The 72,089-nt window shown below is 37.3% G+C and overlaps 2 protein-coding genes across 8 annotated transcripts; both read right to left on the bottom strand.

Annotated features, from left to right (window-relative positions):
- Window positions 1–13,423: 13,423 nt before the first annotated feature.
- LOC122009087 (rRNA-processing protein FCF1 homolog) lies at window positions 13,424–38,105 on the bottom strand. Of its 7 annotated transcripts, none has more exons than XM_042565094.1 (11): window positions 37,861–38,105; window positions 37,714–37,802; window positions 26,327–26,412; window positions 26,193–26,258; window positions 26,005–26,110; window positions 24,050–24,092; window positions 23,857–23,929; window positions 23,674–23,761; window positions 22,955–23,011; window positions 22,801–22,879; window positions 22,434–22,719 (listed from the first exon to the last, which is right to left on the bottom strand). In XM_042565094.1, the coding sequence occupies exons 3-11, from the start codon at window positions 26,395–26,397 to the stop codon at window positions 22,706–22,708; spliced, it is 597 nt and encodes a 198-aa protein (XP_042421028.1). In that variant the 5' UTR covers window positions 26,398–26,412; window positions 37,714–37,802; window positions 37,861–38,105; the 3' UTR covers window positions 22,434–22,705. The 7 variants fall into 7 exon arrangements, 6 of the variants coding, with proteins under 6 accessions (XP_042421028.1, XP_042421029.1, XP_042421031.1 ...); XM_042565095.1 differs by having other exon boundaries at window positions 26,327–26,409; XM_042565097.1 differs by having other exon boundaries at window positions 37,714–37,770.
- Window positions 38,106–66,467: 28,362 nt separating this feature from the next.
- On the bottom strand, window positions 66,468–66,947 carry LOC122010816. The gene has a single exon (XM_042567289.1). It carries the CDS (start codon window positions 66,945–66,947, stop codon window positions 66,468–66,470), a length of 480 nt encoding a protein of 159 aa, XP_042423223.1.
- Between the last annotated feature and the right edge of the window lie 5,142 nt (window positions 66,948–72,089).

Genomic DNA, 72,089 nt, shown 5'->3' with positions numbered 1-72,089 from the left:
TTATTAAATTTTAGGGCTAGGAGGGAGCAGAGTAGTTGAAAATTTGATTTAGAAAGTCAGTTGGTCCTTAAGTCCAAGCATGAGTCAAGCTTAAAAGATTGACTTTTAAGAGGTATCAGAGCCGTAAAGATCAAAGCATGCTTAACCAGATAACTGAGTGTCCTTTACCAACTGTCTAACCTTTAGCTACTTGCTGATTGCCTACAGGGCAACAGCTTTCATATGGTTAGTCAAGTTAAGTCAATTTGATCCAGTTAGCTTTGACTAGAGCTGGAGGACTTGACTTGATTGATGTATATTGCGTGTTTAACGCCCAGACTCATATTGATGCACAAATATAAGCATTCTTGAGTCCAGGCTGTACCCTATGCATCTCACACCGTTCTAAGTCTTTCAAACACAATCAAGGTATACCTAGGTGTTTGTGAGATGCTCTGACTTAATTCTAGGGGAACAAGATTTCTAGGGGGAAAGCCTAAATTAAAACCAACTTTTTGAAACTTCTAATAAACGAGTTTTTTGAAAAATATTTTTCCTAGAATTTAAAAAATTATAATAGGTAAACCCGGATTATTTGAAACTGAGTAAGTTGTTGACTAAGCATGCAAATACGTATATATCACTTCAAGAAGGTCTGACAAAATAAGTAGATAGTGAAATGAAGGTGTTCATAGGCAACAATCCATAGTACATCGCATAAGAGGGTCATATCAAATAGCAGGATCATCTACTCGAGGAGCATCAGCTGGCGGGTCATCAGCGGGAGGTGGTGCATGGAGCTGCTCGGGTGCTGGCTGACCTAAACGTCGTATCTCGTCACGGAGGGAAGTAAATCCGGCAGCCATCTCGGATCGAATGGAGAGAACTATCCGACGTGTCTGGATGGACTCGACCTCGAGTCGAGCAAGTCTGTCCTCGACGGAGAGTGATGCAGAGGTCGAAGGTCCAGCTGAGGTGGATGGTCCGGCAGACGGGGCGGGATCCGCAAAAAGATCCTTAGCTAAGAAATCAGCCCACTCCTCTCCCTCGCCTGGAATATCCTCGCCTGCTGGAGCGATATGGACAGCCGCTGGCTGTGGTCGTCCTGTCCAGGCTAGAACTCCATCAGCGGTGATATCAGCACCGGCTAGTCTACAACTACGGGATCCTAGCTCGTCATATATAGTAAGAGGAATGACTGTCCCTATGGTCACATCTATACCCTCTATGGTCGAAAGGAAGCGTGTCAAAATATGACAATAGGGCATGTGTACTATCCTGGAAGTGACTGTCCCAGATGCACAAATAATGTTCTGGAACATATGCAAGGCTATATCGATATCTAATCGATGACACAAGGCGTACAAGAAAAATGAGTGTGAAGGCCTCATCTTCGGGACATCCCGAGATGAGATCGGCAAAATACATGCTGTCAGGACCTTATACATCACATAATCCTGAACCCGAAGAGAGACTGACCTGAACTCAGTCAGGCCAAGAGGTCTCTCTTCCCCGAAGTAATACATATAGATAGTATCTAACGTAATATAGGAGTAAGGATCGCCAAATGGCAGGTCCCTACTGGGGTAGCATAGGAAGGCAGACTCTGAAGCCCTAAGTCCTAGGGTGGTACGTAACAAAGAGGGAGTAAGCTCAATGTCAACACCAGCCACTCTGGTGGAATACCTACTATCACCAACCCTTTCAAGGTTGTGATAGAACTGTGCACATAATTCCTGATTTACTGTATCAGTGCAGTAAACAAGTTGGTCCAGCTAATAGTGCTCTATCATCTGGATAGGTGGTTGACAGTACTGGGTAAAAAAGGTCCTATTTACATATCTAGGTTTGATAGGTTCAAAAGTGTAATTAGCAAAGGTATCCCTAAGATGTACAGTAGGGAATTTGATATCTGCTGATGGAAGTCTAGCTGGAGTAGGTTCAACGTGACGGCGCTTCCTAGGAGGCATTGTTAAGTGTTGAGGGAAGATAAACGGGTTGAAGGCGCCTTGGTTGCTAGAATTCGCACGCGGAAGACGTGCTCGGCGTCGGCAGAAAACGAACAGAAAGAATCTGTTCGTTTCCTAAAATTGGGGTTTAAAGGCGCCTTAAGCATCTTAAGGCGCCTTAAGTAGTTTTTTGGAGGCGCCTCGGATCGATCCGAGGCGCCTTAGGAAGATGCGGCGGGAATTTTCCCGCCGTGCTTGGAGGCGCCTTCCCGTGTGGGAGGCGCCTCCATGAGGCGTCATTTTAAGAAATTTGAAATTAAATAAATAATTTTGAAAAATAATTTTGAAATTTAGTTTTTAAAATATTTTTGAAATTTAGCTTTTAAAATAATTTTAAAATTTAGTTTTAAAATAATATTGAAATTTAGTTTTAAAATAATTTTGAAACTTAGTTTTTGAAATAATTTTGAAATTTAGTTTTTTTTTAAAATAATTTTGAAATTTAGTTTTTAAAATAATTTTGAAATTTAGTTTTTAAAATAATTTTGAAATTTGGTTTTTAAAATAATTTTGAAATTTAGTTTTTAAAATAATTTTGAAATTTAGTTTTAAAATAATTTTGAAATTTGGTTTTTAAAATAATTTTGAAATTTAGTTTTTAAAATAATTTTGAAATTGATTTTGAAAAGGTTTTAAATAATTTTGATGATTTAATTTCTTAGTCATCTCACCCGATCTAAATTGTCGATCAGGGAACCCTATAATTGTTGTGAGATAAATTATGGTTGAATTTAAGGGTCTGGTTTAACTTTGTGTTAGATTCAGGTTTAGCTTTGGGTTCAACAAGTAAGCATTCTTTGGATAAACTTCTGGGCTATGGTGAGTCACAAGGAGCTCATTAAAGTAACCATGCCTTCGAGGTTTCCCAAATAGTCCTACCCATTGAACTTAATACTAATCCTTGGTCTAACTAGTTAGGATCCATTTAAGGGTAGGTTCGGTCAGTTCCACTTGGCCAAATGCACCAGGTCGAAGCCATATCTTCCTAGACATGCGATGCCCAAGCTTCCCTAACATACTATCATCCAAAAACTTCACCAGTACTGTGGGTCAAGTTAAACCTAGCCCCTTTTAATCTAACCTTAATTACCCTGCCGGGTAATCTACTCTTGTTTTACCCATTTCGGGTATATTAGGTTCAGTTACCCTGTCGGCTAGTTCAGTTGGAGGTGCCAGCTAGTCTGGATCCTCCATCTATATTTGATTTTGAATTTTAGCTTTGATTTCGAATTTTTAATTTTGAATTATAAGTTAATTTCGAATTTTTAATTTGATTTCGAATTTTTAATTTTGAATTATAAGTTAATTTCAAATTTTTAATTTAATTTCAAATTTTTAATTTAAATTTATAAGTTAATTTCGAATTTTTAATTTAATTTCAAAATTTTTAATTTTAAATTTTTAAGATTGTTTTTCTTTTTGCTCCCCTTGGATCATAGTCTCGATATGGTCTATCGAAGTAGTGTATTTGATCATTCGGGACCCAGTATTGGCCAAGTCCAACTTGATTGATCAATTTGGACTTGGGAACCCATGCTTGAACTGTTTTACTATTTTGTTTGTTTATTAAGGATAAATAAGATTTATATTTCTTTTTACTTTTATATCCTAGCCCAGTTCTATTGTAAACGGCTCTTTGTGTCCCAAGAATTAGGTCCAGATTCTTGGATCCCAAAGAAAACCGTTCTAAGGTATTTTTTTAGATCTTTTACCTGATTTTTCAAACTAGAATTTTCTTCCTTAAATTTTTGAACTTGAGTTGAATTTCCAGTCTGAACTTGATCAAGTAAGGAATTAGGGTTAGTCACTTCTTTAAGGACGGCTACTTCCTTTAGAAGTGATTTAATCCTAAGGTTTGACTTAGCTAACTTGCGTAATAAATAATTGACTAAATTATTAAGCCTCGGAATACTTACAGTGGAGTCTGGCCTTCGGAAACGGATGCGGATCCGTGGCTTCGCTCGGATTCGGCCTCTGACTCGCTCTCGCTCTCACGATCTGGTCCCGGGCCATCAGTGCGAGTAAACTCATCTGATCGAGTTCGTCGTCGTCGTCCTCTGAAGAAGATTCGTCCCACGTCGCCTTCAGGGCCTTCTTTCTTCTTTGCTTTTCCTTTTGGTTAGGGCAGTTGGCTTTGATATGCCCCTTCTAGTTGCACCCGTAGCATGTAACTTCAAACTTTAATTTCGGACTCGGTTGGATCTCCTTGGATTGAACTGCCTTCTTCAGGTCTTTCTTGTTGAAGCCCTTCTTCTTCTTGTAGAGCTTCTTCACGAGGTTCACGAGTTCGCTGGTCAGTTCATCTTCTTCATCTTCTGAGTCAGGTTCGTCTTCTGATTCCGATTCAATTTTTCGCCGTACTCTTGGTTCCCGTGTTCGACTAGTACTTGCAACCAAAGCAATACCCTTCTCGGTTGGCTGTACATTAGTTTGTTCATGAAGTTCAAATTCACTAAACAATTCATCTAATTTTAAAGAAGACAAATCCTTGGAGACTTTGTAGGCATCTACCATTGATGCCCACAATGTGCTCCTAGGAAATGAATTAAGAGCATACCTTATGATATCTCTATTTTCTACCTTCTGCTCGATTCCGTGAAGGGAGTTAAGGATATCTTGGATTCTTGCGTGTAGTGAACTCGCCGTCTCGCCTTCCTACATTTTTAAATTGTATAGTTTATTAAGTAACAAATCATGCTTACTTACCTTGGTTTCTGAGGTGCCCTCGTGAAGTTCGATCAGTTTCTCCCACAGCTCCTTTGCGGAAGAGAACGGACCGACTCTTTTGAGCTCTTCCTTGGTAAGACCGCACTGGAGGGTGCAGGTGGCTTTGGCATCGGCTTCCACCTTTTTGATAAGAGATGGTTCCTACTTTTCGCAAGATGTAGGCTTGCCGTCTTCATCAGTTGGTAATTGTAGTCCCGTCTTGACTATCATCCAGGTGTCGAACTGGGTTTTAAGATATATCTCCATTCGCCCCTTCCAATACCCGAAGTCTTCTCCGGATAATAGTGGGGGTCGAACAGTGTTGTATCCTTCTTGTTGGGCCATTTAGTTCTGGCAAAAACAAAAACAAGAAGATCTATTCCAAGACTGAGTCTTGGATTAGTAGTGTAGGAAGAATAAAAAAACGAGCTCAAGTGGTATTGACCAACTTTGAGCAACACCGATTTGAAAAAAATTAGAATTTTAGCTACCAAGCTAATTTCTAATTGATTCCGAAAAACCAAAAAAAATACCACGAAAAAAAATGTTTTGAATGGTGGTTGCACCAATTCAGAACAACCCCGCTCTGATACCAATTGTTGGATCGAGACGCGCTAGAGGGGGGGTGAATAGCGCTCGTGGCTATTTCGTTATTCGAATCGCAAAACTAACTAAGTAATTAAAACGCAGCGGAATAGAATAAGAACACACAAACAGAAGGACACAGAGAATTTTACTTCGTTCGGAGCCTTGGTCGACTCCTACTCGAAGGCCCGCGATCCTTGATTGCTTTGCGTGGGCAACAACTATAAGCTCGATAAAATGATTACAAGATGAAGTACAAGTAAATGCAAAAACTAATTATACCGGCGACAAAAGTAGAATCTCGGAGCTTCGGGTCGTCGTAAACTTGTAGCAGTACTTTCGGGCGTCTTTTAGAGCAGCACGTTGGAGACAGAAGACTTGGAAATCATTGTTGTGAGTTGCTGGTCGAGGCCCCTTATAAAGGCTGTTCAAGGCGCCTTCTACTGTTTACCAAGGCGCCTTGAATGAGTCGAGTCAGCCGCGGAGATAAGTGTTGAACTGGTCGAACCTTATCATGTTCAAGGCGCCTCCAACCACTCCAAGGCGCCTTCATGAAGTTGTCCAAGGCGCCTTGGCTTCCTTCAAGGCGCCTCCAAACTTGCTTCGCAGCCAGCTCAGGTTTTGCACCCGAGGCGCCTCCAAACTCCATGGAGGCGCCTCGGACACTGTTCATCCGAGAGTAATTGTGCACTTTGGTACCTGCAAGATATGTTAATCACACAAAATACCTTGCAGCACAATTAGCATAAAATGACAGTATAAATATGATCAAGAATATTGTGGCAGTCTCAGGACTGTCCGGGTCTGACTTCGAATTTCCGACCGGAAACCCTAGGTCGACCCGACGCCTACTGTTCCCTCTACGGGGAACGCGTCCTCACCTACTCCACTCAGGAGATTTTACCTATTGCCAGTGCGATTCTCCAGATCGACTGGATTTTTGCTCAGCACTCGACGCTTCCAGACTTTCTGCTGGACATCCGCTTCCCGACTAGTCCAGTCTTTCACCTGGTTCGCGACACCAGGACTTTCCACCTAGGGTTACCACCCCCTAGGACTTTTGTCTGAAGCCATCGACCTGCCAAGACTTTCCGCATAGGGTTACCTCCCCCTATGACCTAGGGTTACCACCCCCTAGGGTTTTTCCCTTTGCCTAACCACAGCTAGAACTTTCCTGAAATACTCAAGCAAACTTGTTAGATCACAAGGTACCTTAACTTTGAATCCTTTGTCATTATCAAAACACGAGTTCGATCGTCGGATGCTTCCCGCATCAACACTACATGGAGATAGTCAAGACGGAGGCCAATGCCACCAGGAAAACGCAAAGGATGGAAGTTAATACTATCCTGGAAGCATCGTCCATCCTGGTCTACGAAGAAAAAGAAGAAGTACAAATAAAGCTCGGTCGACCAGAAGTAGAGCCGTCAATTTGGGTTAGGCCCGCGGGTTGGCCCACCCCACCAAACAATTTAAGCGGGTTGGGTTGGAATTTTATCAACCCAAGCCCGCCGTGGACTGACCCACCTAGGCCCGCGACCTGCGTGGGTCAGCCCACGACGGGCTTGGGTTGGCCCGTGGGTTGAGAAACACATATACACTAAGTTTTATGTCAATTTATTATCTTTTTGTATTATAATTTTAAAAAAATAGTATTTTTCATCTCACATAAGTACTTGTTTGTATTCATTTATATTTAAAATACATATTTATGGATATATTTGATTGATGAAATATTTTCGAAGTAAAACGTTGAAGATATAAAATATTTTTTTAATTTTTTTTTAAAAATTGATCGGCCCGCGGGTTAGCCCGCCAAACCCGTAACCCGCCTTGGATTAGATTAGGTTGGAAATTTGCCAACCCGCTAAGTCGACGAGTCGGCCCACCCTGCCAAATGGTTGGTCCGCCACGGGCCAACCCTCCCCGCCACGGGTTGGCCCGTCTAATAGCTCTAACCAGAAGCCACCACTCAAATTGCGTCCAACCTGGCTCTTGGGCTAAAGGCCGAGCTGGTTAAGTGCCTGACACGTAACAACGACATGTTCACCTGGATGCCCAAAGAAGTAACCGGCATGTCGTCAACAGTCTTGGAGCATGTACTTCATGTTTATCCTGATGACTGGTCGGTTAAGCAAAGAAAGCGGGATTTTGGGGCCGACCAAAACAAGATTATTAAAGAAGAAGTAGATAAGCTAATGGAGGCAGACTACATTCGGGAAGTTCAATTTCCTAGCTGGCTGGCAAACGTAGTTTTGGTGTCCAAGTCCGGAAACAAATGGAGAGTTTGCATTGACTTCAGAGATCTCAACAAAGTCTGTCTAAAAGATTATTATCCTCTACCTCGCATTGACGAAGTGGTGGACCCCACATCTAGATGTGAATTCATCTGCATGATGGATGCTTACTAGGGATATCATCAAGTCCCCCTTGCCAAGGAGGACCAAGAAAAGGTTAGCTTCATCACTACCGAAGACACTTATTGCTATAATGTTATGCCCTTTGGACTAAAAAATGCAGGAGTTACTTATCAATGCCTTATGAATAAGGTTTTCAAGAGGTAAATTGGGCGGAATATGAAAGTATATATGGATGACATCCTCATCAAATCCCTTCAAGCGACGGATCTATGCGCTGATGTAGAAGCAACTTGTGCTACTTTAAGGCAATATGGGATCAAGTTTAATCCCCTCAAATGTCTGTTTGGGGCTAAGAGTGGTCGGTTTCTAGGATACATAGTCACTGAGCAGGGAATTGAAACTAACCCCAACCAACAAAGTACAAGCTCTACAAAATATGGCTCCGCCATGCAGTCTGAAGGAAGCACAAAAACTAACCGGATGAATCACTATCTTATCGCGCTTCATTTCAAGATCGGCTGACCAGAGTCTACCCTTTTTCAAAATCCTCCGTTAGGCGATCAAATTTTAATGGGGCACTGATTGTGATAAGGCATTCAAAGAGTTGAAAAATTATCTATCTGCCCTGCCTATATTAGTTAAACCAACGATAGGGGAGACCTTATGGGTTTAACTGTTAGCCAATGAGCATGTTGTTAGGGATGTATTAGTGAGGTAGGAGAGAAAAGAACAACAACCTGTACATTTCTTCAGTCATTTATTAAAAGGAGCCGAGTGTCCTACACCACACTCGAGAAATTGGCAAAAGTATTGATCTTAATCGCTAGGAGATTATGTCCTTATTTTTTATCTCATCTGATCATCGTACTAACTAACAGTACTTTGGGTCGAGTGTTTACTAACACTGAGGTGTCCGGGAAGTTGATTAAGTGGACCACGAAGCTCAGTGAATATGATATACAGTATCAACCCCGAGTGACTATCAAGACTCAGACATTAACAGATTTTATAGCAGAAGTACAAAACCCCGAGCCCGAAGAAACTTAGAAAATATATGTGGATGGATCATCCACTCGACAGAGTAACGAGATAGGCATTCTTATGGTATCTCCCAGAGAAGACCGAATGCAATTATCAATCCACCTAAATTATCGAGCTACCAATAATAAAGCTGAATATAAGCATTAATAACTGGGTTGCAAGCCGCTCGACATGTAGGAGCTACTTGAGTTTTAATTTATTTTGACTCTCAGTTGGCTGCCCAACAGCTGTCAGGTCACTTTGAGATCAATAATGAACGGATCAAATGATATGCGGAAGCATTTGATAAGTTAAAAGATGAATTTCCGAATGATATACATAAGATTCCCTGGTCAGAAAGTCAAACAGCCGATGAGTTTGCTAAGTTAGCCTCTGCTATAGTTCCCTGGAATCTGGATAAGCCTATGGACCAAACACTACTGGTAGCTTGTATTGAGAGGCAAGTTGACCTGGAACTCCAAAGTGATTGGAGAACACTCATTATTTTGTTTCTGCAACAGGGCATTTTACCAACTGAGGTGGAACAAGCACGTATGCTTAAGAAGAGAGCAGGTCGATTCACTATGATTGGGGATCGCCTTTATAAGCGGGCTTTCTCATGTCCCTTGCTCAAATGCATTGGTCCGGATGACGTGCAGAATATTATACAAGAAGTACATCAGGATTCTTGTGGAAGTCATGCTAGGGGTCGTTCTCTAGCTCCAAAGATATTATTGGTTGAGTATTCTTGGCCTACTTTACAGATTGATGCAGCACAATTGGTAAAAACGTGTTTATCTTGTTAGAAGCATCAGAATATTCCTCATCATCCTACAGAGCTATTGAAAACCTCTATTGTATCTTGCCCTTTTGATCAATTGGGCATGAATATAGTGAGGTTGTTTCCTTTAGCATCCGTCTAGAGAAGATTCTTGATTGTGGTTGTAGACTACTTCTCCAAATGGGTAGAAGCTAAGTCATTAGCAAAAATAACTGAGCAGATGGTTATCAAATTTTTATGGCAATATATCATCTACAAATTTAGAATTCCTCATAAATTAGTTTCAAATAACGGTCGACAGTTTCAAGGTAGAAGAATACATTAGTGGTGTTCAGGTTATGGCATTACACAAGCCTTTTACTGTTGGTGCAACATCCCTCAGGTCAAGGTTGACCTGGTTGACCAAACTTGAGTCTTGGTTTGGGTTTAGATGTTTGACAATAAGAGATTGATTAAAGAAGAGTCAAGTAGGTCAAGGTTGACCAGATACTTGACTAGGAAGTCCTAACTAGGATGTTAGGCAGTATGAAAATCCTGGTGAGTGAAACAAGGTGAAAATCCTAGTGAGTGAAGCTAGGTGAAAGTCCTGGTGAGTGAAGCCAGGCAGGATGTAAGTCCTGGTGGGTGAAGCCAGGCAGTATGTAAATCCTAGTGAGTGAAGCTAGGTGAAAGTCCTAGTGAGTGAAGCTAGGCAGAAGAGAAAAGTCCAAGTAGGTCAAAGAATTGACTGGATACTTGGCACGATGAAATCCAGGTGGATCAAGGATGATCGGACACTTGGTGGTGAAAGTCCAAGTAGGTCAAGGTTGACTGGATAGTTGGCACGAAGGAAAGTCCAAGTAGGTCAAGGTTGACCGGATACTTGGCACGAAGGAAAGTCCAAGTAGGTCAAAGGGATTGACCGGATACTTGGCACGTGTTGTTAAGTCCAAGTGGGTCAAAGGGATTGACCGGACACTTGGTGAGGGAGTCCTAGCAGGTCAAGGGTGACCGGATGCTAGGCATGATGAACCAATAGGTCAAGGTTGACCGGATGTTGGTTTGGGAGGCTTGGGGCTTGGTATTGGGCAAAAACCAAGTGCCGGATCGATCAGCCGATCGATTGGCTGGAGCCCAATCGATCGGCCGATCGATTGGGGTGTCCCCGTGAGAAGCTTTCGTCCCAATCGATCCGTGGATCGATTGGGAGGAAGTCGCGATCGCACAGAATGCCTCTGGATCGATCCGTGGATCGATCCAGATGTCCCGATCGATCAGTGGATCGATTGGGAAGCTGCGATTTGTCGCGATAAGCTTGGATCGATCCTCCGATCGATCCAGGCAAAATTTCCAGAGCACAGAGGCGCTCTGGATCCATCCGTGGATCGATCCAAAGCCTCCCTGATCGATTGGGAGCAAGCCAATCGATCGGGATTCGACCGTTGGCGTCGATAAAAGCCGCAGGCGCTCGATTCCTTCGATAGATCTTCACCGATTCATCTCAGAGCTTATACGAATCTTCACCAACAACTCCATAGCTCTCGCTAAGCTCTCAACGCCAGTTCTTGAAGGATCTTGGAGACACGTCCAAGTCAAGAGGCGAAGGAAGAAAGCTAGGGTTAGGGTTTCTGCACTCATTGTAAGCTTGTAAGCTTGTATTTCATTACCTTTCCCCTTCTTCTTGTATTGAGAGTCTTGTAGGGCTTCTCCGCCTTTGGTAGTTACCATAAAGGAGAGTTTTATTTGTGGAGGGTGCGTGAGTAGGTGTGGATCCTTGGACTAGTCACCTCTTGTGAGGTGGATACCAAGTAAACCAACCGTGTTAGCGTTGTATGCTTTTGTTTCTGTATTTTCCGCTGCGCATTCTTGAAGAAACAATCAACGCCAAGCACCGAGCACGCGATGAGCTATTCACCCCCCCCCCCTCTAGCTACTTTTCGGTCCCAACATTTACATCTGTGGCTTATCTACGGAGTAATGATCAGGCTGAGGTGACTAACCGAGAAATCATCAGAGGACTTAAAACCAAGCTGGATCACATTGGAGGTAGTTGCGTGGACGAATTACCCAGTGTATTATGAACATATCACACAACCCCTCGAGAATCGACAGGTATAACTCCTTTCTATCTAGTTTATGGTGGTGAAGCAGTGGTCCCGGTCGAAATTGGCATGGAATCCGATCAAAGGCGTTTCTATAATGAGGACAATGTCGACCGACGTCTCATGGAGCTCAACTTGATAGACGAAACTCGGGACAAGGCAACGGCTCGGCTCATATCATACCGCCAAAGGATAAGGCAAAATTATAATAGAAGGGTTATCCTTAGATTTTTTTCATATTGGCGATCTAGTCTGAAAGCGGATCAAACCAGTGGGAGATATCAACAAGCTAGAGCCATAATGGGGGGACCATATAAGGTGGTGCAGAAACTCGCATCTGACTCTTATTATCTTCAGGACACAGATAAGAGGAATCTGGAACAACCTTGAAGCGCAAATCATCTTCAACCTTATAGAATTTAACAAGTACGTCTGTAACTTACTCATGTATTTTGTTCAATTTTCTATATACTCAATAAAGATTCAGGCGAATCCATCTAAAAAGTATATTCAGCACCCGAGTAATGGGGTTTACATTGAACTCCCGAGCTACGAACTAGTTTATAAGCAAATATGCACACCGGATGGATTCTAATATCGAGAAATTACAATTATCTGGATTGATTATTCTACTTGGCCTTTATAGCGTGTGTGGCCTATTAGTCAGCCCAAAAATCTATTATCAAAATCGCCTATGAGGGTCATTCTGTAAATACCAAAAAGTTATATTCATTCGGCCTGATTATGTCACTTGGCTTTCATAGCTCTGGTGGTCTATTTTTCAATTCAAAAATTTATTATAAAGGATGTACTGGTAAGTGGTTCATGTCTTATGTTTAATTTTTTATGAATTTAGACGAAGTCACTTAGAAAATCTATTTAGCTCCCGAGCGATCGGGCTCGTTACAAATTCCTAAGCCACGAGCTGGGTTATAAGTAAGCGTGATCTCATGACTAAAAAACGGCTTTAAACTTTAATATATACAGCCGAGCAACGGCTTTAAACTTTAATATATACAGTCGAGCGACGACTATAAACCCTTGAATGATAAATAGAGATCATAGTCAAGCGGCGACTATAAACACTTCAATAATAAATAGAGAGCACAGTTGAGCGTTGACTATAAACCCTTGAAAAATATAATTGAGCTATAAGCCTGATTATGTATGTAAGCGTGTCCTCACGCCTACAAATTTTTAGCCCATGAGCAATCAGATCTGTTCTTAGCCCCGAGTGATCGGGTATATTATAAGCCCCCAAGCAGTGGGCACTTCAGAGAGATTCTAAAAACACAACTACAAATATCCGGCCTGATTTCGCTCGGCACAATGTTTTTGCCCAGCCCATTATTCAGTCCGGGGTCTTACCATTACATATCTAGTCTGATTTCGCTCGGCATTATGTTTTTGTCCAACCTATTATTCAGTCAGGGACCTTATTATTAAATAGCTGGTTTAATTTCGCTCGGTGTTATGCTTTTGCCCAGCCTATTATTTAGTCCGGGACTTTATTATCAAATATCTGTTTTAATTTCGCTCGTCGTTATGTTTTCACTCAACCCATTATTCAGTCCAGGGTCTTACCATTACATATCTGGAATAATTTCGCTCGGCATTATGTTTTCGCTCGGCCTATTATTCAATCCCGAAAGTTTATTATCAAAGGCAAAAATATTCAGTCTGACTCTTCGCTCAGTGCAAATAAGTCGTCCAGTATACTATCTCGTCCGGGCATTCATAAAATTATGAATCATGTCATCCGGCTTAACTACTCTACCTGGGGCAACATTCTATTATGGAAAGTTTCTCTGGAGGGTGTATCCTAAATACGATGAAGAATTAAATTTCACAAATAAAATTGGTGGTTCTGAAGATGCAAGAAGCTACACAAGATGACAGGTACCAATTAATTACTGTTCTGAATGTTCTTAGATAATATATTTCAGTTTGTTACAACTAGAAAATATAAGAATGCAACATAGTCAATCAAACTTACTTAAGAGATCTTTTGTGATTTCTCTATGGAGGCGTCGAAGATCTATAGAAGGCTGAGGGGATTCTGATGATAGATGGCCACCCTCTCGCAGTTGTTGAATAACCCCTCCAGTTGTTTGGGTAAAAGTCCTCATAATGCGAGTGGCAAATACTTTACCAAATTTAGGAGAGTCTAGATAGGCTCTTCGTGCAACTTCATGACGTTCATCTTCCCCCTCTTTATATGCTTGTAACTCAGAGTGAATAGCATCTCGCTCAGCTTGGATAGTGTCTCGCTCAACCTTGATATTATCCTGATCAATTTTTACACCCTCTAACTCAGTTAATAAGGATGCCAGCTATGCGTCTCGGGCTCTCAGTTTTTCCTGTTGGTTCAATAGCAAAAAGTTCTTAGCGGCTATCTCTTGAATTAATTCAGGATATCTGGACCCAAGGGATAAGCATAGCTCTTCTAGTTGAGTAGTTTTGTGAGCTAGGTCGGAGAGGCTTTATCTTTTAAGGCACTTTCCACTTGAAGTTTGGACTCGCTGGTTTGTAGTAGAAGCTCTAACTTTCTGTTTAGCTATTTGGTGGGACTTCGTCAGTTGCTGATACTCTTGTAGGATCTTTTCCATACCCAAAAGAAGCTCAGTTTGAGTTGTATCCTCTTCTCGTAAGAGGGTTATTTCAGCACTTGGAGCGGTAAAAGCGACTTCTAGCTCTTGTTCGCAATCCTTCAAAACTTTGTTGCCTCGCTCCAGATCCACGGCCAACTGGTTTATTTGCATTCCAGAAACGCAAAACTAAAAAAAAATAATGATAAGGTTATAGCTTGGTAAGAAAAATTATAAAGAAGATCAGTTGGGGATTTACCGCAAAAATGTGTTGAGCATGCTCATCAGCACGTTCAGATATGGTAGCCCCTCTTGAGCGCCTGTAAGTTTGCATCCAACAATCCGCCAATGAACCTCTTACATTAATTGTCTCGAAAGATTAGGAATCAGTCATTTCCGGTCCTTGTTGAGAAGGTAACATATAAGATTACCAAAAAAGATGTCAGGGACCACCTGAAGGAGTGGATCCTGACGGAGTGGAGCTTGGGGAAATAATAAGAGAATGCTCAGGGATTGTCTGGAATAATTCAGGGGATCGGACAAAGCCTCCAACACGAGGAATAGTACCGGCCAACTTCTTTTTAGGTGGCCCTAGGAGAGACCGCGGACGCTTCGTCGGTCCAGATTTGGTCACCCGAATAGCAGAGATGTCAGATACACCAAGGGAAATCTGTGTCGAGGAAGGAAGCTCGAGCAAATTCAGATCTAATGCTCCTAGAACAGGAGATCTAGGAGTTGTCCTGATTAGTTCTGATGAAGCCCTGACTGCCTCTATAACCATCCCGATTGGTTTGGAAGCTTGTGTGGCCTTGTAACATGTAGAGATCAATTTACCTGGTCACATCATAGCAAGTTGAAGATTATACCGACGATGTTCCAGTGGTGCAGGCTCTTTCCCTCAAACGAATAGATCCTCAGTCTTAGTAATATGAGTTTGTTCTTTGGGGGTAGATTCTGACACCCTAGGGTTGTGAACTGGGACCTCGTGCGTCTGATCAAGGGAACATCATCTGAATCTGAGGAGGAATTAGAAATAGGTTCCACCATGGGGGTGGACCGGTGGAGGTGGACAGTTGTGCGAGCTAGCACTCCTTTCGTAAATCCTCACGTATCCTGGTTAAGGTCTCTTTCGTTATCTGAGGCTTTTTGAAAAGGAAGGCCATGCTAATAGCTTTAGCTATGAAAATAAGGAAACATCATAAGTTCTTATAACGAATAGCTAAGATAGATGTCAAGATTTCTTACTGAAAGAGGCACTTAACTCAATAGGTATCGGAGCAAGTCCGAAAAGATATAATAAGCCCTCTACGGTCAACTGGGACAGACTAAACTTTAGACATATCATATACTCTAGAACGGGACCTAAGGTCAGGTCCGTGTGAAGATTGCCTAGAGTAGGAATAGTGGGAAGTTGTTGTAGCCAAATAGTGGGGTAAGACGAAGAAGGAAGAAGACGAATAAAAAAATATTTATCCCTCCATTCCTCCTGAGCTGGAACTTTATTAAACAAAATCACTTTAGGGCGAGCTTAAAATTTGAATAAGCCAGTCTCTACCTGGCGAGGAAGTAATAATGGAAGAGACGAGGGGATAAAGGGATATTGAGCAAACGAAAGACAATAGTGACACCACTTAGGATTTGAAGAGATTGGGGAAGGAGTTGATGTAGGGGAATACCAAAATACCGGCTCACGGCAATAAAGAAATGATGTAAAGGAAAACGAAGGCCAGAAATAACTTGCTCTCTGAAGACAGCAACGCTCTCGAGTAGAGGGCGATGAGGACGATCCTTTTCGGTAGGAATGACTATGTCGAGAGGAACGCCATAGTTGAATTTGAGTTCATAAGTGTCCTCAACAGTTAAGTGGGAGGAACATCAACTATTCCACTCATCACCCTCAGCCATGTTAGGGGGAAAAGGATTAATAGAACAGAGAAGTAAATGGAAGAAGGGATAATAAAGGAGAAGACAACAAGAAAGCCTTAGGGTTTTCTCCCCTTTTTTCACAGAACTTTTATACGAACTCTGTGAAAGTGCATTTCAAGTAAAGCCGTCAGATTGTAAGTGAGGAAGAAGCAGGATTAATTGTGGATCGTGGGATGGTTGAGTGAGATGGCGGGTATGGGGAATCGTGTACATTTATGACATCATGTTCGCACATGTCACTAATAAAGGAAGTATACAAGTAACGGATGTAAGGGTTGGTATCTCAAAGCATCAGCGTGATTACCAAAAAAGGTTTTGAATTCTGAGCCAAGTTAATGGCAAGGAGACGTAGCGTTGATCAATATGGGAAGCCTTTATTTAAACAGTAAATAGAAGTTATGGTGTGCCCCATCCTAAAATGTAAACAAGTTTTTATGCTGGTCGAACACCAGGGGTCATCAGACAAACGGAAATAGACCTGAACAAAGGTTAAGTCATTCAGTCACAAAGGGTTGGGTGAACGAAAATAGACCTAGACGAATGTAAATCCGTCCAATCAATAAGGGTTGAACGAGTGTTAGGTTGAACACAGTCTAACGAAAATTGATTATGTCTTACTTTCCCAACTAAATTCTCGCTCGACAGAAACAAGATATAAGCCGACACAGAAGTCTTAATATAAGAATTGCTAAGAAGTTCTTTAAACAATGCAATTGAAAAATGAAGATGCAGTAAACTATATTAATTTGGGGGAAAAGTTGGGAGGACAATTTTTTAATAGCCTCCAATGATCAATAAAGCCATCAGGAGGTTCGAATGCTAGGTAACCTCCCTCCCTTAACCGTTCTATTATCCCCTTAGCTCCAAGAGTAAGGGCATTAACGGCGGATTCAGCAATGGGAGTGCTGATTTCGTCTGATTTGAGGAGTGTTGTTTTCTTCTTCTCAAATCGTTTATCCTCCCTCGCCTGGTAGGTTACCAATTCTGCTTAAACTGTTGATACTTCCTTTCGAGTTTCCTCCAATAGAGAATTTTGTTCAGCCTTCTGAGCTATTCGCTCAGATTCTCTAGCAGCTAGCTCGGTGGCATGAGCAACCATCAGTTCTTGTAATTGAGTGGACAGCTACACAGATTCAGTAGTTCGCTCATTCAATTTTGTCTCGGTATCTAACCGAATACTAGTTTCTGATTTGAGTTGAGCTTCGAAACTTTCTGTGGCCGTCTTCCACTGATTGGCTTTCTCGAGCTCAACTTGGGCCAACTTATGAGCCTCTTGAAGTTGAGTTTCTAGATCCTTTATCTGTTTAAGAGTAGAGGCAGAAGTTACCTCAGGAATTTGTTGTTTCAGCAACTCGTTTTCCTGAGCCAAATCATATAACTGTCGAGCTACGCTCATATCCATTACCCATTGCTGCAAGAGATGCATAATTATTAATATCCAAAATAGATAAAAGATAATCAATTAAAAATTAAGTTACCTTGGTTCGCTCATATGAAAATCTGTCTGCAAATTCTATAGAGATCCGCTCGCTAAACTTATTCTGTGCCTCTTCCCAAGCATCTATTAAAGGATCCCCTATTAATATAGGCATAGTAGCAGAGGAAGTGGATGAAGAAGAAAGGGAAAATTGCACAGATGGTAAGGAAAAAATGGGGAAGGGCTGGTCAGACGGTTTTTGTGTAGGTAAGGGGAGTTTTCCCCAAAAAGACATAAGAAAGCTAGGGTCGGAAATAGCACTTGGCATAGAAATATCCTCGTGAGTTGGAATACAGACGGGAATTGAGAGGGCAGGATAAAGAGCCAACAAAGTTGGTTCGAGGGGTTGCTCTCGTATCCCCCCCTGGGCAGAATCATCTGGAGCAGATAGTGTTTGTCTCTTGAGAGAAGGAGCCAAAGTAAGTTTACGTCCTTTACGTTTTCTCTTAGGGGCAGTCTCTTCCAGAGGAATATCCTCAAGCAGGATAGGTAAATTAGAGGGCAATTCCTCAGAAGCAGCGGCCGCATTAAATGCGGTTGCTTGACCACTAGAAGCTTCACCGAATGAGGCAGTTGGTTGTAAGCCCCGTTCAGTTAATAGCTCTTGCTCTTTAGCAAGAAGTTTTCCTTCTTCTACTCGACCAATTACCTTGTCTACCAATGCATCAAAATAGGCATCCATTGCATAAAATGAAAAATACTTTAGTTAGTAATAGGATAGTGGACAAGTTAGAGCAACTCTCCGAAGGAACAAGATAGCCTCTTTTGAATGGGGCTTAAGCCAAACAAATATAGGAGATCTTCGCGCATCCACTTATGAATATGAAGACTCAACCTATTAGAATAGTCAAGAAATGTAGGATCTTGTTTGAGCTTCTTAAAGTCAGGAAGATGAGAGAAAGAGGACTGCCATTCTATTGACCAAGTGGCAGGTTTAGGTAATTCTAAGAAGGAAAAATGAGATTTCCAATCCTTATTCGAAGATGACATATCCTCGAATAGGATCATTTGAGGGCGAGATTGAAAGAGAAAAATGCCAAAGTCTGACTTCTTAGGATAAGAAAAAAAAGAAAAGGTTGAGAGGTGTTGGAGGAATCTCGAACGGGCGAAATAGCATGAACAACCCGCATAGATAGCGAAAGGCGTTGGGGGTGAACTGTTGTAGGGGAATGTTAAAATATTGACTTACTTCCACCATGAAAGACAGGATAGGAAAGCGCAAACCGGCTATTAGCTGGTACTTGAAGAAAGTAATGTGATTAGCAAGAGGATGATAAGGATGCTCGTTTGGTTTGGGAATGACGATACGGTAATCCTTAGGAATTTCGTATCGAAGGCGTATGGCAGCTCTGTCGGAGTTATCAAAATCTAAGAGAAAATGAGTGTAATAAGGAGCTAATGATACTTCCGCCATAAGGACACACAAAAATAGTTAAAAGATGAATGACTTACTGGAACCCTAAGAGAAGAAGACGGTAAGAAAAGTTCCGTGAGAACAAGGAAACGCGGAGTGTTACAGAAAAGAAAAATCACCGAAGAACAAATCATAAAAGATGAAATGTCAAGTCTGAAGATTGTTTAGGATTTTTTTTTTATAAGGATTAATCCAATAGTATGCACCCTTGGATCAAAACGGCTTACGCTTAGAGGATTATTGATCCATAAAGGGAGAGGTGCCGTTTAGGCGCACGTAGAAGCATACGTCAAAAATCATTTCAAAGAGAGAGAAATAGTGTCACGTGACATTCACCCATAAATGGGCATTTATGATGGATGAGACAAGCCAAATCATTTCGATGTCAAAGCATCATCCCTCATCACATCTTCATCTCTCTCTCTCTCTTTGGGGAAGGACCAAATACCAACGCGCAAATTTGAAAATTGTTAAGTACTCGACGAAACCAGAATTCAAGTTTAATCAGTTAAGATAGAAAATAGAAGTTGATATTTTATTATTCAAAAAGGCCTAGGGTGCAAGGATAGTTGGATCAGTCAAAATTCAAAAAAAATATTGGCCACAAGAGGTGAGCAAACGAGACTAATATTTGAGTCTAGTCAGCTGGTTACACCTCCTTCGACTAGACTTGAAGGAGAAGGTTTCAAGTTTAATCGGTTAAGATAGAAAATAGAAGTTGATATTTTATTATTCAAAAAGGCCTAGGGTGCAAGGATAGTTGGGCTAGTCAAAATTCAAAGAAAATATTGGCCACGATAGGTGAGCAAACGAGACTAAGATTTGAGTCTAGTCAGTTGGCTACACCTCCTTCGACTAAATTTGAAGGGGAGGCTAGTGATACGAGTTATAGCAAGCGGACCCCGAGAGTGATGTGGTCGTCCAGGTCAAAGTGACGTGATGGTCAAAGTCATGATAGGATGACAGTTAGTGGTAGGGTAAGGGTTATCCCTTATCTGGTTACTTTAATCACCAAGTGATAAGCCTTTCTGCATGGACCCGACAGAACAAGGTTTGGTCGGGCCTAAAGGCACTTAAGCCTTATAAAGCTCTTAATATACGATCAGCTAGATAGAGACAAGTCAAACATAAGGTTTTGTGTATGCGCTCAGTCAAGTAAGGGCCCGACCGGATTTAAGGACACTTAGCCTTATAAAGCTCTTAATATATGATCAGCTGGATAGAGACAAGTCAAGCATAAGGTTCTGTGTGTGCGCTCAGTCAGACAAGGGCCCGATCGGGCTTAAGGGCACTTAGCCTTATAATGCTCTTAATATACGATCAGCTAGATAGAGATAAGTCAAGTATAAGGTTCTGTGTGTGCGCTCAGTCGGGCAAGGGCCCGACAGGGCTTAAGGGCACTTAGTCTTATAAAGCTCTTAATATACAATCAACTGGATAGAGACAGACAGGTCGAGCATAAGATTCTGTGTGCGCTCAGTCAGGCAAGGGCTCGATCGGACTTAAGGGCACTTAGCCTTATAAAGCTCTTAATATACGATAAGCTAGACAGAGACAGGTCAAACATAAGGTTCTGTGTGTGTGCTCAGTCGGGTAAGGATCCAGCTAAGTTTAAGGAAACTTAGCCTTATAAAGCTCTTAATATACGATCAGCTGGATAGAGACAGGTCAAGCATAAGGTTTTGTGTGTGCGCTCAGTCGGGCAAGGGCCCAACCGGGCTCAAGGGCACATAGTTTTATAAAGCTCTTAATATACAAACAGTTGGATAGAGACAGGTCAAACATAAGGTTCTGTGTGTGCGCTCAGTCGAGCAAGGGTCCGACCGGGCATAAGGGCACTTAGCATTATATTGGTTCTTTAACATAAATGATTAGTTAGACAGCTCCTTGAATGAATTACTAGTATACTCTATGCATCATATTAGTTCTTGAGCAGATTCCCGACAACACTCAATACATAATAAAGCAACTTAAGGGAAGGACAGACTTGAATATGGCCAACCTTAAGGATCGGTCGGGATATACTCAGCAGACAACATCCGACAGCATTATAACAGATTATCAGAACTTGTCGGGAATATTCCCTCGAAACCTTCTTCGAAGGTTGTTATGTCCCTCAGAAGCCAGCTAAGCATAACAACATATTCTCGTAACTGCCTCAACAAAGGCGTAAGACATAAGCGACAAAAGTGGTATATCAATGGGTAGAAGAAAGATTCCTCGAACAATTATTGCACATTGCCCATGATGTACTTTCTCTATCACCTAACAAACTCTGAGACACCGGGGACCACCTCATGATCACGGAGGCATGTGAGGTGGTATAAAAGGGGGATCTTCTCCATTGATAAAGTAAGTAAACTCTGCATCTGTAACTCTACTTTCGCACGAACCTTCCCACTACTGTTTCTTCTTCCTTTTCCACCGGAATTGTATTGATTTGAGCATTGGAGAGTCTTGCCAAGGATCTCCACCTCAGGCTTTGGTCACTAACGCTTTATCGGATCATCGAAGTATATGCAAGAGCGTTGAGGAGTTTCGTCATCCTGGATCGAGAGGTCTTCCGCTGATCAAAAAATCAATCACCGAAACCAGCCGCCATCTCTCCAGCTCTCAGACAGGATCAACCATGTTTATTCCATCATCAATGTTGGAGAACATAAGATACCCAACCAATTTGAATCAACTAATTCTACTAGTAATCGATCTTGCCCTATAAAAGTTTTTCACCTGTCACTAAAATAAATCCAATGGTAATCGATCTTGCCCTATAAAAATTTTTCACCTGTCACTAAAATAAATCCAAAAGTGCAAGTAGCGAACAACCCAACATCCTAGATTTTTCATCTCACTGAAAGGAAATATCCTATAATGCATCGTAACTAGAAATTGAACCGTGAATACTTGGGAGACTGCATAAATGTTCTGCCATTACACTATAACCCAGGAGCTCAAGAACATGTCCTTTGATTGATTACCTTTTTTTATTTAGTTGGCATCAAATATTCAACTTATGTCGATTAATCATATGAGTGACCAGTCCCACCCTACAAAAACTTTTCATCAGCTATCTAACTAAATTAGAAAATACTCACATCTAATAGCCCATCAATCCAGTATTATTAGATCCACCATCCATTAAAAACAATACACCTAATCGTAATTAACTGAAGATGTTTAATCAATAGAGTTTCAAAAGTTGGATGCAACCGAACTCGGAGTCGAAAATGAACCTTAAGCTGTTGGACTATGGCCATTATTATCATAACAAGCTACCAAGCTCACTTAGTGTAGTTGGCTAGGTGTCAGAGTCTGATGCAACCTTTCCAGTCTGATGCAATCTTTCCAAGCTAAGTCGACAATGGCCCTTTAAGCTATTGGACCATGGCTGGGTACCACCATAGTAAACCCCAAGAAACATTCAAATTGGAAATGATGGGGAAACTCCAATTTTAAAATGAAACAAATTGGCTTTCATGTCTTGAGACAGACGCTACAACCAAACGATTCAATCCAATTCTGAAACACTTTCATAATCATAACCCACATAATTAATAAGCTTAGTTCAGTTTCAGTGGTAATCACCATTGTTTTTCCTAATCTCCACATAGCTTAGTGTCAGACATTTCGATTAACTATAAGTTGATACATGAACGCCTTCAAGGCTTTACTAGCTACAAACAACCCAAAGACTCACAGGTTGGCTCTGTTTATTCGTAATGGAGAATGCATAAAATTATCTGACTCAGGAAGAAGCTCCATGTACTGAAAGAAGTTGTTCAATACCGCGGTGCTGTGTTATGATAAAAGAGCCATTTTTAAGACATGTTCAGTGCTCAAATGAAGAATGAATTAAACATTAAAAGAATTCTACCTCCGCCAATAGTTGCTTCAGGTAGTTTCTCTATCGAATACCTGTGTCTGGTAATGTACATGATAGGCACTCCGGGAATCTGCTTAAGCCTTACACTTTTTAGAGCATAGTAATAGGGTAAAACAGTACTGCAAATACAATTTTAGGCCTATACCTTGCGTATCCTTCGCTTCAAGTCTCTATCGCATGTTGCAACAATATAGCATTTGTGCTGTACATGATAAGGTGGAATCCTCAATACAAGAAGATAAAAAGGGTGGAGAATATACAAGGGAGAAAACAGTTAAGGATATTAAAGCCAGGAGAGGTTTCCGGCAAAAATGGAGATCAATTTTATAAAAATTTATAGAAACAGTAACTTTCTGTAGGACAAATTGGTGAGACTTTAGAAACACATTTTGGCATATCAAATGCCACAATAAGATGAATGACAATATCCTCGTCTATCTATAAAATACCAGATCCTGAATACAATCGAATCCTTAAACACTGAAAATACCAGGTTTGTAATAGTCGCATTGGTTGACAAGATCAAACTGGGTAAACCTAAGGGATGGTTCAATTCGACTCAGACCCTATGGTGCAGTAGTGCCAAGGAAATTGATAAACTTAGCTAAACAAGTCGGCAGTAAACTTAGACAGGAAGAGATTTGGTTAACATGGGCTCAGTGCCTAAGCCAAATACTACTAAATTTAACAAATAACTGAAACATTTGATGAACTTTCAAATGGAAAAAGCAGAAATTGGTGTTTACAAGAATATGTATCGGAACTTGCAACTTTGTACAAACATAACAAGAAGATAACGAGTCCATGAAATAATATTGCTAAAAATTGAGTGATCTAAGTGCTATAAATTAGTTTGTTACAAACCTGAGTAACCCTGTCAACGATGCAATCATCAGCATAAGTCCCTTTATGTGTACATGGTAACCTATCAAATCTAGGATCTTTGGCAATCCTTTAAAAGAAAAAAAAAATACATCTAATTAACCATTACATAGGTAAAATTGAATTATATATTTTAGGAAATTGATGAAGAAAAAAAGAAGTTACCTTAAAGCCACACGATACTTCTGTCCCAACTTTTCAAGCTCAGCCATAACACAATCTGTGATGCATGGAGTGCCTACGGTACAAACATGAGTGTAACAATTTCTTTATAAGATAGATAAAGGTGCTAAGATGACCAAATAATCCTAATATAAACAAAATAGGAAGGCACGGTCCTCTCTAAAAGACAACTTACATTTAGCATAGAGGCAATCCATCATGCCTTTCTCCAAATCCAACTAGAACCATTAAGAAAGCAATCAGCAAAGATAACCAATAAAGAAAAATATCATATATTCTAGAGGAATAAGCAAGATCCCTTACAAACATAACATGAAATTAAGATTTGCAAAGATGAACTACAGCATTTTCAACTATACATGTTTCTACTACTATCACAATCATTCCTGAAGAGCCAACACATATCATCTATATGAAAGAAATTATCAAGCAGTCGACATTTTGATTAATAAATAACACATGAATAAATTGTGCTTCAAGAAGGTTCTGATAGATATTTCTACTGAATGAAAAGTTAGCAAAATTAACAATACTAATTTCTCCAGCCACCTAGTAGTCTCAGCTAGAATGGCCATATACAATACAATTATATTTACCATCTTTGAATTGAGCAAGCAAATAATGTTATTCTTGTTAATTGCAAAAAAGAAATTTTGGCAATGCCAACTAACACAATGTCCTCAAGTTTCACCAACCACTATTTAAGAACTGATGAAATGATAACAGACACTGTCAAGCATCAATTTGTTCTCACTATTAATATGTAAATAATATTGATAACAATATGTAAATAATATTAATAACAACAAGATGAGAGATAGCATTAGAAAAAAAATTAGATTCAATAGGGTCTACAGCAATGACTTCACCATATAGCAATTACTTGAAAAAGCGAGAAAGACAGAGAAACATGGTAGAAGAGAAAAATAAACAACCATTTTTTAAAAAATGCAATGGATAAAGAAATTGATAGAAGTGCTGCAAACAAAAAGAGACTAAGATCTCTACATATAGGCCAAGCGATGTGTACCAATGGGAGGAGACTACATTTATGGGTCATTTGTTTATTGCATGAGAGGGATACTTTTGGGATGGTGACGTGTTGTCCTTGAGAATTAACTTAGGGACCAATTTCTCTAAAATTGGTTGGAATTATAGACATTGTTGTCGCACGAAGTGAGGAAAGGACGGCTATAGGACTAATTCTAAGATAAGACAAGGATTATGTGTTTGTCTTGGAGGCAGTGTAGGAGTTGGTGGGTAGAAACTGTAAGGCCTCATGGTTGTTGATAATAGTATCCTCATTGATCTTGACATAGACCATATTGGTGCTAACATGCATGAAGTGGTAAACCACCTGGCTGATGACCTTTCAGACCTTGAGCCAAACATTTCATATATGTTGTTGGTGAAGACAATGGAGATGCTTATGTACTTGTCAATTTGGGTCAAGGCAACCAAGCACGTGCACTCTTGCTGAGAAATCAGATGAGTTTAGCATGCAATAATCAAGCTCGTCAAGGATCCCAGACAGTAGATGGGATAGTCAGACAAGGTGATTGGTGATGTGGAGAGTATTGGATCTTGTATTCTCAATGATGAGGATGCCACTTGGTATGCATTTTACCATGTTCCCTTTGCAACAGAACTTCCAATTGGGAGCGAAGAGCATAATGGGAAACTCTAAAGAGAAACCTTAGAACTTAATCAATTACCAAGTTGAGAGGGGTATAAAGTAGAAAAGGAATAACTTACAGTTACATATAAACAAGATTTCAAAAAAAAACACAAATAACTAAATATTCATGTTGTGATAACTACTGAAAGTTGTAAACAAGTGACATCATCCATAAGTCCATCAAAAATTAGGATGTGACATTCTCACTGGCACTATGTAAAGAAACCCTCAATTAGTGGTTCATTATTATCTACAAGCTCCTACTGAGATAATCTGAGGCCAGCATGCACTGAAACTATATTCTAGTTTCTCAACAGAAAACAGAGAGATGGATATCAAGCCAACTATCAATCAGAATAATTTTGCTTACACTGAGAAAACAAAATTATATTACTTTTTATTACACATAGGCAAAACCAACATTGAAAGCCATAATGCATAAAGAAAGGCACCTTATTTTGGATAGAGAAGTTAATGAAATTGGTGTCCACAATAACCCTGTAAGGTGGGCAAATAGCAGCATTGTATGTGAAGACCAATGCAGAGGAAACACCCGGCCTTCAAAACACAAAGAGAAAAATAATAAGAAAGAATAATTGTAGGAAGAAAAGCATTGATACAATGAATAACATATGCGTACACATTGCGAGGAAGTTTCTCCTTTTCAAGATCCTTCTTTTTAGGATTCAACACCTCTTCCTTGTATCTAAAATTAAAATTCAGAAATATTATAACATACAAAGAGGAGCACAACAAAATGAGCTTTTCACTTACTTCCTGAGGGTTTTAGGACCGATAAGCCTCTTTGTGACTGCAAACTTAGGACCTTTCTTCGCTCGCCCCATCACTGCAGTACGCTACTGTGAAGAAGAACATTTATTAAAACTAATTGTGCATCTATTCGCATCACATATATCTAATGAGACTCAAAAAATCATGAGAGTTTTTTGTCATGCCTCGTACGAGCTAGGCTTGGCTTCACTCACTGCGAATACATGCATAGTAATTTCCACTAGTGTTATGTACATATCTCAGCAATTAACTCAGAAGTCAATGAAAGGAGAGTGAGTATAAAGTGGAAAGTGGAGATAAGAGATAGACGTGCATGATAATATAATCAAAGAGGGCAACAACATAATTTACAATTTATATGTTCATGTCATTCGTCACTTAATTAATGTCATCAGTCTCCATAATTTCTCATTTTTCAACATTTCACACATTATAACTTACTTTATCAGACAATTCAACATAGTTTATTAAGTGGGTGAACGACATGCGATACACTCATCAAGAACGTGTCATATCAATAAAGATACATATTATAATGTACTTTATTTGACAATTCGACATAGTTTATTAAGTGGGTAAACGACATGCAATACACTCATCAAGAACGTGTCATATCAGTAAAGGTGAACGGCCTACAATCACCCTATTTTGAACACATCATGTATAAATATAAATATAAAGGTGAGCAACTGACAACCCACCCAAGAAGGATGCATCGTATATGAGAGTGAATGACTCGTAATCTACTCATAATGAAATGCATCATATGTATGCACATATAGATAGCATAGATCGGGTGAACGACCTAGAATCCACCCAAAGGAGATATATCTTATATACATGGGATGAACGGTTTACAATCGACCCAATACGAAAATACATCAAGTGAATGCACATATACAAGTACATATATAAGTGAACGACTCGCAATCCACCCTAAAAGTGTCTTAAAAAAAAGATGAACGATCTGCAATCCATCCCGTGAGGTGAATTTGAGTGGGACCCGTCAGGTTGGACTGCCCCACCAAACAATATAAGCAGGTTGGGTTGAGAGTTCATCAACCCATTTTAAGGTGAGACCAGACAAGACCTAGACCGACCAGCCTAAGCCCGCATGGGTTGAGAAAAAAAATCTTCTAAAATTTAAAACTAAAGTGAAAAACTCAATGGGCTCATGAGCTTGACCTGCCTAATCCACAATTCAAACTTTAAATTTTCAACCTTTTCTGTATATATATATATATTTTTTGAAGAACTCATGGCTTGGCCCGCCTAACCCACAGCCTGTCTTGGATTGAGGATTTCCCAACTTGGCAGGATGGTTGGCCGGCCCGTCTCACCTCGCCATAGGATGCACGGATTGGACCATTTGACAGCACTAGGTGCCTCACATAAGATTAAGGAGAACGGTTCGCAATCCACTCCATGAGGAAAAATCATCTCAATTTGGCCGAAGCCTATGAACACACAGAAAGAACCGAAAGTCCTTTTTAAAGCACGGAGCAAATGCTCTATATTTATATAGAAAATTATTTTTATTACTAACCTTGTATAAATAATCTCATAACTTTTATAGAGTAGAACCGAAGTTCACACAAGGTTTTACATTTGTTTCTCCATTCACTTAGTTGAGAGTTATGTAATTTCTTATTAGCATTGAGCTAGAGCCCTCTCATATTTCTTATCTCTTTTAAGACTAATTAATAAATTTTGGAAGAGTAACAACAAAAAGGCTATGAAAAGACAAGCAAATATAAATGACAAGATTAAGCAAATAGAGATATATAAAACATGCAATTTATTATTTCCAACAGATATACTGAAAATATTAGTTATTATCATAAACCCTTAGATGACTTGCAACAGTAAGCAACATTTGAAATAAAGTTTTAATCTACTTTCTAATCCAACAGAAAGGTCCTTTGAATTGAATCAGAATCAAGTTTAAGTGGGGGCATTCCTTAATAATTTAGCACCGCATATATTCAAGTTACACCTAATGGAGTATGTTAATCATGCAATAAGGTGAAGGGATCAAGTAAGAAAACTCCACCTGAATCGAAGGGTATTTGCAGTGAAAGGCAAGGAGAGGGATAGACAGGGGCCAAGCGAAATCTCACCTGAAAGTAACGAACGACAAGTGTGAGAGCGCCGATTGGGAAAGGAAATTGGAAGGGGAGTCAGGGATTTGGAATAAAATCCGACAAGCGAGGGCGGAGGTGAGCGGCGCCAATTGGTAGAGGGAATAGGAAGGGGGAGTCGGGGATTTGGAAAAAATAAAAACCCTAATTAAACTCAATATATAAATCAGTTTTAAAATTGATATATATATATATATATATATATATATACACACACACATGAAAACCTATAAATGAACTTCTATTTAATTATAAAAGCAGTGAAAATGACGAGTGACTGATAACCTAAAAAAATCAAGGAGAAAAGTTTGCCTAAGTAACGAACACAATGACCAATGCGCAAAGCATTACTCACCTTGGAACTTCGTCGAGAACGTTGTCGGAGGTAGTACAGTTTTCCTTAGGTATCCCTACTAGGTTTGTGTTCGATATGTTGCGGCAGCTTGGGCGGTGCGTAATTCTTCCAATCGTCCTAAGGAAGTCCTCGAATGAACTTATCTACATTCTCCTACTGCAGGTTCTTGAATAACTCCGACAGAGGCGATGACTGGTCGAGGAGATGAGTAGCGGATGGCGCCGAAGGTTCCAGGCGATGAGGACCTGGGCTGAGGCGGCGACGATCGAAGGAGATTTGAAAAGAGAAAAGTCCCAAGGGTTAGGTATATGATGGGGTTGAATTTGAACCGGCTTTATTTTGCAAAGACTAGTTTGACCATAAATATCGTTGTTTATCAGGGAAAAAATCATCTAATATTGTTCTTTAATTAGCAAAATGCGAACATTCGAAATTTGATTTGAAATATTTTAATTAATTCAGTAGATTTTAACTTAATATATATTAATTACCATGAAAATTATAAATAAATTAAAATAATTCTAAAATTATTATTTTCCCTTTAATCAGTCATATAATTTAATATTTTATTTATTTATTTCTTCTTATTTTTAGTTTTTTTACTATTTAATTTTTTATTATTGATATATACTTCTCTTTTATATGTTTTTATTTTTTAAAAAAAATATTTTTTTAATAAAAAAATAAATTTTAAGTATTTACGTTGAACTTGGCAACGGATTCAAAATGTGAGTCATGCCCAAAGCCAAGACCTAGCCTAGTTCGGCACAATCTTAGAGCGGGATCAAGTTGTGCTTGACTCAGCCCATGGGCAAAGCCTCCCTTGCCTTGCTCACGAACCAAGTAGACTAGGCATGATATGATCGAAATATTATTATGTTAACTCAAAAAAGTAAAACATAGAATTTACTCTGATCCAAATAATAAAATCCTTGTTCTTCCTTTTGTCATTGTTGTTCCTTATTAGAGAAAGAAAATGGAGTGGAAGTAGGGGGATCCATCCTTACTCTATTCTAGTACATTTCATTAACAATTCTCTAGTGGTATAATCATGTCTTAAATGATGGAGTCCCCATGGAATACCCAATTGGTTAAAAGGTGGCAGACATGTTACAATAGGGCAAAGGATCAATTTTCAACGGGTGCATGCCCTCAAGACCCCCTCCCGCCCTTAGCTAACTTCGTGGTCGGCTATAAGTTGATCCGTAATTTACTTCTCGTCGTATAACCTGGGACGGATTGTGGGGGGTGCCTAAGATGAGCGTAATCGCCTTTTGTTACAATGTCTTAAATGACCGAGTTTGACCATATGGATTTGATGAATTTCATAAACGTTTAAACTTAGGTTCATATGAATTTACTCATATTGTGTGTCAGATTACTTGACATTTACATTGTATGAGTGATGGACGAAGTTCAAGTTGATCGAAGTCGACCGAACATTAGGTAAAAAGGAAAGTCCAATAAAAATTGATAGATGGGTGAAGTTCAAGTTGGTCATGATCAATCGAGCATTTGGTAATTTAAAGTCCTATGGGTACTTGCAAATTTTAAAGTTCAATTTGGGGTATAAGGAAATAAGTCATTTGAGGGATAAGGGAGGGTAAAAGTTCTCTTTCCCTCCCCTCCTTCCCTCACCTTCTTCCAAAAAAAAAAAGGGGGTAAAAGTTACTTTTCCATTACTTACCCTTCCCTCACCTCCTCCCAAAGAGACCATAAGAGTTAGCAAATAACAAGGACTTGAAGGTGAAACCTCTTGGAAAATGAGAAGTCCTGGTAAGTCAAGTTCAGTCAAATACCTGGCAAATAAAGAAATCTGGAAATAATGCCTCTTAGCAAATGGGAAGACTCGATAGATTAAGGTTGACTAAGATCATTCCGTGTAAGTCTACAAAGGTAAACCCCTAAGGCGTAGCGCAGACGGTGGGCGTATGACATCTCTAACATAATGGTCAGTGGTCGATTCTCAGGAAATGATGACCTGGATTCACCCCACCATGCGCCTAACGCATATGTACCTGCATTTACCTCCTTCCATATCTATAGGACTAGTCCGAGGGGAGTCATTATGGTAGTGGATCTACCTTTTTTCTAAAGGTAAACTCTTGAAATGGGAGTTTTGTAAGACTAGTTTTCTTACTTAGTCGAAGACTTAATTGAGCCAAAAACTAGGAGTTGATCAACTATTTTTCAATCATTCGATCGATATGATTAGTCAACTAGAGACTGCAATAAAGGTAGAAAACTTCTGATAGGAAGAGATGTTGCCAAAAGTTTAACTTCAAATTTGAAGAACAAGGGATAAAGTTTATGAGTCACAAATTTAGGAGTTTTCATGCCCCCTCAAAGATCTCTGAGACCTCTATGTAAGGGTGTCGCGGATCTTATTAAGTAGGATCTAGACTTTTCGTCATTGAGAATCGATCCAGGGCTATACTCTTGGCAATAGCACCCACGTCTACACGTTGTGCAAATGTGGTTGCGGTTACCATCCACTTCTGCATTTTGTGCACAAGTTTCAGTGACTGCACAAGTACCTATATAGGCACGTGCGTCCCAAGGGTTGGTTGGAGTTAATGGAGAGAGGGGCTAGTTTTAGTAATTGGTCGTGAAGAACATTCAAGGTGAGTTGGAGTTTGGTTTGTCCTTTTGACAACAAGTAAGAAGAACCAAGATATGTGGGAGATCACTATAAGTTTTTACAGGCTTCAAATTTTATGTATTTCAGGCATTATAAATGCTACAATGGTATCAGAGCAAATTTTAGTTCTAAAAGCATGAAACTCCCGGAGTTGGCTCTATCATGTTCTTCCGTCACCTGCTGCTGCGCCAGGCGAGATAGTGGCAGAGACGCCTATAAATCTCTGCCACTATCTCGCCTGGCGCAACAACAGGCGACGAAAGAACATGACAGAGCCAACTCCGAGAGTTTCATGCTTTTAGAACTAAAATTTGCTCTGATACCATTGTAGCATTTCTAATGCATAAAATACACAAAATTCGAAGCCTGTAAAAGCTTACAGTGATCTCCCACAAATCTTGGCTCTTCTTTCTTGTTGTCGAAAGGACAACAAATTTGAAGGGGGCATGAAAACTCTTTGATTTGTGACATAAACTTTATCCTTTGTTCCTCACATTTGAAGTTGTTAAACTTTTGGCAACATCTCTTCCTATCAAAAGTTTTCTACCTTTAGTGCACTCTCTAGTTGACTAATCATATCAATCGAATGATTGTAAAATAGTTGATTAACTCCTAGTTTTTGGCTCAATTAAGTCTTCACCTAAGTAAGAAAACTAGTCTTTCAAAACTTCCATTTCAAGAGTTTATCTTTAGAAAAAAGGTAGAACCACTACCATAACGGCTCCCCTCGGATTAGTCCTATAGATATAGAAAGAGGTAAATGCAGGTACATATGCATTAGGCGCATGGTGGCCATCATTTCCTGAGAATCAACCACTGGCCAATACGCTAGAGATGTCATACGCCCGAGATGTCATACGCCCACCATCTACGCTACGCCCTAGGGGTTTACCTTTAGAAACTTACATGATATGATCTTAGTCAACCCTTAATCTACTGTGTCTTCCCATTTGCTAAGAGGCATTATTTCCATATTTCCTTATTTGCCAGGTATTTGACTGAACTTCACTTACCAAGTCTTCTCATCTGTCAAGAGGTTTCACCTTCAAGTCTTTGTTATTTGCTAACTCTTATGGTCTGTTTGGGAGAAGGTGAGGGAAGGATAAGTAATGGAAAAGTAACTTTTACACTTTGTTTTTTGAAAGAAGGTGAGGGAAGGAGGTGAGGGGAGGGAAAGAGAACTTTTACCCTCCCTTATCCCTCAAATGGCTTATTTCCTTATACCCCAAATTGAGGTATAAGGAAGTTACCATCCTTTTCATTTCCTTCCCCTCCCTTTCCTTTCCTTTCCATTAATAAACCTCCCCTCACCCCATCCAAACAAAGGCTTATTTACTTTAAAATTTGCAAGTACCCATAGGACTTTAAATTACCAAATGTTCGATTGATCTTGACTAACTTGAACTTCACCCATCTATCAATTTTTGTTGGACTTTCCTTTTTACCTAATGTTCGGTCGACATCGATCAACTTCATCCATCACTCATACAATGTAACTGTCAAGTAATTTGACACACAATATGAGTAAATCCATATGAACCTAACTTTAAATCTTTACCAAATTCATTAAATCCACATGGTCAAACTTAGTCATTTAAGACATTGTAACAAAAGGTGATTACGCTCATCTTAGGCACCTCTCACAATCCATCCCATGTTATATGAAGGGAAATAAATTACAGGATCAGCTTATAGCTGACTGTCAAATTAGCTAGGTGCGGCAGAGGTATTTTTCCCTGAGGACATGCATCCGTCGAAAATTGATCCTTTTCTCTATTGTAACAAGCCTGCCACCCTCTAACCAATTGGATATTCCATGGGAACTACATCATTTAAGACATGATTACACCACTAGAAAATTGTTAATGAAATGTACTAGAATAGAGTCAGGATGGATCCCCCTACTCCCACTCCAATTTCTTCCTCTAATAAGGACAACAATGACAAAAGGAAGAACAAGGATTTCATTGTTTGGATCAGAGTAAATTCTATGTTTCAATTTTTTGAGTTAGACCTAGTAATATTCAATCATATCATGCCTAGTCTATTTGGTCCATGAGCAAGGCAAGGGAGGCTTTGCCCATGGGCTGAGTAAAGCACAACTTGATCCCGATCTAAGATTTTGCCGAACTAGGCTAGGTCTTGGCCTTGGGCATGACTACTATGAGTCTGTATGCCAAGTTCAACCTAAATACTTAAAATTTATTTTTTTATTAAAAAGATATTTTATAAAAAATAAAAACATATAAAAGAGAAGTGTATATTAATAATAGAAAATTAAATAGTAAAAAACTAAAAATAAGAAGAAATTAATAAATAAATCATATAAAATATTAAATTATATGACTGATTAAAGGGAAAATAATAATTTTAGAATTATTTTAATTTATTTATAATTTTCATGGTAATTAATATATATTAATTTAAAATCTACTGAATTAATTAAAATATTTCAAATCAAATTTCGAATTTTTGCATTTTGCTAATTAAAAAACAATATTAGATGATTTTTTCCCCGATAAACAAAGATATTTATGGTCAAACTAGTCATTACAAAATAAAGTCGGTTCAAATTCAACCCCATCATATACCTAAACCTTAGGACTTTTCTCTTTTCAAATCTCCTCCTGTCGTCGCCGTCTCAGCCCATGTCCTCACCGCCTGGAACCTTCGGCGCTGTCCACTACTCATCTCCTCGACCAGTCATCGTCTCTGCCAGAGTTACTCAAGAACAGTAGGAGAACATAGATAAGTTCGTTCGAGGACTTCCTTAGGATGATTGGAAGAATTACGGGCCGCCTGAGCTACCGCAACATATTGAAGTCAGAGCTAGTAGGGATAACTAAGGAAAACTATACTTTGTCTCCGACGATGTTCTCGACGAAGTTCTAAGGTGAGTAATGTTTGGCGCATTGGTCATTGTGCTCGTTACTTAGGCAAACTTTCGTCTCCGATTGTTTTGGGTTCTCTGTCACTCGTCATCTTCACTGTTTTTACAATTAAATAGAAGCTCATTTATAGGTTTATATATATATAAATTTTAAAACTGATTTATATATAGAGTTTAATTAGAGTTTTTATTTTTTCCAAATCCCCGACTCCCCCTTCCTAATCCCTCTACCAATCGACGCCGCCCCGCTCGCCAGATTTTATTCCAAATCCCTGACTCCTTCCAATTCCCTCTCCCAATCGGCGCTCTCACACTCATCATTTGTTAATTTCAGATGAGATCTCGCCTGATCCCTCTTTATCCCTCTCCTTGCCTTTCACTGCAAATACCCTTCAATTCAGATGGAGTTTTCTTACTTGATCCCTTCACATTAGTGCATGATTAACATACATCATTCAGTGTAACTTGAATATATGCAGTGCTAAATTACTTAAGGAATGCCCCACTTAAACTTGATTCTGATTCGATTCAAAGGATCTTTCTATTGGATTAGAAAGTATATTAAAATTTTATTTCAAATGTTGCTTACTGTTGCAAGTCATCTAAGGGTTTATGATAATAAATAACTAATAATTTCAGTATATCTGTTGGAAATAATAAATTGCATGCTTTTATATATCTCTATTTGCTTAATCTTGTCATTTATATTTGCTTGTCTTTTCATAGCCTTTTTGTTGTTACTCTTCCAAAATTTATTAATGAGCCTTAAAAGGGATAACTTAGATTATTTTGAGAAATTAAGAGTGGATTAATATCATAAATGATTATGTCAATATAGTTATGAGAAATATGAGAGGGCTCTAGCTTAATGCTAATAAGAAATTACATAACTGTCAACTAAGTAAACGGAGAAACAAATGTAAAACCTTGTGTGAATTTCAGTTCTACTTTATAAAAATTATGAGATTATTTATACAAGGTTAGTAATAAAAATATTTTTCTATATAAATATAGAGCATTTGCTCTGTGCTTTAAAAAGGACTTTTGGTTCTTTCTGTGCGTTCATAGGCTTTGGCCAAATTGAGATGATTTTTCCTCACGGAGTGGATTGCGGACCATTCTCCTTAATCTTATGTGAGGCATCTAGTGTTGTCAAACGAGTCAACCCGTGGTGGGGTGGACCGACCTACCAAAAATCCATCCTATGGCGAGGTGAGGTGGGTCGGCCAACCATCCTGCCAAGTTGGGAAATCCTCAATCCAAGGCAGGTTGCGGGTTAAGCAGGCCAAGCCATGAGCTCTTCAAAAAATAAAAAATATATATATAGAAAAGGTTGAAAATTTGAAGTTTGAATTGTGGATTAGGCAGGTCAAGCTCCACCCATTGAGTTTTCCACTTTAGTTTTAAATTTTAGAAGAATTTTTTTCTCAACCCACGCGGGCTTAGGCGGGTCGGTCTAGGCCCCATCTGGTCTCACCTTAAAATGGGTTGATGAAATCTCAACCCAACCTGCTTAAAATATTTGGTGGGGTTGTCCAACCCGACGAGTCCAATTCAAATTCACCTCACGAGATGGATTGCATATCGTTCATCTTTTTTGTGAGGCACTTTTAGGGTGGATTGCGAGTCATTCACTTATATATGTACTTGTATATGTGCATTCACTTGATGTATTTTCGTATTGGGTGGTTACAAACCGTTCATCCCATGTATATAAGATACATCTCTTTCGGGTGGATTCCAAATCATTCACCCGATCTATGTTATGTATAGGTGCATACATACGATGCATTTCATTATGAGTGGATTACAAGTCATTCACTCTCATATACGATGCATCCTTCTCGGGTGGGCTGTCAGTTGCTCACCTTTATATTTATATTTATACATGATGTGTTCAAAATAGGGGGATTGCAGGTCGTTCACCTTTACTTATATGACACGTTCTTGATCAGTGTATTGCATGTCGTTCACCCACTTAATAAACTATGTTGAATTGTTAGATAAAGTACATTATAATGTGTGAAATGTTGAAAAATAAGTAATTAAGGAAACTGATGACATTAATTAAGAGACGAATGGCATGAAAATATAAATTGTAAATTATGTTGTTGCCCTCTTTGATTATAATATCATGCATGTCTCTCTCTTATCTCCACTTTCCACTTTATACTCACTCTCCTTTCATTGACTTATAAGTTAATTGCTGAGATATGTACATAACACTAGTGGAAATTACTATGCATGTAGTCAACTGTTAGCTTATATATATATATATATATATATATATATATATATATATATATATATATATATATATATATTTGTTACAGTTCATGCACGGTGAGTGAAGCTAGCATCGCGGCAAACCTTAGTTGTGTGATTATCAGGTCTCTGACATTGATTAGGTGATTACCTGGTAATCACATAACTAAGGTTATGGTTGATAACTTGATCCATCCAACACACCTAATCAAACACCTCCACAGCTCCACGGATAAAGATGAAGCACAAGAAATAAGTGAGTCAATAACAAGGGCCTGTGTTTAGTTTCAAGTGATGTGACAAAAGGAATAGTCCATGAATGAAGCATGAACTTGTGTGTGAGAACACATAGAGCCAAAGCTTTTATCTGTGATTATTGTAGTCACTTCTAAATATATTAAGTAGAGTTCTCCATCTCCCATTCTTTCGCCCCTTTAATGCTAACCAATTGAACTTAATAACAAGCATGTTAAAATGCAATGTACCAATGCTGGGTAAGGACAGTGTCAAAGTAAAAGAACTACACTGAAAAACATAAATATAACAACAAAACTTAATAACATACTATCATCAATACAAACAAGTTACAGCAAGAACTGCACAAAAATTAAACAGTTGAAAGAGATTTTGTAGGTTCAACTTACAAGTTGCAAGAACTAAACCAAAACTAAACAAGAACTAAACAGCAACTAAACAGCACCAAAACAAGTACTAAACATCAACTAAACAGCAAGAACTAAACAGCAACTAAACAGCAAGAGCTAAACAACAAGATCTAAACAAGAACTAAACAGCAACTAAACATCAAGAACTAAACAGAACATAAAACAAAAGGGCAACAAGACAATGTTAAAACAAACATGACGAATGTCAGTAGGGTTCTTTCATGGGAAAAAAAACAGGTCTTTCATGATGCAACAATCATTAACAAGTAGACCAGATTTTGAACTGTTGAACTTGTTCAATGCAACCTTACAACAAAATCCATCATGGGATTTGCTATGGAAACAAATACAGGTAAAAGCAACTCCTGTATTATGATCAACAATTAAATGTGAACTTTTTAAAGGAAACTACCTTAGCTAGAATTATTTCCCACCCATTCACAAGCTCTACACTCTTGCTCTCCACCCTCTGCCAATATCCGTGAGCTTTACCCCATAATACTGTAAAAAAAAATGATCAAAAGTCTAAGGTACGTATTAAAAGTGTATAAGATCGTACCTTTTCCAAGAAGGCGAGTGGGGATGTTCGCGAATGGGACGTCTTTCGAGGGGGGAAGCCGCTAGGGTTCTTCGCGAGGGGGAAAGCCGCTAGATCGCCGCGAGAGGGAGGATCGCCGCGAGATGGAGGAACGCTGCGTCTGCGCGAGAGGGAGGATCGCCGCGAGAGGGAGGAATCGCGTGTGCGCGAGAGGAGAATCGCTGCTTGTGCTAGGGTTTTATGTGACGCGGTAACCCACTCGGGTTTGATTATATATAGGGGAATGAAATTTACAAAATGTTTAGGTTTATTTTATCTCAAAGGTAAATATAAAAGGGATAATTTTAGGGTTGGCGGGGCGCTGGGACGAACGAATTGCTTTATGCCACAAAAGAGATAATTTTGATTTAAAAATTTTATTATATCAGAATCAAGAAAAATCTATTTTTTAAATATTTTTTAATTCTGGATTATAGGCTCAAATATATATATATATATATATATATATATATGATAAAAGATGAATAGGTTTATGCTCCCGTCCGTCCCATGTTTAGGTATCATTAATTATCTAAATTAAATAAAATTTTAATTGATAATTTTAAATAAATAATTAAGATTATTAAAAATAATCCTTAATTAAATACATCCTTAATTTTTTTTATTAATGTATGGTAACTAAATTATTTTTACATGTTTATATTTCAATTCAGTTAATTAGGTTGTGCTGAAAAATGACGTCGAACGGCCTTCATGCATTTAACGTGCGTTGGTGTATGAGCAGTTTCTTAATTTTGTTTTTGAAGTTACTGTTTTTCATTTAATTGAGCATGTAAAATCTGATTTGAATCCGGCTTAGATAATTAATTAGGTTTGGACCCAATTTAATCAAATGATTAAATTTATTTTATTAGGTAAATTTTTGATCAAATAGATTAAATTTATTTTAACGAACCAAATTTAATCCAATAAATATTGATATAATTAAATGGACTTGAGTTTGATCAATAAATATAAAATTGACTTAAAAGAACTTAGATTAAATAATAACATGATATAGGTATAAAAGATCTCTGTCCAATTAGATCAATTCTAATGAGAAAAATGAATAAAGTTCAGGGTTCGATTTCCTAATCGATCTATTTAGTATGTCAATCCACTGGAGCTCCTCGAATAAAGAAAATTAATTTTTTTCTTATTTTGCAAATAGATTTTGTATATTTTCTATACATACGTGAGAATTGAAATGAATTCCTAATCGCTCAGCTCGAGATCCAGTCCATTCAGACGCGACAGGCTGTTCTAGATAGCCATCGCTTCCTCCGATCCCTACGATCCGAGATAGTTGCAGGATTCGCTTCTCTCTAGGGTGAGATACGTCGCCAGGGACAGCTTGCACCCGAGCAGCCCCTTGTACCACCTCCAACTGACGACCCTCCAGCTGATGATCCTGCTTTTTGACACTATCATTTCATGTACCTTGGATATTACTCAGACACTTCCATTTTCTAGTCTAGTTGTACTAGTGCTTAGTAGAACTCAGTTACTCTACTTATTTCTGCTTACCAGTTTTATTTGCTTAATTCTACCAAATAGGAATATGTTGGGTAGAATAGATCTTGATTTTCAAATCAATTTCCTACCTTGTTCTTAAACGTTTTACTTGATTTCAAAATTATCTTTAAGAAATTATAGGAAAAACTAGTGTTTTCAAAATCCTAGTTTTATTAATTTTTCAAAATTTTGACTTAGCCTAGGATCTTCCCCCTAGATATTATGTTCCTCTAGTTTCAGTCAGAGCATCTCACAAGCACACTAGGCTTAACTTGTCTGTGTTTGCAAAACTTAGAACGGTGTGAGATGCATAGGGTTCAGCCTGGACTCCAGAATGCTTATTTCTGTGCATCATAGTGAGTCTGGACATTAAAATATTGTATATACATTAATCAAGTTAAATCATCCAGCCCTAATCAAATCTAACTGGATCTATTGACTTAACTTGACTAATCAAGTGAAGGATGTTGTCCTCTAGGTAATCAGCTAGTAGCTAGATGGCTAGACATGTGGCCAAGAACTTAAGTGTTTGATTTTAAATTTTTTTGTTCGTGCTTAGACATTAGGGCTCTGATACCTTACTAAAAGAAATTAATTAATTTGCAATCTCTTTAACTCAGCACATGCTTGGACATTAAGATTTTAAGCTTACTAATCCTCCTTTGCCTTTAAGTATCTTGGAATTCTTTATTCGGTTAAATATTTTGTTAAATGACCTTAGCCTTTTTTAATTTTCTCTCTTTCAAAATTCTTGTTCAAAAAGCTTTTTCAAAATTAAGAAAATATTTACCAACAAAACCTTTCAAATTCATTTAAGTCTTTCAATAGCTTTTAAAAAATTTACTAAGTATCTCTTAATAGATTTTCAAAATTTCGCTAAGTATTCTTCTAAACAGATTTTCCCAATTTAGCTAAAACTTTCAAAGTATTTCAACTTACCTGAAATATGCCTCAATATGTTTTCCAAATTTTATAACATATTTTTCAAAGAGTTCAACTAAGTTTCAAAAATTGGCTAACATTATCTTTCAAAGTCAACATTTTATTAGTCTTTTAAACTCAGTTGAAAAAAATATATCTCTTTAGACCCTTATTTCACTTAACTAAGAATTCTACAATTAATTTCAAAAAGCTAAGTGTTATCAAAGTATCTTTATCCCTCTTTAAAGTCTAATGTTTATTTAATTCTCTATTTTTCTAACTATAAAATCTGTTTGAAAAGTTAGAATTATTCAAACTTGCTCATTTTTTATAAATAGCAAAGGGGGAGAGTAGGGAAATTCAAAGTAGGAAAATTCAAAAATAAAATTTATAAAGAGAGCCTTACAATGTTTAAGTTAGTTTTAGCTTAACTATGTTTGCATTTAAATTTTTTTTAACTTGCTTAAACTTTGAAAATTATTTATGCATCTATTTCACTTAACTTTGAATCTCAGTTGCCATAATAAAAAAGGGGGAGATTGTTGGTGCGGGAAGTATCCGACGATCGAACTGTTGTTTTGATAATGGCAAAGGAATTCAAAGTTAAGGTTATGTTGTTATCTAACAAGGTTCATGGAGCTTGCAGGAAAGTCATAAGTAGTACTTAGGCAAAAGTCTTAGCAGCGGTTAGGCAAGTGGAAAACCCTAGGGGGCGGTAACCCTATGCAGAAAGTCTTGGCGGGTCAAGGGGAGGGTTACTTCCTTTAGTCCTTACAATGAGTTCGGACAGCGTCAATTAGCCCTAATGCATGTAGATATTATCGCTCAGGGGATCCTAGCCTAGAGAGGTGGGCCATAGACAGCTGCTCCAGTAGGAGATGATTTTTATACTCCTGCCGAGGGAGAGGAGTGGTCAGAGTTTACAGAGGCAGATCTCTTTGAGGATCCTCCTCCGGCACAACCCTCGACCTCGACCCGGCCCTCGACTTCGACCCAACCCTCGACTTCACTGTCCATCGAGGATCGCCTCACTCATCTCAAGGAGTCCTCCACGCATTTACAGAGTCAGTCTCGGATGGCTTCAGCACACTCCGGGGAGAGATGAGTGCTCTCCAGGATGACGTGACTTCCAGACTTGACCAGATTCTTCAGACTCTCCAGGGCCCTGAGCGACCATTACCACCACCTACTGACGATGCTCCGACTTGATTAGTCCTTATATTTCTCTATGCTTTGTATATGTCTGACATCCTATCTATAGACAGTTTATTCTAGTCTGTTTGATAAACATCCTTTATAGACTTGGATTTGTTCTACTTTCTAAAATTGTTTGCTTAATGAGATGCTTGCTTAAGATGTCAAATTATAAGTCTCCATGACCAAGATGACTTGTATACCTCAAGTCGAAGGAAACTTGCACTCAAGCTGCAGTAAGAGCTTCACAAACATATCCATATATGCAGATAACCATATGAAGTCTTACAGCAAATCACTCCAATGAACTAGTTACCCTAACTAGCATCCACGTTTAATTCTCAACATCCCAATGTCTTCAGCTAGTGAGAAAATAGCTGCTTGACCGAACCAAGGAGTATAACCTGTACTAGTCTTATAGAATTAGTAATGTCTGAATGCATCAATTCGACGACTAAGAAAATTTCAATACGTTCATAATTACGCATGTAAAGATAATCACAAGTTGTGATCCAATCATAAATTCTCTTATGCTATGAATTGTATTGCAGACATTCAGTAAATGAGTTTAAGACCTTCAAGCATATAATATGCATTCAAAAAGTGAATCTATATTTATCCAATAAATAGTAAACCATAAGGCGATTGTCTTAGGATATCCATCAAATTCTAATAGAGAGTTCTAGTGAGAATGAGTCATAGTGGGACTACAGACGTTGGTCCAACTTAGATCTAACCTAGAAATTAAGTTGAGACTAAGACTAAATCCTGGTCTTGGTTAGATAGAATCTAATTCACAAACATAATACATTTTCATGCATTTGTGCTTCTAACTATGTGTTGCAGGGATATATTATTTTTAAGTTAACAAATGCAAGAAAATTCATTAGAGACACTTGAGATGATTAGAGGCGCCTCAAATGACTAGAGGCACCTCAAGTGAAGGAGGGCGCCCTGAAGAGAAAGTAGTGGAGGTGCCTCAGATGAGTAGAGGCAACCCGAAGGTGATAAGCATGAAGGATGAGCTTCGACGCATTGGAGGTGTCTTAGCTCCATTGGATGCGTCCTGAAGAGGATAAATGTCGAGTTTCAGATCATATGAGCATGCATGGAGGTGCCCCGAATGAACTAATGCACCCCCTCCCCAATGCCTTATAAGAAAAGTCTTTGGCCACAGCTAGGGTTGTGTAATCAGTTGAAACCAAACTGATTAAACCAATAATCAAACAAATCGAACTTGTTTCGAACCAACTAAACTTTTCAAAAAAAAAAAGAAAACTAAACCTACCGAACCGATAAAACATCGATTAATTTGATTTTCGATCGAAATAACCAAATTTTTTTGATTCAGAATAGATTAGGTAATCGATTCCGGCATCACAATCGATTGGGAATGAATTTGTCATGAAGGAATCGAGAAAGAACTAGCCCCAATAGATTTGGGACATATTAGGGAATGCCCCCAATTGATTGGGGGGAATGCCTCCATTCGTGGTTTGTCGTGGCGAAGGAACTATCACTAATTGATCAATTGGACACTTATAATATTGATTTAATCGATTTAACTAAATTTTGATTTTCAAAACTGAAGTCGAATCAATTAAATTGATGTACTCGATATTTTAAGGGAAAAAATTAAATTTTTTAATTAACCAAACCATACTTTTAATTTCGATCGGTTCAGTCGATTTATTCGGTTTAACTGAACTTTTACTCACCCCTACCTACAACTCTGATTATCCATTCTATTACAAGCTTCAACTCGACTCTACTATATCATCTCCTTATAATTGCTATTACGTCGAATTTATGCTCGAGTAAGCTTCTACAATAAGAACCATAATGACATTGAGCTCCTAGTGTCAGTAAAAATTTAATTGTTAAATTATTATTATTTTTATAAAGGAAAGTATAAATTGTTATAGTTTCCTCATCCTTGTATTCGACATCTATGTCCGAAGTTTCTTCGAAAGAGAATTTTAGTGGATTGTCGAACAGAAATGCCCCAAGGGAGCATGAGCCTACCAAGTAACCGATTGTGTGCTGCTATTATGTTTTTTCTTACTCTATTTTCTTTCGTTACACACTCGATTTTAGATAAGTGATTTTAAAACTGAAAAAAAAAAAATTTAAATTTTATGTGATTCACCCTCCTCTCATATGCAAATGATTATACAAGTGGAACACACGTTTTGACTCATAAATGATTCAGAATGGATATAGAAGATGTGAATATGACCGATGCATTTATATGAAGAGTCTTGACAATGATTCATTTATCTTCTTGTTACTATATGTGAATGATATGATGATTGTTGCGAAGAGTATGAAAGATGTCAACAAGTTAAATCTATTAAGTAAGGAATTTGACACGAAAGATTTGAGTGTGACGAAAAAGATTCTTAGGATCAAGATACATAGAAGCAGAATCTCTAAGAGATTATGCCTATCTGAATGGAGTTACATTATGAAGGTATTGAACATATTCAACATGGGTAATGTGAAGTTTGTAAGTACACTTTTAACTAGTTCATCATTTCAAATTATCTCTTGCATTATTCCCAAGGATAGATGAGGAGATCCAAGACATGTTAAAGGTTCTATATGCTAGTGTAGTTGATTGTCTGATGTATGTCATAGTTTGCACAAGATCTGATTTGGTGCAAGCTGTTAGTATGATGAACAAGTTTCTTTCAAATTCTGATCGATAACATTGGGATGCAATCAAGTGGATTTTTAAATACTTGAGGAATACTATATATTATGACATTATGTTCAACAGACAACAAGGTGATCATTCAGTTATAGGATATATAGATGCAGACAATGCAGAGGGTATTGATGACAGAATGTCTACTACAGGGTATATGTTTACTATGACATGATGACCTATTTGTTCGAAGTAGATAATACAACCCATAGTTAGTGGTGAAAATTTAGATTTGGGTATTTAAAACCTGACCTGATTCGATCGGGTATTACTCTGATGGGTCGAGTAATTATTTTAAAAAGTTAGGTTCAAGTAATTTGTTGTTGTCAGGTATGGCTCGGTAGAATTTTTCCTACTCGAAACCTGATCGGGTACCCATCTATATGAATTGAAGTGATGCTTCTTTTCTTATTTCACAAGAAACAAACAAAATTCATCAACGACAACTTGGGTGATTTTCATGAGTTACAGTAGCTGAAGTAGAAAAGGAAGTATTGTGGATTATAGTAGTTGAAGTAGCAAAAGAAGCATTATGGCTTACATGGTTAGTCAGAAAACTGGATGCTCAACAAGATAGAGTCAAGTTGTATTGTGATAGTGAGAGTGTTATATATTTGACAAAGAATCAAGCGTATCATATAAAGACCAAACATATTGATGTGAGATTCAACAAGATCAGATAGTTGATATCTTCTGAGAAAATACTACTTGAGAAGGCCCACATTTCTGAAAATGTTGCAGATATGTTGATAAAACTAGTTACTACAAAGAAGTTCAATCATTGCTTGAACTTGATTTATATCTCTAGTTGTTAAAGGGAGGCAGTTCAAACTCGACGTTCCATATGGAGTTCTTCTCAGAAGGTCGTGTTTCTCCGAAGGGGTGAATATTTGTAAAGGTAGAAATTGTTGAAAAGACAACTCATATACTCAGAAGCTAACACGACCATGCTCGATAGCACGGTTGGGGTATATTAGATTCTGATGGTTGGGACACCACACTAAAGTACATCGTCACACGGCTGTGTAGTCGGGCATGATCTAGCCATGCCACCGGGCATGACCTAGCTATGTCGTCTAGCATGGGCATGCCCTTTGCAATGGCATGCCTAGGGGCATGACTTGACCGTGCCCCATGCTGAAGGCACCATAAATAATAGGATTTTGGCAAGACTTAGTTTTTTTTGTCCAAAATACCAAGTATGGATTGAGCTATATAAATATGAGATAATTGTAACACTAAAATATAGAAAAATCTAATTGAAGTTGTCTTGCTCATATGTGGAGTATGCACATCTCTAAACCATGTTAAATCTTTTTGTCTTCTCTCCTCTCTCAATTCTTCTTCTACGATTTCTCTTTTACAATCTTCACTATTATTGCGATGTAATCTCAACGGTATTCATCCAATTGACATACCTTACCAAGTAGGCTGACATGTGTCCAATTGATTAGAAACTCTATTTCTGACAACTGAAAGACATGCTTGGGTAGTCCCTTATTTCAATTTAATATTTATAAATTCATTGAAAGGTGCAGAACTTGAGTTAGCAAGCATGACTAGAGTACATCCCAAAGTTACAAGGCTTTAACAACCAAGCCCTAGATATTTACTACTTCGGCAATCACACATCTATACATTTTACATGCTTAAAAAGAAACTCAAGATTACATCCACATAATCACAATACAAGGCTCAATGTCTTAAGGACTTCATGCCCTTCTCAATCTTAAATTCATCAAGCGCTTTCTTAATTGAGGTTCCTAATGTCAAATATTCCAATCACCCCCTCAATCTAGGTTTCTTGCCTTTAAGTCCATTAAGCTCTTATTTAAGTCTCTGGGGCAGGGTTGAGTTGGTTATGTAAGTACCTTATGATAGTTTTGATGTGGTCAATCAAATTAAGTTAGGTCCTGTTGTGTTTGATCCTTATGTCTAAGTATGCAAGAGCTTAGGAACATAAGAAGTCGAGAGGAAGATACAGTTAGCGAGAAGGATGGTACAGGAAGGAAGTCGATGGGCTTGGTGCATTCAAAGGATGAGGTGCAGCGAAAGAGTACATCGGTGGACGTGAAGAACGTGCATGATGGTCCAAGAGATGAGAGGCTGGGGAGAAAGGCTGCTCGAAGAGAAGGTCGGAGTTGGGTTCGGGTGAGCTCAACTCTGATTAGTTGGAGCATCACCCAAGAAGAGATCAGCGTATGGGAGTTGATCTGCCTTATAGAAGGCGCATTCCATGGCTGGAAGGTAGCTTAGATGAATAGTATGAAAGCACCTTTCAGCCTTTGAAGGCGCCTTCCAATAGTCATTGGTCGCGGATAGAGTTTTATCCTCAACGGATAAAACTCATTTGATGGAAGGCGCCTTGAACCATCTTGGAGATGTTAGAGTGTATACTAAAAGCCTAGCTTTTGGTATGAACATTTATCTAGAAATAAGAATCACATTGGTCAAATGTCTACATTTATGATAAATGAAGTTGTTCAATTAATTTATATTGTAGATAACATGGTGTGTGGTGTCACACACAGAGGATCATGTTATCAGTACCTTATAAATTATAAACAGTAGCTCACGACCATAATGGAAAGGAACAAACCATTGGAAGGTCGTAGTGTAATTAGGTATTAGTTTATCTTAACTATATAATTACACTAGTACACTTAGAGTGTATTGAGTAGGACCATTAGAGGTCGTTTCTTTTATACTGACTTTATAAAGAAATAAAGACCTCAGTTATTATGGAAGTGTGTGCTCTTAATCCTAATATAATAACAAGCACATATATTTGATATTTATTTCTTTAATTTATCAATGGGTGAGATTTAGTTCGATGAATCAATAAGCCCGATAAGTTGGGAAATGATATCACTTATAGTGTGTGTTGTTGATTATAGAAGGAAACTGTGTCCTAGTGATCTAGGTTGAGAATGTCCCCAAGAGGAGCTCATAAGGATTGTCATGTTAAACCCTGCAGGTGGACATAGTCCGACATGACAATGAAGTTGAGTGGTACTACTTTTGGAGCTAGATATTAATTAAGTGAGTTGTCAGTAACTTACTTAATTAGTGGACATTTGTTATCTTAAACACAGGGAGACTAACACACTCATAATAAGAAGGAGCCCAAAATGTAATTTGGGATTGGTGCGGTAGTTCAATAATAGTTCTTTAGTGGAATGAATTATTATTGATGAAATTAAGTTGTGTGTTCGGGGCGAACACGGGATGCTTAATTTCATCGGGAGACCAAAACCAATTCCTCCTTTCGGTCCCTATCGTAGCCTCTAGTATATAGAGATTTATACCCACCGCATACCCACCTTCTTACCCATCCAATGGGGCCGGCCAAGCTAGGGCCGACCAAGACCAAATGGATGAGCCAAGTTGGTGGCCGGCCAAAGCTTGGGTCCCAAGCTTAGGTGGCCGGCCACTAGAATATTAAAAAGGATTTTTATTAAAATTATTTCTTATGTGGATATCATGATTTTAAAAGAAAGTTTAAAAATTAAAAATGTCCTTTTATAACTTTCTACAAAAGATTAAGAGAAGAGATTAATCTCTTTCCTTATTTGTAGTTTAAAAGGATGGTTTTAATTTTTGGTAAAAACTTTCCTTATTTGTAAATCATCTACATGTTTAAAAGAGAGTTTAAAATTTGAAATCTTTCCTTGTTTGTTGATTAAAGGTGGATTTTAAATTTTAAGAAAACTTTCCTTTTTAATCATGTTCATGATTTAAAAGAGAGTTTAAAATTAAATATTCTCTTTTATAAGTTTCTACAAAAGATCAAGAAAAGATTTGATATCTTTCCTTATTTGTAGATTAAAAGAGATTTTAATTTTTAGAGATAACTTTCTTTTTATCCACATGTTTAAAAGAAAAATTTTAATTTATAAAATTTCCTTTTTATTAACCAATCATGAAAGGGATAAAATTATTGGAGAAATTTTTATAAATTTCTAGAAACAAATTAGGAAGTTTTAATTTTTGTTTTAATTAAAACTTTCCTTGATTTGTGGATTGTAGGTGGCTGGCCAAATAAGTTGGAAAAAGGAAATTAATTTTTAATTAATTAATTTTTCTTTTTCATGGCAAAAGAATTAAGGAAGGTTTTATTAATTTTTCCTTATTTGTCATGACCAAGGATTATAAAAGAGGGGATAGAGGAGGCTTCATGGTTAACAACTCTATTCTTTTTCTTCCTCTCTTTTCTTCTTTGGTGTGGCCGGCCCTATTTCTCTCCTCTCCTCTTGTTGGCCGAAACTTATCTCTTGGTGGAGCTTTTGTTAGTGGCCGGATCAAGGAAGGAGAAGAAGGAGAGAAAGCAAGCCTCGTTTCTAGCATCCCTTGGAGCATGGTGGTGGTGGCCGAACCTCTTCATCCTAGAAGATGTTTTGATGGCCGAAACTTGCAAGGAAGAAGAAGGTACTTGGTGGTTCTCATCTCGGAAGATCGTTGCCCACATAATGTCCGAGGTTAGAAGAGGAATACGGTAGAAGATCAAGAGGTCTTTCTAAAAGGTATAACTAGTAATTTTTCTTTCCGCATCATGCTAGTTATTTATGGAAATAATACCAAATACAAGAGGCTTACGATTCTAGTGTTTGGAATTTGTTTTCGATATAGTGTTCTTTTGTTTTTCTTTTCCTTGTGATTTGATTGTTCTTTTCGGTTAACCTAAAGTTATTTTAGGAAATTAAATATTAGCTTTCCATAAAAGGTTTTGTCTAGTCGGTGGTGGTTGCTCCCATATCCAAGAAGGTCATGTGCCTCGCCACGTCAGTACTGGGAACCAATTATGGAAATTAATGTTTAATGGAATTAATAACTTAAGGTGATTTGGGTCAAACGTGTTAAGTACCGCAGGAGATCCAAGTCTAAACCTAAAAGAACATATAGATTAAGTTTTGGATCAAAAGTGTTAAGTTCCGCAGGCGATCCAAAATTTAATTTAAAAGAACACATGGTAGCTAGGAAAAGGTTCAGACCTTTGTACAAAATTTTTGTACAGTGGAACCTCTAGGTTTTCCGAGTAGCAACCAACAGGAGACGCCTTCAAGCTGCGGATAGAATTTTCCAGTGGCTATAAAATGATCTCTGGATCTAGGAAATATTCAATAACCCCTGTATTGATTTCCTAACTTATTTCTGAGCATTCAAAGAGTGTAAGAGACTTCTCCGCCTTTAACGAAGGAGACTTTTTTAGTGCTTTCATTTTTCTTGGATTAACAACTACTTAGGATGTAACCAAGTAATTTCTTAGCCTCTTTTATTCTTAGTTGTTCAATTTCTTTTGTTATAATTGTGCTACTAATCTAAGTTGGAAGGTCACAAAAGGTTAATTCTTATTATATAGGCAATTCACCCCCTCTTGACTGGTCCACCTGCTCCAGCAAGTGGTATCAGAGCCCAACCACTTCAGAACAACTAAGCGTCGACTGAAGTACAAAGACGATGGCTAAACCGATGATTTATCCGTCGAAGTTCGAGGGAGACTTCCCGCAATGAAAATGTCAGATGGAGGTTTTTTTTAAAATAGATTTTGAAATTCTCTTAATTATGAAATATGTTTTTGTAGCCCCATGGACCAATAAGGAGCTGAGAAAAAGGAGTGTTCATGGACAAAGAAAGAACAAGCAAACTTCGTAGCTAATGGATGAGTCGAATTCCATCTGCTACCTCCGTAGGAAGTCAGCAAAATTGGCACGTACAAATCAGTAAAGGAACTTTGGGAGAAGTTCTTGGAGCTACATGAAGGAATGTTAAAAGTAAAGCTCGTGAGATGGGACCTGCTCTGGAACCAAATTAGGAACATCCGGATGGTAGAAGGCAAATCGATTGCCCTTTTACATGGAAGAATCAAGGAGTTGATCATCAGATTAATGAATCTCGGAGAAACGGTAACTAATCAGGGCGCGCAAAGGTATGCTTTAAATGCATTCCCAAGAACACCAGAATGGACATATATAATAGACTCCTACTATATCTCCAAAGATCTCGAGGTAAGTACATTAGAAAATCTTTTTTTCACTTTTGAATTGCATGAGTCTTGGTGTGCAGGACAAAGAAAGGGACCAAGTCAGAGGCTAGCACTGCAAGCCCAGAAGGGCGAACCAAATTCAGACTCCGAAGCATCCATCGACGTAGATGAAGTAACATTATTGGTAAGGAAATTTAATAGATTTATTGGTAAAGCTACTAAATTATTGGTAATATTATTGGTAAAGCTAATAAATTCAAGTCACATACGAAAAAGGACTTTCAGAGCAAAAGGAAGATTCAATGCTATAATTGCCAAGAAGAAGGACACATCAAGGACAACTACCCCAAACTGAAAAAGGAGAAAGACAAAAGTAAAAGACCAACAAGATTGAAGCTTAAGAATTTAAAGGCAACATGGGATGAAAGCAGTTCAGAGATGAAAGAGGCCTATACTGAACTAGCACTACTAACCGATCACCATGAAAAAGATGAAAGCAGTTCAGAGATGAGCATTGATGAAGGGGGAGGATCTTCAGAAGAAAGTTGTGATGAAGGGGGAGCATCAGAACATGAGGTAAGTAAGGTATGTACCTTACCTCCTAAAAAGTCATTTCAATTTATTAAGGTACTCTCCAAGGATTTAGTAAAACTATAAAGAGAAAATGCTAAGATAAAACTAACCTTAGCTAATTCATGCCCCATAATGATGTATGATAATCTAAGAATAGAAAATGATAAATTAAAAGTACAAATAGTAAAACTAGAGAATGACTATGCATGTTTGAATTCGAATAGTTATTGAAAATCAAAATTAAGAAATGATGGTAGAATCAATTGGTTCATTAGAAATTACCAGGGATAGATCAGGAAAGTCCCTAGAAATTATGTACCTCCAAAATTTTTAATAAATCCAGTATGCAGGAACCTATATTGTGTTCCAAAACCTTTTTTAGATTAAATTTCAAATTTTTATAGAAATGGTCTCAATTAGAAAAATATTTTTTTGTTATTATTTTGAGTTAAAATTTTTTCCTATATTATCTAATGATTTAATCTACAAACCAAAATTTTTTATGATTGTTGAGTTTTTTAATAAAATTATTAACAAAACGTATACTTTAAAACTTAAAATGATTTTTCAAATTAAAATTTGAAAATCTTAATTTTCTGTGATAAAATATAATATTATCGGTTAAAAGAAAAATATTTGAATTTTTTTTTCCGTTAAGTTATTTTCTATAAATTTATTCAGGAAAATGGTATATTGAAAATTAAAAATAATTTCAGATTTATTTTTAAAAAATTTTATTTTTTTGTGATGAAACATGATATTCTCTATCCTTACAAATATTTTCAATTTTTTTTCAAATAATATCTGAATTATTACAATTTTTTTTCTGAAAAGGCAATTGTTAATATTAAAAAATTCAAGAAAATTAAAATTTCGAAAATTTTATTTTATTTTTGCCATTCAACAATGTCTTTTACACATCCAGGAAAAATAGTAGAATATTTAGAATTGAACAAATATATTTTAAGATTTATCTTCGAAAATTAATTTATGCACTGAAATAATTTATTTCTTTCCAAATACAAAGTATTTCTCCATGTAAATTTTTCTACTGATACAACTTATTCTGTTTAGATTCAACAAATATTTTCAAGATTTTTTGAAATGGAAGCTTAATTATTAAAAATAGAATATGTTTGAAAATTATTTCTGAAAAATATTAGTCTACTAGTAATGTTTGTAATATACCCCTAGAAATTTGTTCAAATTTGTTTAAACACTTTATTGTATATTTCCCTATTTTTTTATGTGATCAAAGGAGGAGAAATAGGTATAAGGTAAGGGGGAGTTAGGAAATTTTGGATTTAGTTATTTTGTAAGCAATTTGTTATCTACTTTACCTATGTTATTGCATTCTGTTTTTTTTTTTTAGCCTAACCTTAACTTAGGTTGATGCACATCAAAAATAAAGAGATTGTAAGTATCCAGTGATAGTTTTAATTTGATCAATCAAGTTAAGTTAGGTCTTGTTATGTTTAATCCTTGTGTCTAAGTGTGCAAGAGCTTAGGAACACAAGAAGTTGAGCGGAAGACACAACTAGCGAGAAGGATAGCATGGGAAGGGAGTCGACGAGCTCGGTGCGTTTGAAGGACGAGGTGCTGCAGAAGAGTACATCGGCGGACGTGAAGAACACACATGGCGGTCTGAGGGACGAGAGGCCAGGGAGGAAGGCTGCTCAAAGAGAAGGTCGAAGTTGGGTTCGGGTGAGCTCAACTCCAGTTAGTCGAAGCATCACCCAAGAAGAGATCAACGTATGAGAGTTGATCTACCTTATAGAAGGTGCCTTCCATGGTTGGAAGGTTCCTTCGATAAACAATACAAAAGTACCTTCCAGCCTTTGAAGGCGCTTTCCGATAGTCGTTCGTTTTGGATAAAGTTTTATCCTCAATGGATACAACTCATCTAATGGAAGACACCTTGGACCATCTTGGAGGAACCTTCAAGCTACAGATAGAGTTTTTCAGGGGCTATAAAAAGACTCCTGGACCTATGAAATATTAACAACTCCTATATTGATTGTTAAAATTTGAGGGATGTCCTAAGGCAATCACCTTACAATTTATTTATTTATTTGATAAATATAGATTCACTATTTGAGTGCATATTATATGTTTGATTGTCTTAAACTCATATACTGAATGTCCATATTATAATTCATAGCATGAGAGAATTTATGATTAGATCATAACTAGTAATTATCTTTACATGTGCAATTATTAATATATTGAAATTTCCCTAATTGTCGAATTGATGCATTCGGACATCATTAATTTTGTAAGACTAGTACGGGTTATACTTCTTAGTTCCGCTAAGCATCTGTTTTCTCACTGGCTAGAGATATTGGGATGTCGAGAGTTAAACGTGGATGCTGGTTATGGTAACTAGTTCATTAGAGTGACTCGCTGTAAGACTTCATATGGTTCTCTACATATATATAGATATGTCTGTGAAGTTCTTACTGTAGCATGAGTGCAAGTTTCCTTCGACTTGAGATATACAAGTCATCTTGGTCATGGAGACTTATACTTTGATATCTTAAGCAAGCATCTCATTAAGGTGTGGATCCAGGATGATTGGGTATAAGTTGAAGTGCTCGAAGGTATTTGGATAGCCCACAGAGGATTCACCACTCCTTGAGAGGAGACGTATATCCTATAACCACTCATTAGGATTATTACTTTAAGTCTTTAGCCAAAGCATCACATGTTAAGAGTGCGAGACTCTTGTACACACGTATGAGTAATTTGAATCTATAGAACGAGGAAGTATTACTTGGGCTAGGTGTGACGTAGTCAACCTAGTGGAGACAAGACACATAGATCATGTCCTGAACAAAGTAGGTATAAGATGAGTGAAAGGAATGAGACATGACTCATTGTAGCTGCTGAAGGGTTTAGAATGAATTCTAAGATCAACTATGATTTTTCGACTAATTAAGGATTATAATGTACTACTATGTGTCACTCATGATTGTTCTATAATTAAGTAGTTAATTATGGAGAACCAAGATCAACCAGGAACCACTATGTGAAAATCGACATAGACTTCGGATATTATCCGAAGTAATAGGTAGTTAATTACCGAAGTAGACGCACGTGAAGTAAAAGGGTAAATTTTTTACTGCAGCACACATTACCGAAGTCTATCACCGGTTCAAAACCGGTTCAAAATCGAACCATTTTCGAAGTAAAAAAGCTTTATTACTTCATCAAGACCAGTAAAAATACCGAAGTAATTGTTGATATATTACTTCATAAGTTACGTTATTTGATGAAGTAAAATATATATACGACTTCACAGTTTTTGAATTTTGGTGCAGTAAATGCTTTATTTTACTTCCATATAATTTAACTTAGTCGAAGTATTTATTATTGTATTACTTCATCGTAGTATAGAAGTAATAGAGTATATTTTACTACAACAAAAAAATTCAAATGTAGCGAAGTAATTGATACAAACTACTTCCCAAATGTAGCATATTTTACTGCAATACAATTTTAATTGACAAAAATTTATATTATAATATTTTATTACAACACAATATTTTTTACCACCAAAATTAAACAAATATATCACAAATATGTATCAAATACAATCCAAAAGTGTATTCATAAAAGACATGTTTAACCATAACCCTAAAACTTTTGTATCCATAAATCTCTAAATACATGTCTAAAATTTATATCATGGCCTACACTTAGTCACCCACATAGAAGTAGACGAATTCGCTCCATTCACTTCTGACTTCATCATACTGAGATTGATTGTAATACTGTTTATTTTTTGATGCTGCAAACTGAAACATTAATAGAAGTTTGAGGATCAATAAAAAATAACTCAATATTTTATAAAAAAAATATTTCATAAAGAAGAAATTCACCTTTCTCTCCAATTGTGGATCTTTATCCAAGACTATCTTTTTTATGTACCGCATCACACAATATCTACATTCAACACCACCATTTTGTTTAAGATTACCCTAATGAAATTGAAAATGTCATACAAGAAGTCACAATCCAAATAATAAAAATTATTAATTGTTGTCTAAAGACATAGTCACAATACATACTGTCAATTGTTTAAAACCTGCTCCTTTTGAAATATCCCTTGATGCATTGTATATCTTGACCCCACTACATTGTAAACAATAGAAAATTATTTTTACAACCTATAATGAATTGAATGCATTCAAAATCAGTATAATCTACTACTTACTTGGTCACAATAGTTTGTCAAGCTTAGTCTCGGTTCCTGTTACTCAAAGAGTCTAATAAATATATCATATTCTTATCTTCATTAATTATAGTCAAGATTCAATGGTACCTGTACAAATGAAAATATAAACAGTGGTTAACACATCATTTATCCCAGAAGATTTGAACTCTCCTATGACTTTCTTTTCCAACAAATCATCCTACAATATGAGATTGTAACAAATCAATCCAAAAATTCCAATATTATTTAGCAAGACAATATGAAAATTAGATTAAAAAAATATTTACAATTTTTTCAACGACTTCTGCTATCTCCATATTTGTTATGTTGCCAGATTTGTCCTGGCGAGCTTTACACCAAAGTATCGATCTATCAACTCCCTCATTTTCAGCAATTAATTTTTTCTCCCTCTATAATTCCAAAAATGATTAGTTACATAATATTAAATATTTGCTTGAAAATGACAAATACAATGCTTCAAAGCTTACCAATTCAGCCTCTAAGCCGACTTAACCCTTGCGAGACAGTCTGTGATGATATTTATAATGCATCGTTCGTTCTTTTTGATTTTTATGAATAACCTACATAGAAGATACATTCATAAACACTTGTATACATTCATAAACACTTGTATGAATAACTGCATTTGGTGGCTGGTCAAGAATGGTTGTTCCAATCAAGCAGTTCAAAATCACAGAAGTTAAACAACCTAACATTGGGGAAGTCAAACCAGCTTCTGTTACTGCTGAAGTGACTTGTAGCATTGCAAGTTATAGAGCACATATCAGATCAGAATGGTATTCTCTTAAAGAACATGATGTCTTGTTTTTATTGTCAATTAGGCCTCTTTTGAACCTCTTAGTCCAGAGGAAGTCGCCAAGTCATCTATCCCACAGAGGTTTGGCCTTCAATATGTACATGGATGTGAAATAACTAAAATCCATGATGAAGAACGTGTTCTTATGAAGCCACCTAAGGGTGATCTTCGTACAGTGACAAATGCTCTGGACACAGCACAGTATCACATGGATGCTACGGATATTGCTAAAAAAGGTGCAGAAGATGTATATGGAACATTTACCTTTTTGATGCGGAGGAAGCCTAAAGAAAATAATTTCAAAGAAATGTTGGACTCCATAAGAGACCTTATGAACGAGTCTTGCATAGTTCCTGATTGGTTGCATAACATCTTTTTGGGTTATTGTAATCCTGTTTCTGCACAATGGCATAACATACCTGATCTTTTGGACATACAAGCTAGATAATTATATAACTAATATGATAACAATGAATTAAAGACGGCAGACCAAAGTTAAAATCTGAAGATATTAAAGTAAATAAATAAAAGTTAAAAAATACTACATGCAACTCAAAATATAAAATTATTGGAACTTCAATTTGTGAAATCTAATACAAGTAAGAAGATACAGACCAAAGAGGTTGGTATGTGGTATGAAGAAAAATTTATTAAAATTAACATATTAATCTCTAATGGTATTAAGTTGTTTATAATATGTGTTGGTTAACAAAAGAGTGATCAATAGTTTCATAATTGCATTGTAAATAATAATATAGGTTTGTAAATACATAATTGCATTGTAGAGAGAGCTATAAAATGGTCAACCTACATTGCATAACATTTCTCTAATGGATAAACAATCATGATACTCAATTCATAAATTGTACAAGTGTTAGAATAATCATATAATGATTTGTAATGAAGCTTTTAGCCAGCGAAGGTTGTCCAATCGAATGGCAAGTCAAGAGTGCTAAGTGTTGCTTCAAGTTATACAGAGTAGAGGTGACCTAAACTCCTATATCTTACATAGAGGTTGTCTGAAACTAATTACCAAAAAAGAGAATTTTTATCCCGATATATAAGGCTAATTTATGTTTTCCCAAAAAATGAGTTCTTATAATTAAGATTCCAACTCTTATATTAATAGAAAGTGAGAAATAGGCCTTCATTTCTTGTATTTCAATCAAATGGAGAGGAATCTACAATTCGTATTTTATCTAATAAACCATAAATACAAGTTGCTGGTCAATTACCATAAACCAAGTGTAGTTATCATAGTGGAAGTCCATTTTTAAGGGTTGGTCAATTACCATAAATACAAGACTGAATTGATTCAAGTTGCTGGTCAATTACCATAAAGATTGATACATTTTTTGTCTTAAAAAAGGGATGGTTAAGTCCATTTTTATCTAATAAACCATAAATACAAGAGTGAAAAAGCAAGTGTAGTTGAAAAAGAGCTTTGTTCTTATGTTTTGTGTCATTCTAAAGATTGAATTAACAATCACTCAAACATTACAAATTGACAGATCAAAAAATAAAAGACAGAATTGACCTATTCAAAATTTTTCTAGAATTGAACAATACAAATGACACAATTCATCCAAAATTTGCCAAATAGTTGGGATCATAATTGTCAAAATTAAGATTAATACTGGAATCAGATGGTCAAAACATGTCAGTATTGATCATATTGAATGGTAGAGTATGATGACGGTTTTGTGGCACTTGGTCTAGGCAGTGGAAAATTGAAAATAATAGCACGGTAAATAATTAATCAAGACAACTTGTGAGTGATTGATTGCAAGGCCAGTGACAAAGACTTGCCTGCTCAAATTCATTCATTCTAAGGTTAATCGAGACCAAGAGCAGAATGACAAGGTTGAAGAAGATAGGAGTTGCGATTGGGTGAATCATTATTTTTTTAACAAACAAACAAATTAAAAAGAAGAGATATCTATAGGAAGAACATTAATGGTACAACATAGGAAAGAAGGGGTCGAGAAGGAAGAAACCTAGTGTCGGGTGACTTTTGGCGTCAGGGAGAAAATGCAGAAGGAGAACCTGTTGTTCGCGTCGGAGAGAAACATCGAAGGAGGAGGTAGCCGTCGGGGGGAGGGGCACGAAGGAGAAGGCTAGTGTCGAGTGGTTGTCGCGCGTCAGGGAGAAACTGCGTCGGGGAGAAAGCGATGAGGAGAAAACGCAAGAAGAAAAGGGCAGATTAAGGTTTAGGGTTCGGTGAAAAATCCTTATAACAAACTAATTCGGTGGAAAATCCTTATAATAAACCAATTCAACTTTTAGCCAACTATAACACCAACATTAATCTATTTAACTTATTACTTCATCAATTATCCATATAAAATTTATTTTATAACTTATTACTTCTCTAAATATATATTATGAAGTAAAAAGTCAGATAAAATTAGAAGTGGGTCCACGTTTTTAAACCTATGAAGTATAAAATTATATTTACTGCATCAAATTTATTATCGAAGTTGATTATCATATATTACTTCGCAATTGCTGATTGCCGAAGTAAACAATGGCGAAGTCTATTGCCCATTTTCACATAGTGAACCTATTGGGTCACACGCACTAACAAGTCTCTAAAATATGTAAACTAAGTCAAAAAATATGATTCTTAGATCAAAAGATAAATGCTTGGTTGGACCATACATAAGACAAATATGGAAATATTTGTCGTAATGAAAGTGCGGATGGGTCACATCTCTTATGGAAGAGTTGGACTATATTTGGTTTCATCATGAATTAGTCATGAACCAACTTGGTTTAGTTATGAACAAAACCAAGGGGTTAATGAGTTAATTTTTGGTTAAGGGATAATGAGTTGGATTTGAGTTTTCTAATCCAACTCATTAATGAGGGCTATATATTAATATGGTTGAGAGAAAATTAAGACATGAGATCATTAATTGGCTTGTAAGATTTTTGGAAAACCTTAACCTAATTTCTCTTCTCCTCTCCCTCTCCCCTCTTTCTTTGTCGCTACCAACAAGGGGAAGCCCTCCCCTTATTGTCGTGACCACTATAAGGAAGAAATCTCTTCCTTGTGTCTTCTCTTCCTCTTCCTCTTGATCCCTCTTCTTCATTCATGACTAGTAACTTCTGAAGGAGAGACTTGTACTTAAGGAGTTGTCTTGAGGAGCTCGGCATAGATACAAATAGAGGCGAGGTTCGATAACGTTGTTACGATTGATGCCCTTCTCGTTACAGGTCATCCGTAAGGTACATTTAGCATAAATTTACTTTCCGTAAAAATTTAATTATGTGATCATGTTTGACATGTTGTATCCTTGTATACGTGTGGTGCGTGTGATGTAATAGTTTAGGAATTATTATTGTTTTATTTTCCGTTGCGTATGTTTACAAAACGTGTTTTAGCACACACCGCATCGAGCATATCCCAACATTGATTTCCTAGCTTATTTCTAAGTGTTCAAAGAGTGTAAGAGACTTCTCTGCCTTCAACGAAGGAGACTTTTTTAGTGCTTTCATTTGCCTTGAATTAACAATCATCTGGGTTGTAACCAAGTAATTTCTTAGCCTCTTTTATTTTTAGTTGTTCAATTTCTTTTGTTATAATTGTGCTACTAATCTAAGTTGGAAGATTGGGAAATGCTAATTTTTGTTATATAGGCAATTCACCCCCTCTTGACCGGTCCACCTACTCCAATAGATTAGTGCAAGACAGAATTGCTACCATATGACAATGGTTAAAATCTCGACAAAGTTGAAGAAAAAAATCCTCCTGTAATGACTAACTATAGCTTCTCGATTTATCTCCTCACAGATGATAATAGGACCTGTTGATTTGCAATACATCATATATGAACTAAAGGATGTACCTACAATAAGATCTGACTTTTATCAATCTCTAAAGCACAATACAAATCAAAACAATAAGACATGAATGGCTAACCTGAATCCATCGCTACAGCTAATGCTTCTTACTTGTCATCAGAGTTCTTGCTATTGTGGAAAAGTCTTCTACAGGAATCGGCGACGACAATCCTTAGCTCTCTCTCAATGGGGAAGAAAGGATGTTGAAGAAGCTCTAACGTGCCCTAATTCTTGAGCCTCTTCCTTTATATACTAAGCCCATCCTATAGGGACTATCCACATTAAAGCCCATCCATCATTAACAGTCTATTAATATTAATGAACTGGGTTATTAGATCTATACATTGAATCCACGTCCATTTAGACCAAACCCTCTTTATATGCTTAAAACATTATATCACTTAATTGAGTTTAGTTATTGTAATGGCAATTGGTTGTGTGTGTGTGTGTTAATCAAGTCTAAGCCCACCTTATGGAAATTAAGTCCACCCATGTGGACTCAATTGGATCTAGTCTACCCATGTGGATTTAATCCTATAATCTCCCACTTGGGCTATACTTGATTCCTTATACACCACACAACCCCTAAGTTGAACTCAACATGCCAAACTTTATGGGTTAAATACCCCTTTAAACAATCTTGTCTATTAAATCAATTAATACAGGACTAAAGAAATCATAGCTACTATAATTGTAGCAAGACCCAATAATAATCACAATATTAATATCATTAACGACATAGATTAAATGTGAATGTGTAGTACAAGAATGATACAAAATGTGATCTACGAGTGTCCATTCTTAATAAGTCCTCTTTATGACCCAAACCGGGTCTAAATCATATTTACCAAAACCTTATACTAAACTGTAGTGGTAAATTATGATTTAACTTTATGACTCCAAATGGAATTCATATCATATTTACAACAACCAAATGTAAAATCACAATAGTAAATATGATATCTATATATCAAGGAAGGTCAAAATCATGCGCACATATAGAAAAACTGAAGTGTATATACAATGAGCCAAAATATGTGTTCATGAACATAGAACATCACACAAAATACATATTTCTATATAATGGGTACTCATAAAAAAGAAGAACCCTCATATTCAGCACATGCTGATGAAACACCTTGGGTGGCAAGCCCTTGGTATATGAATACGCCAACATAAATCTGTCCTTATATGCTTTATCATTATTTGACCATTCTGAACTATTTTTTTTAACCGCCAAAACTTTATGTCGATGTGTTTAGACTTCGACGAACTACAGTTATTCTTGGAATATAACTCTGCAGCTTTGTTATCATAGTTGATCCTCAATTGCCTATCAATAGCCCCAATGATCTGTAACCCTGTGATAAGGTTCTGCATCCATATCCCGTGGTTCAAAGCTTCATAGCAGACTATAAATTCTGCCTCTATAATGGAAGTGGTTATTAGCGTATATTTAATGCTTTTCCATGATATAGCCCCTTCTGCCAACATGAAGACATAACCTAAAGTGGACCTCCTGCTATTCAAGCATCCAACAAAATCGGAGTCTGAATATCTAATGATCTCCAGATGGCCTGATCTCCGATATGTGAGCATGTAATTCTTCGTTCTTTGTAAATATCACATAACCCTCTTTACAGCTTTCTAATGCACTGGTCCATGGTTACTTAAATATTTGCCCAACATCCCCACAATACACAAGATCCAAACGCATACATACCTGAGCATACATCAAACTCCCTACTGCTGATGCATAGGAGAATTGCTGCATTTCCTTAATCTCAAGTTCATGGCATAGACTTTATTGCAAGCTAAGTCTATCACCCTTTACCATTGGAGTGTCGTTGGGTGCACAATTCTGCATGTCATACAGAATGAGCACATTTTCTATATAGGCCTTTTGTGATCATGAACAATCTGTATGCCTAAGACAAAAAATGCTTCACCAGATAGAAATGACTTGGTTTCTAGCAGTAGACCATTGTCATTGCTTGCAAGCAATATATCATCCACATAAAGAATAAGTATAATGAACTTGCTCCCACTGAACTTGATATACAAACATTGAACAACTGGATTGTCCTTGAAACCATATGAAGAAATCACTTAATAAAACTTCTGGTACCATTGATAAGTTGTCTGCTTTAAACCATAAATGGACTTCCTTAGTTTACATACTAGGTACTTTGAGTCATGATAAGCCTAAAATTCTACGTGTCACGAATGGTCTTATCAAATTAACACAATGTTTTAGAACCCTAAATTCACACACAACTGAAATAATGTAATATAGGGCCCAAGTTGATTTTTTTTTTCTCGAGGAACCTAGCAAGTGAATGCTTAAATTAGATCCAAATCACTTCTTGGGTTCTTTTTGGGTTTTCTTCTTAAAAGTAGAATTGTGGAGTTTTGAACTAAATCCTAGATTAAAATCAAAATGCAAACCAATAAAAGAGAAGAAAATTATCTAAATCTAAACTAAAGCAGAATTTAAATTCAACAAGAAAGCTAAATTTCTTAACAAGGTAGAAACTTACACTAAAGTAATTAGAAAATTAACTAAGCCTAAAGATCAACACAAATTAATTTGAATTTACAGAAAGTTTCAGAAACCAACAGCAAGATCGAAAACAGGACAAAACACTAAGGATTGTAATTTTCTTAAACAGAATTTTCTGAATCAAATGCAGATCTAAATTTCAGAATTTACACCTAATTTTGTAGGACAAAATTTGCAGAATCTAAATTGCAGGAACAAATTAATTGCAGAACTTACAGTTGCAGAATCAAAATTTCAGGAAGTAGAAACGCACTAACAAGGTTTTCAAGAACAGAAATTACTTGAATAAAAGTGTAGAAATAAAGGGTTGAACTTAGGTCAAGAGCAATGGGTTGGCTTAATGAATTTGGTTGGAGTCAAATAAAATGTGAACCTTCTCCACTTGGTTGAACTCCTCTTGAGTTGATTAGGCTTCACTTGAATCATGTATCAATTCCTATATCCTACAAGACCCAATTCAAATGGTGAGGAATATATCATGATTTAAGAAATGAAATGAAACTTAGCTCCAAACAATTCTCAATTTACAAACAATATAAATTGTGTCAAGTAGCAACTAAAATTAGCTAAAAAGTCCTCATATCAACCAAGAAAATGAGCCCAAATAAATGAGTTATCAAATCCCCCACACTTATTCTTGTGCGTCTCGCACAAGTTAACCAAACTAAGGAAATAACTAATGTTGCATCCCCTAACAATTCTCGTTCATGTTAGACAATGATTAAAGCAAGCTACCTAGGATATTAAGTTTCAACAACTCAAGCTATCATGAATTCCATTCTTACCTTGGTTTAACACATAATAATCTCATCCATCATGAATAAAATGATAATGATAATACATCTAATTCTCACAAGGTCACTTTCAGTGGCTCTCATTCCTACCTCAATTCTTTGCAATGGTGGAGATCACTCTAGCTACTCATGGCAAAAGCACTACCATATGCTTGCTTCTCATCTAATTTTCACCACCATCACAGAGATCAAGATACACAATTATGAAGGTCCATAACCATTTAAAAGGAAAGCAAAATCAAATATAAATGAAAGGGTTAGTGTTGAAAGAAACAATAGGAAAATAAGGGTTCAAATGAAAGTGGAAGACATGGACTGAAATACTATGTGATGAGGATTTTTTTACTAATGAAATTCAAATTCCACAGCTTAGAGAACCCAGTTGCTTTCACTGCAATCTTAAATTTTGACTTTAAATGTTTCACTACAACGCTGCTCTATGTTTCCTTTTCCTGAACGCACTGATTAGAATGATCAGTGCTCAACCACTTAATTAAACCTCTTTGCTCTAATTTGTTTTCAGAATCTAACCTATCTCAGTTTTGCCTATATCCAGAAATTTCAAAATTACAGCTGATTCTGCATTCTGTTCTTCAGTCTCAACATTTCAGAATTCTGAATTGGAAGATAATTGGGCTTGCATCGGAAGGAGTTGGAACTAGGTAAGGAAATCATTTAACACTCAATTGTTTTGAACTTGAATCCAAATTCTGTAATTCAGAAACAACACAAAGATTTAGCACAAATCAGCATTACATTTCAAATTTCTTTTCTGCACTTCCTGCCAAAGTTCTAAATCTGATTTCTTTGAATTCGTTGACCAATCCTTGAAGTTTAAATCTCCCTGCAACAACTTATTAAGCATTCAATAAACAACATTTCAATTCTGTTCATTCCAGCTCAACAAATCAATTTGCAGATAAGCACAACCCTTCAACTCAGCCCTTTTACAATTTCAGATTCCTGTATTCAGATTCAGCATTTACACTCCATTTCCAGCAAAACATGACCCAGATTCCTTTTCTATTTCTTGAATTCTTTAAACACAAAAGCTAAGCTTTACAGTAGAAATCTGGCCCAAGAAAATTGGTACACAGTGAACTCCAACAGCAGCCTCAACAATTCAATTTTCCAGATTCCTATTTCAGCACTCTACAACTTTTACATTATGTTTCTGTTTCACAATTTAGTGATTTGATATTTCCAGAATCAAAGCCTTGAATCAATCCTTCATTAATCTAGTTAAATTCATTTGGAGTTACAATCTTAATTTCCACTTCCTATTTAGGCAGCTTAACTTCACAGTCCCAGTTTCCATCATCTCATCATCTGTTCTGACTTTGTATTTCTGATGAAGCTTTAATCTAATATCCCTCTAGATTGTTTCATTTAACATTCACCTAATGATCACTTGATTTCCATATGATACAACTTCAGACAGATCAATTCAAAAATTTGGAACAGCTTCATTGAGTTGCAATCTCTATCTCCTGAAATTTCTGCAATGCTGCATTCTGCATAAGCTTCTATCTTACTTAGCCCATTTCATTTCCTCATCACTTGCTATTCAATGTTAAAGTATTGCATTTTAAGTGCAATTGACAGCTCTTCCCCATTTCCAGAACTACACAGTTTTCTGAATTTTCAGACCTCCTGAATTTTGAATTTCAGATTGGTACACTTGATTTCCAGATCTAATGCTACTGCAACCTCACTTCAAACTTCAACAAATTAATTCTATATGACTGTGCAATCATTTCATCAGATAATAGCTTGATTTCCATCCTATTTCAGCTTCATAACATCAAAGAGAATGTTTAGTGCAATTTCAGAAATCCAGATTTGCAGGATTTCATGGTCTGAACCCATTCTTCAAGCCCTTTCTAGAAAATGTTTCAGAATTTGTAAATTAACATAATTTCAGTTTGTAAAGTTGAGACTTTAGCTTCACAAAAAATTTCATTAAGAACCAAATCAATGCAGAGTTGAATTCCAATTCAAGCTGTTCAGAATCAACACATCAGATTGGCACAAAACAGAATTTATTCTGCTCTGCAAATTCCAGCAAATTTAATTCAATTCCACTTGATGAATGATTCCAAAGCTCACCAGTACAACTTCATTAGCATTTATTCTAATAATTCTTGCTCTTATCACAGATGTATAACCTTTCTCACTCTCAAAGATACCCTTCTTTAGCATTAGTAAGGGTTAGAAATGAATTTCAAAAACCCAGCTTTGTCTTGATACATAGTCTTCTTATAATTGTGTTGTTGCTCCAGAATTCCAGCGCTGCTACATTTATCCATTAAGGGATTTGTATATGTATTCTTGTCATTTTGTGAGTCTTCTTTGCCTACACAATAGCTCACTGATGAAGTTCACAACTTCTCATTTGGCACAAACTTCTTCCAGCAATTCCACATTCCGAATTCAGAATTTACCCAATTTTATCTTTCCTTTCCGAAATTTCAATTCAAAATTAGAATGCTTCTTGAATGAAGTGAAACTCACCAAATGACACTACAATACTAGTTCACTTGATCAAATAACAAACAATTGCAGCCTTTCAGCAATCTGAAATTTTTTTTCTCTCTGCACTTGTAAACTTCTCACTTGTTTAAATGTTATACCCCTGACACAAAATCCTGCATTTCCAAACAGATTCCTGCATATTCTACCACTTCAAATTCAGTGATCTTCCTTAACTCAACAAAGATCATTATAGAATCCATTTCCAGATCATTTCCGAACTGCAACTTCATTACACATTTAACATCCATTCAAACACCAACACTTAACACTTCCCTCACACTTATTCTTTTGTCCGTCTCGACCAAAATAAAATCATCACATAACATCCCAAGTTACCACATCCAAAGAAATAAAATATTAGGATAGATAAAAGATATGATGATTCATGCAAAGAAAAGTAGCAAAGACAATTTGTGGGAAATGTGAAAATTGAATAACCTTCATAAAGATGACTCAATCTCTAGTCAAGTGGCTCTTAAAAGACTTAAAGCAAGTTCTAGAGTGACCAAAACCACAAGTGCATCACAGAATTAGGCTCAAACCTCACTAAGTAAGCAAAAGTCATTTCACTTCATCAATCGAGAATCCATCACTAAGTATTAACCTCATGTAATCCTAGAATCCATTCAAGCAACAAAGTCCCAAAACTTAACACTCAAATTTAACTTGTTTTTAAAATCTCTAACATGATATCAAGAAGTATAAAGGGGGTACAATTTATTCCTAAACCTAAAACTTCTTTGCAGAAATGAAATGAAAATGACCAAACATAAAAAGATGATATCTACAATGAAGGATTTATTTTCAAAAACTGAAATCAACATCATCAAAAGCATAAAACCAAGGAGTTATTCTAGCAACAAGGTAAAGGAAATGATATCTATAAATGACAAGTAAAAGGTAAGATGGAACACACTCCCCTTCAAGTTGGGTAAATGGCGTCAATATGGTCCAATCTTTCCACCTCTAGCACATTCACTCCCTCATGAAATTTCTTGAGTCGGTGACCATTTACTTTGAACGTTTGACCAGTAACAACTTCCTGTATCTCAACCACACCATAGGGAAAAATATTAGTAACACAAAAAGGTCCCTCCCATCTGGATCTCAACTTACCCTTAATCAATTTCAGGCGTGACTTGTACAAAAGCACTTTATCACTAATTTTGAATTCTTTTACCACAATGTGCTTGTCATGAAAGTTCTTAGTCTTTTCCTTGTAAATCCGTGAATTCTCATAGGCTTCCAGTCTAATCTCCTCAAATTTTTGAAGTTGCAATTTCCTTTCCTCTCCAGAAGTGCTGGTATCGAAGTTGCATGCTTTAACTGCCCAATATGCCCTATGCTCAATCTCCATTGGTAGATGGCAAGCTTTTCCGTACACAATTCTGAATGGAGACATTCCTATAGGGGTCTTGAAAGCAGTTCTATAAGCCCATAATGCATCATCAAGTCTCTTGCTCTAGTCCTTCCTATCTGGTCCCACAGTCTTTTCAAGAATTGATTTAACTTCCCTATTAGACACCTCAGCTTGCCCATTTGTCTGAGGGTGGTAGGGAGTAGAAATCTTGTGCACAACCCCATATTTGCTCAGGAAAGCTTTCATGTGTCTGTTACAAAAGTGAGACCCTTGATCGTTGATGATCGCCCTGGGTACTCCAAACCTGCAAAAGATGTGTGACATGACAAAACTAACAACCACTGAAGAATCATCAGTCCTCGTGGGAATGACCTCCACCCATTTAGAAACATAATCAACTGCCAATAAAATGTATAAAAATCCATAAGAGACAGGAAATAGACCCATAAAATTAATTCCCCAAACATCAAAGATTTCACAAAACAACATAGTTTGTTGGGGCATTTCATTCCTAGGGCCTATGTTTCCAGTTCGCTGACACCTATTACATGATTTATAAAAAACATATGCATCGTGAAACAGGGTGGGCCAATATAATCCACACTCTAACACTTTCCTAGCAGTTCTTTGGGGTACAAAATGCCCACCACATGCTAATGAATGGCAAAAAGTAAGTACAGAATGAAACTCATAATCAGGAATGCACCTCCTAATGATCTGATCACTACAAAACTTCCACAAGTAAGGATCATCCCACACATAGAATTTTGAATCACTTTTTAATTTATCTTTTTGAGCTTTTGAAAATTATGTGGGATAAACATGTGCTACAAGAAAATTAACCAGATCCGCATACCATGGAGTCTCACCGTGTAGATGTAGGAGGTGCTCATCTGGAAACTCATCAGCTATATCCGTGTGGTCAATTTCTCCCTCGATCCTGCTCAGGTGATCTGCCACTAGGTTCTCCCTTCCACTCCTATCGCGTATCTCCATGTCGAATTCTTGAAGCAGAAGCATCCATCTGATCAACCTAGGTTTCGCATCGGGATTCTTGAGGAGGTATTTCAGAGCTGCATGATCAGAAAATACAATCACATGAGAACACAATAAATATGATCTGAATTTATCCAAAGCAAACACAATAGAAAGAAGCTCTTTTTCTGTTGTGGTATAGTTTGCTTGTGCAGCATCCAAAGTCTTTAAAGCATAACAAATAACGTGTGGTGCTCCATCAACTCTCTGTGCAAGTACAGCTCCCACTGCATAATTTGAAGCATCGCACATCAACTCAAAAGGAAGGCTCCAGTCTGGTGGGCTAATAATAGGTGTTGTAACAAGGGCTTCTTTCAGTTTCTCAAAAGACTCTCTGTACTTTTGATCAAAATGAAAAGTCACATCCTTCTGCAGTAGTTGAGTCAAGGGAAGGGCAATTTTACTAAAATCACGTATGAATCTCCTATAGAAACCTGCATGACCAAGAAAAGCTTGAACCTCCCGCGCGCATGTGGGGTGAGATAAAGAAGATATAACATTAATCTTAGCAGGATCTACTTTAATACCTTCCCTAGAAATGACATGTCCCAAAACAATGTCGTGCTCAACCATGAAATGACATTTTTCAAAATTTAAAACTAGATCTGTCTCAGTGCAACGATTCAAAACTCGAGATAAATTTTCCAAACATGCATCGAAAGATGAACCGTAAACCGAAAAGTCATCCATAAAAACCTCCATGCAATGCTCTAATAACTCACCAAAAATGCTTACCATACATCGCTGGAAGGTCCCTGGTGCGTTGCAAAGTCCGAAAGGCATACGTTTGTAAGCGAATGTACCAAAGGGGCAAGTGAAGGTGGTCTTCTCTTGATCCTTAGGAGCGATGCAAATATGAAAATAACCTCTGTATCCATCTAGGAAACAATAATGGGACTTCCCTGCCAATCTCTCCAACATCTGATCAATAAAAGGCAATGGGTAGTGGTCTTTTCTGCTTGCTTGATTCAGTTTCCTATAGTCTACACAAACTCTCCATGAATTCTGAATTCTGGTATGCACCAACTCATTGTCTTCATTAGCTACCACTGTAATGCCTGACTTCTTGGGAACCACATGAATTGGACTTACCCATTTACTGTCAGAAATCGGGTAAATAATACCAGCCTGTAAAAGTCGAGTCACCTCTCTCTTTACAACGTCGAGTATCAATGGGTTAACTCTTCTCTGTGGTTGCCTCACTGGTTTCACATCCTCCTCTAAATAAATCCGATGAATACAAATCGAAGGACTGATACCAGGAATATCAGCAAGTGTCCACCCAATAGCTTTCTTATGCTGTCTCAAAATTCCCAATAATCTCTGTTCTTGCTCTGGCTCTAAATTCTGAGCTATAATAATGGGTTGCTTCTGTCCTTCTCCCAAAAATACATACTTAAGGTGTTCAGGAAGGGGCTTCAACTCTGGCTGTTGTGCATCAATAACTGACTGTAGTGATTCTTAAGGCATTGCTTCCTCTGTGCAATCCCCTACACTTACACATTCACCTTTTCCTGATTCGGGTGACACTTCAATCAAAATATGTGATTCTTGGAGTATTGCTTCCTCTGTGCAATCCCCTAGACTTACACATTCACCTTCCAATGAACTTGAACTACCAACGAGCTCCACATCAACTGCTCCCACATTACCATCACTTTTAGTAGAAACCTTAGAATCATATAGGCACTCCTCACCCTCAGAAATATCCAGCCGAGGCTCAAGGCCAAAAGTCAAATCCATGCTAATTAACTCATCTGCTATGTCAATGCTAAGAATAGAGTGGTCCTCTGACGGGTGCTTCATAGCATCAAATAAACTAAACTGAACCACTGTATCTGCAAACTCCATGGATAGTGTTCCAGCGTGCACATCAATCTTCGTTCTTGCAGTCTTCAGAAATGGCCTACCAAGAATGAGTGGAGATCTATTCGCAAGTAAATCTACCTCCATATCCAGAATGTAGAAATCTGCAGAAAAAATAAGCTCTCTCACCTTCACCAACACATCTTCAATCACTCCGGCTGGATGAGCTTGGCTACGGTTAGCTAGCTGAATAACAACTCCGGTCTACTGTAGAGGACCAATTCCAAGTGTCTGAAAGATTGATTTTGGCATCACATTGATTGATGCTCCTAAATCCAACATGGCATCTTCGAAAACACAACTTCCAATCTCACAAGGTACAGTGAACACTCCAGGATCTTCACATTTTTTAGGAACTGACTGAATAAGGGCTGAAACATTCTTCCCCATGCTTATCAATTCATTCCCCTTCAATTTCTTTTTGTGAACACATAGATCCTTGAGAAATTTAGCATATTTTGGAATTTGCTTAATCATTGTCAACAAAGGTACATTCACCTCCACTTTGCTGAATAAATTCACAAGGTCTTGAAATTCTCTAGCTTTCTCTTCTGCTACATTCTTTCTTTGCTAAACTTTTCTTTGAGGAAAAGGCAAAGGAATGTGAATATCGGCACCTTGTTGTTGTGAATTACTGTCCAAATCCTGAGCTACTGTTGCTACTTTTCCCAAGCCATCAAATTGAGTAGAATCTGATAATATTGGCTGTGCAGAATCCGGATGAACATCACCGACATTTCCAGGTAATGCAGAATCTGTTTGGGCTGAAGATGCTGGAAAATTCTGAAACTGGTTTGCAGTATCTTGAACAAAATCTGGAGGTTTCACAACATTTGTTGAAGCTGAAATTGAACCTGATGAAACCAGATTTGATCCACCTGGAACATTCCACACTAATTCTGAAGTTGTCTTACCACTTCGAAGAGTCAATGCACTAACATTTCTCTTAGGATTTGGAGTTGTTTGTGAAGGCAATTGACTTGATCCTTGGGCTTGCATCTGATTTATGTTGCTTGCTAATTGGCCAATTTGTCTCTCAATGTTTTGCAAAGCAGAATCAGTCCTCTGTTGATGTTGTTGCTGCTGTAAAACTAAGTGTTGTTGTTGCAAAATCTGCTGCATCATATCCTCCATCTTTTGCTGCTGCTGTGTACTTGCTGCATTTGAATTGTTATTACCACTTTGATTTGAATAAGACCTTGGTTGAGAATAAAAAGAAGAATTTGGTTGCTGCCAATTTTGAGTAGATTGCTGGAAATTCTGTGCAGGTTGTTGGAAATTTTGAATTTACTATTTAAAATTTGGTTGCTGATTTTTTGGATGGAAAGAAGCATATGATTGCTGTGGGAACTGATTAGGATGCTGAAATTGCTGATTTTGATGCTGGAATTGGTTTGGAACAGCAAGTGGCTGAAATTGCTGATATTGAAACTGATTTGGAGCGTTGGATTGCTGAAATTGCTGAAAATTCTGCACATTCTGATTTTGAGGTGGTTGTTGGTAGAAGGAATTCCCGTACTTCAAATTTGGATGATCCTTCCAACCCGAATTGTAGGTGGAAGAATTTGGATCATATCTTTGCTGAAATTGTGGTCTTGATATAGCCGTCATTGATTCATCTTGATGGAGATTTGGACATAATTCCGATGTGTGCTCTTGACTCGAACAAATGCCACAAACTCTCATCGTTTGAACTGGAAAAGATGAAACTTGGCTAGCACTATTCAACACCATTTGTTTGACTAAAGATGTCAACTCCAACAATGAACTCTTGATCTCCTTTTGCTCATTTGATACCGTTTGAACTTCACCAACTCCTCTAGTAGTAAGTGCCCTACTCCCAAATTGTTTAGAATTTTTTACCATATTTGCAATGAGCTCCCTTGCTTGTTCTAGAGTTTTGTTAACCAAAGCACCTCCAGCTGCAGCATCAATCATGCTCCTATCCATAGATAACAAACCCTCATAAAAATATTGAACAAGTAACTGGTCACTAATTTGATGTTGAGAACAACTTGAACACAATTTCTTGAACCTCTCCCAGTAATCATAAAGAGTTTCTCCCACAACTTGTTGAATACCACAGATGTTCTTCCTTATAGTTGTGGTTCTAGAAGCTGGGAATTATTTCTCTAAAAATGCCCTCTTCATGTCAATCCAACTCGTAATGAATCCCGCTGGAAGATAGTACAACCATTCCTTTGCTGATCCTGACAATGAAAATGGGAAGGCTCTCAACTTGATATCCTCCTCTGAAATGCCTTGTGGTTTCATAGTAGAGCA

Source organism: Zingiber officinale, chromosome 8A (genome assembly GCF_018446385.1).
Source record: "Zingiber officinale cultivar Zhangliang chromosome 8A, Zo_v1.1, whole genome shotgun sequence".
NCBI lineage: Eukaryota > Viridiplantae > Streptophyta > Magnoliopsida > Zingiberales > Zingiberaceae > Zingiber > Zingiber officinale.
Note: the sequence above shows the minus strand (reverse complement) of the source record. Positions and strands in the feature narration are given on the sequence as shown.

Bases quoted from the DNA above. Each gene is read 5' to 3' on its own strand.
- LOC122010816 (XM_042567289.1), bottom strand. From the start codon at position 66,947: ATGTCTCCATTCAGAATTGTGTACGGAAAAGCTTGCCATCTACCAATG.
- LOC122009087 (XM_042565094.1), bottom strand. From the start codon at position 26,397: ATGGGGCGAGCGAAGAAAGGTCCTAAGTTTGCAGTCACAAAGAGGCTT. The intron at 26,259-26,326 runs GTAAGTGAAAAG...TTTTAATTTTAG, and splicing joins GGTCCTAAAACCCTCAGGAA to ATACAAGGAAGAGGTGTTGA. The intron at 23,762-23,856 runs GTAACTTCTTTT...TTTCTTTTAAAG, and splicing joins AAGTATCGTGTGGCTTTAAG to GATTGCCAAAGATCCTAGAT.